This window comes from Schistocerca cancellata, chromosome 5 (genome assembly GCF_023864275.1).
Source record: "Schistocerca cancellata isolate TAMUIC-IGC-003103 chromosome 5, iqSchCanc2.1, whole genome shotgun sequence".
Taxonomy (NCBI): domain Eukaryota; kingdom Metazoa; phylum Arthropoda; class Insecta; order Orthoptera; family Acrididae; genus Schistocerca; species Schistocerca cancellata.
Genome location: NC_064630.1, coordinates 456612193 through 456684281, shown reverse-complemented (window position 1 = coordinate 456684281; position 72089 = coordinate 456612193).

Here is a 72089-nt window from a genome sequence, read left to right as displayed (position 1 = left end):
CAGCGGGGGGTATCGCTCGAAATAGAGCGCGCTGCATTTTACTGTATCAAATGTAAGAAATGGGAAAAGCCAGTAAAAACAACGGAGATCTAAGATGGTGAACTACAAACAATCGATTTGTATCTTCAGGGAGTTGTTTATAAAGCGACAATAATATCAGAATGGGAATGAAGGTCAAATATTAACGTTTAGCTGTACCAACCACACTGCACGGGGTGAAGGTAAGAATTATTGAATGAAACTAAAGGTAAACATGAGTCTGAATACGGGTAATGAAATACAGTCGTAACGTTTCTACTGAATTTTGTCTTCCCTTTACACAAATGCTACAAGATTGAGGTGCTCGAAATATAACTGCTGAAATCTATTTTTCTTTCCTTCTCCCGTTCGACTCGTCTACGTAGATGTTTCATTTGATATCTTCAAGGATTTGGAATACTCCTGGTGATCTGTGGTTTATTTGCCAGAATGTTAACAATATATTCCCCTTATGGGAGCAGTCGTCAATATACACCGTGACTACGGTATGATGTTGGGAAGTTTCAGGGTTGCTGAAGGGTAAATGTATGGTTCAAATGGCTCTAAGCACTATGGGTAACATCTGAGGTCATCAGTCCCCTAGACTTAGGAACTACTTAAACCTAACTAACCTAAGGACATCACTGTGACCGTAGCAGGCGCGCGGTTCCCGACTGAAGCGCTTGGAACCGCTCAGCCACAGGTAAATGTATTAATTTGAGGGCAGGGATCCTTGTCCGGAAAAAGGCAGAGTCGAAATTTATAAGCGAAAATTATTCTGACACCTCATACGGTGGAATACATGTACCGGTTCGTTATTGCTAAGACAAGGGTGGGCAATTTTCAAAGATAGTAGTGTAGACAAAAACCAAGAAAAGAAATCAAGCAGCTATCTCTTCTGCAATACGTACATTAAGAGCTAAGAACAGTTATTCAATGGAAGAGATGTATTTTACAGTAGCGAAGGTCAAGTAATCATAGCTCTTGAGGCACGTATTTCAAAGCCCATGTGTACTTCAGACTTTTTTCTTCTTTTGGTCCATATTATCACCTTTGTAAGCTGCTTACCATAGAATATTAGCAACAATTGTGCTGGTACATGTATTCCACTGTCAGAGATATAAGAGCGATTTTCGTTTATAACTTGGCGTTTTTCGGACCAGGCTCCCTTAGCTCAAGTTTATATTTTTATCCTTCTCCATCATTCATGAAAGTTATTACATCATCATGGAATCAACCTGCATGGTAGGGATGTACTGTCTTACTGACCTGCTCATACACTGTAACACACAGCGCGCTTCAATGCAAGACTAGCAAATTGGCCAGTCCCAAACAGGATCCTCACAGCGAATTAACGACCGGTGGCTGATACACATGTCCACTGAAATGTGGTTTTTAGGCAGCTTGCCCCTAACTTTTAAGCAAATACTGGACTGGTGCCGAAATTCCGCCTTGGATATCACACAGATCAAAGCTTACATGATGCATAGACAACCGGCTCACAGAACTTTATAAAATTTTCCAAGTCTTGACAAAGTGAACTTGAAACGTCCCCTTAGAAAAATTGTACACGACTGTGCTTAAATTGACACACAATATTTTTTTTAGCGCAACGCAATCTGACTTTCAAAAATCCCTACAAAAGAATGGCCCTGACTAACATTAATCTATACCTTTCACAAATCACTTACCTCACCAAAAATCTCCGTTACTCGAACTACTGCAATACAGCGAGCGCGCTACTGCCAGCTAAATAACAGATTCAAACTACGAAAGGCACTAACTACTAGTAGGCATAGTTAGCAAATGAAAGATTTTAATAGAGAACAAACATTGTATTTACCTTAATAGTCATAATATATATAGCAGTTCATAACATCCATTCTTACAAATATCAAAACTCCGCCATTTCTCTCCCCACATCCACCACTGCTGGCGGCTCACCTCCAACTGCGCAACGCTACGCGCTGTTAACATCCAGCTGCCGCTGCCCAACACTACAATGGCAGACAACAATGCAAACTAGCCACAGACTGCACACAGCACAGCCAGTGATTTTCATACAGAGCGCTACGTAACGTTGCGAATAAGAAAACATAAACAGCCTACTTACAAACTTAGTACTCGTTGGGATCCGATTACCACCATCTCTCTGATTTCTATACTGTACTGCCTTTACTATCCCAAACTACGACGCATTGTTCCTTCGGACATGAAATTAATTCGCAGTTGCGAATATGGACAACCATCAGCTGTATGATGGAAGGACGACAATGAAAATTTGTAGATACATGGTTGTCTGGCCGTGGGTCGTGATCAGGTAGCCCAATGGCAAGGCGATCGCTCGCGATAAGCGGGATATCTGGGTTCGAGTCCCGCTTCGGCTCAAGTTTTCACTGCCGTAATTCCAATATACAACTGATGGTTGTCCATGCATACATGTCGGAAGGAACATTGCGTCGTAATTTGGAACAACACAGGCACTGCAACAATATCGTATTTATCCCCCGACACGGACAAGCGACTCCCAAGTAAAACCGTGTCTCCTGTGTGGGAATATAGTGGATGCACGAGTTCAGATCATAGATACACGGTTGACGACATTTGGAAGTTTGGGTCTAACCGCGCGTCGTGATCGGATAGTCTAATGAAAAGGCGACTGCTCGCGATAAGCGGGATGTGTGAGTTCGAGTCTCGGTCCGGTACAAATTTTCACTGTCGTCGTTCCATTATACAGCTGATGGTTGACTATGAATTTAAATTTCGGTTTAAAGTAACTGTAAAATAGTCATTTATTTGAAGCGACTAACCTGATAAAATCGTATAGTCTTGAACATGAGAACATGGAAACGCAGAATGTAAGCTTCAATTTTGCAGCAGAGCTTCTCTGTATTCCAGTGTAAGATGTAACAGCAGAGGCATTTCCGAGGTGTGCTGCACGAGAAACAAGACGCGTCCTCCGTTAACGCTTGCGGCTCGAGGAAGAAATTCCCGCGCTATCTGCTTCAAGAAGCAGGTGCATTACGGCCGCAATAGATACGCCCAAGGATTCGTTGTCGACAGTGACAAGAAGCGGTAAGAGGAAGGCGAGGAGGATGAGAAGAAGGACGAGGAAGGGCACGAGGGGTGAAGAGGGGCGGACCCATCCGGAGCGCGCGATGGAATCTGGTGCCCTTTCTGCCATCGAATGGCTGGCAGCTGTGGGGGGAAACTTCTCACTGCGGATCTCATTCTAGTTTCCACTCCTGCCTAACCTTCTACCCCTTCTCCCTCCCGCCCCTGCCCTCGCCCTCTACCGCAACTCTTCCACCACACCTTCCACCTCCGCCATAGCTCCACTTCCTGGCGCGCTGAGCTCGGCGGCGGGAAATCACTTAACTCTGCTTCCGAACCAGGAGCGGGCCCCCGTACTTTTAATGCCATATAGTTAGAAATCCATTGATTTTATCGCCGCTCGATTAAAATTCATGAGGACAGGCGTTGTCGTACTAGAGCCTATGGGCGCCCAAGTGCCTCGCACCTGCTGCAAGCCAGCGCCGGCTATCTGACCTGCCGAACGCCACTCACGCTGCCGTTAGCTTCGGCCACCTCATTTTCCTCAAATGTGGACAACGAGCCGACAAAATATAAGCTGACGCCTTAATGGACCGAGCGTACGTGAGCTAAATACCTGATAACATTTCCAGTAACCGAATACCTTACGCTAAACTGGCAAAGACGGGTGTGGCTCCACAACATGAGACAGTATCTACCATGTCGTTTAGTTGCCGTAAAATAACGAACGCAGTATAGATTAAAATCATCGAATGAAGTACTAATTTATACGGAGCTACGTAATATTCGGTCACAGGTTCATGACAGAGTAGTTACACGAGTCACAGAACGATTGTGTATCGTTTTAGTGACTGCATACTTACAAAAATTTGCAGGGTAGTAAAACCACTGCGCTTTCTTAACCTATAAAGTGGGAATCTTAGGACTGTTACACTTTACTTTATCTGAGAATGCCTCGGTACCGAGGCAATCTATTGGTGCTTCATAAACTGACACATATGAAAAATCGAAAGCGTAACTCGAGTCAGGAACATCAGTCTCTGCTCATCTGCTTCTGTCACCCGCCATTACTTCCAAACAGATCATTGTGGCCATTTTACCATAAAACTGAGGTAAGGTCTGTAATTTGTTCTCATCATAGAGCAACTAACGTGTATTCTATCTCACTTGACTGCCAGTGATGGGTTCTCGTACAATGTTGTATTTACATCAACCAGGAAACAAGCAGGAACATTTCCTCTATCGTACGGAAACGAGGGCTTAGGGAGGATAACCAGTATCAACATACCGAGGGCCTTTCTACCTCTTGCGACAGAGGAACTCCTACTTCGGACTGAGTAGCCAACATTCATAATGACTTAAGCGAGAGATCTGAAACACAAATTAACAATGTGCTGAATCACAAATTGACAGTGTGTTAGGACATACTTCTTCCGTTTCAATTATGGCAGTGAGAACATTGTCTCAACTGAGATGTAACTAAAATATGATAAAAGACTTTTGAAGTATGTTACTTCCGCTGAGAAACGGATTACATTTGCCAGAGCAACAATCGTCAGGTCATGCTACTGCCATGGCAGTACAGTGACAAAAATCATTGCATATTACAATCAATACCCTGACAAAAAAAGCTGAAGCACCCAGAAGACATGATCGGACGTATCCTCATACACATACGCACCATCGGCGGATATGTAAATGAGTAGTGTTTCAATTCTCTGCGTCAGGCAGACGGACCACCCGAGTGTGTTAATGTTGTTCGTGTTTAGTGTTGTCGGTGGTGCTGGTGGGGTACATAAGGGAACAGCGTCAGATGTACAGTGGTTACTGTGAAGAATACGGAGAAGCCGAATGCTCATCTGAACAGCGTTATGAGCACGTGGCAGAGGTTGAAAGGAGCCTCCATTTCATCAGCTGGTGGACTCGCCCAGTATCCAGATACTTACGGCGTTCGGACGAGAAAGTGGCTCAGTGTTGGACTCCTTGGAAACTTGACTACAGGCGGACTCGTTGTCAGGGCTCCACCCGACCGTCTTGCCACCACAAGGAGGGATCGCCGTACTGTGCACCGAATCCCCGTGCATCGTAACTCCTTCGTACCTACACGTGTCTGCATTGATCGGAGACTATAAACAGCCGGACTATGGAATTGCGCAAGATGCCGTTAACGCCACAGTACAAACGGCAGCGTTTTGGGTGGTGCAGAGAAGCATGAACTGCTGATGAACTCTGATGAATGGCACCGCATTGTGTTTAGCGATGAATCGTGGTTCGACACTACCCTGGATGGCCGTGGTCGGAGAGTATGGCGGTGACCTGGGGAGAGGTCCCATTCTTCTAAGGTTACGTTTTCTAGTGATTCAGGGAACTCGGACGGCAGTACAGTACGTCACGGATATCCTGAGCCTTCATGAGATGCCTCTGAGTGCGATGGTACCTAGGTGCCACTTTCTTACAGGACATACGTGGTACGTATCTCAGTGAACTGTCTGTGTGAACATTAGATGCTGCCATGGCCACAAAAACCCCAGATCTGTCCCCAGTAGAATTTAAGTAGGGTCAGTTCAAATGTCAACTCAGAACCAGGATCTCATGTTCCAGTTACAACAGTTTTGGTCGAGCTTCATCGAGTTTGTGGCCCTTGCACTGAGTGACACTTGCACAGAGAGGGAGTTTGTTGACATTTGTACGGAGTCCCAGGCTCCGTACGTAGTGGGCAGAGTGTTCCAGAAGTAGGATACACCAGCCTGTCCGCCGCTTTCTGCGACGTGTCCTTGAGAAGGATGAAACTCATTTCCTGTCCACGTATCAATTCGTAGTGTGCGTGACTTTCTTCTACAGTTAAGTACTGCAATTGATCTCTGACTGGTAAGTAGTATACCGTGTTTTAGTGCTGAGATAATGAAGTTTACTGATTTACAACGGGCATCAGTATATAGTGGACGATACAAACAAAAACAAGAAGTTAGTCACTGGCGTTGTGTAAATTTCAAAAAGAATAAACATAAAGGAACACTATTCGCAAAAAATGACATAGTTTAAGGGGAAGGTGCCCATGTTTGTATTCCAGATGAAGCAGCAAATGAAGTGCGAAAACATTTTGTCAGCGCAAAAGAAGCGGGCAAAAGAAACAGACGCTACAGTTTCAGCAGTTTACACTGAAGAAGTGGGCTACCTCTTCAGTCGAGGTTACTACTTGGTAACATTGTTACAATCACACAGAAGTGTGAACTAATAGTTACATCGCATTAGGCGAAAATCTATGGGAGCTACGTAAGATCTCACCGATTCAGGAGGAATATTCTTCCAAGAAAATAATTTACTGATGAATGACGATAGCTATTATTTACTTGCAGATTATAACAGAGGACCGAATGAGAAAATAATGGTGTTTGCCAGCGGAAAAGGAAAAGCGTGTTTATCAAACTGCGAGCCATTCTTTGTGGACAGTACGTTCAAGAGTTAGTTCAAAATGGTCCAAATGGCTCTGAGCACTGTGGGACTTAACTGCAGAGGTCATCAGTTCCCTAGAACTTAGAACTACCTAAACCTAACTAACCGAAGGACATCACACACATCCATGCCCGAGGAAAGATTCGAACCTTCGACCGTAGCAGTCGTGCGGTTCCAGACTGTGGCGCCTAGAACCGCTCGGCCCTCCAGCCAGCACAAGAATTCGGGCAAGCATTTTGGATAGTTGTGTCAGGAAGAGACCCGCGACAGTGGACTGTGCTGTATGTTAGCGTATGTGTTAAACGTGGATTACGAGTGACGGTAGCGGTCGTTATCCGAAACCATAACATCAAATTTCTCAAACACTCATGAAGTTTATGCACAATTGCAGTCAGGAGAAAGCAATGTAACACCGACAGTAATAACATCTTATCTTCAGAACAAAGTGGCGTCAGGTTAAACCCCAGAAAATTTATAATTTCTTTTTATAAATGTGATCTATTTTGCGGCTACCTGTCTAGAATCGAAGTTTTTCCTAATATTCATCATACACTAAATAACTTTTCCTCTTTACGATAACTGTAGCCAACCGTTGTGCATTTGTTGGATTTCGTCTCTAGTATCTTTTGGTTTCTACTAAATTTCTATTTCTCTATTACGGAATTTTATTTAAAATATATTTCTCTAAAAAAAAAAACATACGATACTCGTACCCAGCTTCCATGAGGTTTTATTTTAAATGTAATGAATATTAAGATTAACTGAAATGAAGTTTTAGGTTTTAGGGATTTGTGTAAAGTAATCATTTACAGTTAATAACTGATGCCTTATAAAGAGGGCAGTACTGATAGAGATCCCGGAAGTAATCAAAGTAAGTCCCCGAGCATTACATCCACTTATAATCTGCTTACTCATGTTCTGTGCTGCAATCTCCTTGTACATGTAGAAAATGTGTTCAGCATATTCCAATGTATTCCGTAGCAACGGTCTCAACGAACAAACAGAAAGAACAATTAAAGTGTTAGACAGTGTGAGGAATTAAACTTCATACCGTCTGCTTTGCACTGAAAACAGTGCCCTTTAAGAAGACTGATGGGAAAAGTTATGAAAAAAAAATTTGAAACAAAATACTGATTTTTCCAAGAAAATACTGGTGAATGACGGTTGCCATATTTTTTACTTGCAGATTATAACAGAGGACAGAATGAGAAAATACTGGTGTTTGCCAGCGAAAAGGGAAAAGCGTGTTTATCAAACTGCGAAACATTCTTTGTGGATGGAACGTTTAACAGTTCGAGCGAGCAACCTTAATAGTTCTTCGGAAGAAAAAAAAGTTCCAGTTCTTTACACTTTGCTGTCAAATAAAAAGCGAGTAACATATGAACATCTTTTTATAGGTATTAAAACTAACGCTCGTCGATGGAACGCTGCACCTCTGATGATTAACTTCGAAATTGCCATCACACAAGGAGTTACCAATTTGTTTCCTGGAACACAGATAAGTCGTTGCAGAAATCATTTTAATTAATGTTTGAGGAAGCAAACTCAGTGTTGCGGTCTCGGTCAATCCTTTAATGAAAACGAGGAAATTCGCTGTCAGGTCAGAACGTGTTCTCCTCTAGCACATCTTCCCCTGAAACTGTTGGATTACGGTTGGCTGTGTATTCAGGAGAGTACACCTGAATACCAAAAGCTTTAGGACTTTTATGGTTATTTTGTGGACCATTGACTCGATAACGAACATTTGCCAAAAGAGATGTGGAACTGCAGTGGAAAGCGCCATCCACTAATAACAATTCAAAAGCATGGTACCGAAGAATGAATACATTAATATCAAAAGTTCATACGACTGTTGACTCATTAGTCAAAAATTTTCGAGAGGACGCAAAGTACCGCGGCCACCAGTTTGACGGACTAATTTTAAACTTTGATGGGAAGAGAAGAAAAGAGCCAGCAATGAAGACTGATGAAACGATTGCAAAGGCTTTGAAGACACTTCAGATTGATGGGAATTTAAAATAATTGTTGACCTGTGTGGCCTACCCACAGAAGTTACATTGACGAAGGGAACGTCTGAATCACTGAACAATTTGTAAACACTGAAAAGTAGTTCAATGTGTTCATTGACAATCTTGTAAATAAATTTAGTGGGGGGTGAAAAGAGACTCCCTCCTCGTGGTGTTCACTAGAAACGATTCAAAGACGGCTAAATGCCTCTTGAAATTTGTAATATTCCCTAAATAAGACTGACAAGACTGTCTCAAGCCTTAACAGAGGAATAATCTTGAAAGGTCCTCAGAATCAAAATCTGTGTGGGCTGACGGATTAGTGACAAAGGAGAAGTGCAAACAATGTGCTGTCTTGAGAGGAATGACCATTATTATTTTCGGTGTAGCCTGAGAAACGAACATCCAATATGTACAGCGCAGTGACTAAGGGGAGCCTTCACCCAAAAAATTCTACTTAGATGATTGTTGTTGTTGTGGTCTTCAGTCCTGAGACTGGTTTGATGCAGCTCTCCATGCTACTCTATCCTGTGCAAGCTTCTTCATCTCCCAGTACCTACTGCAACCTACATCCTTCTGACTCTGCTTAGTGTACTCATCTCTTGGTCTCCCTCTACGATTTTTACCCTCCACGCTGCCCTCCAGTACTAAATTGGTGATCCCTTGATGCCTCAGAACACGTCCTACCAACCGATCCCTTCTTCTAGTCAAGTTGTGCCACAAACTCCTCTTCTCCCCAATTCTATTCAATACCTCCTCATTAGTTATGTGATCTACCCATCTAATCTTCAGCATTCTTCTGTAGCACCACATTTCGAAAGCTTCTAGTCTCTTCTTGTCCAAACTATTTATCGTCCATTTTTCAATAAATGGCTACACTCCATACAAATACTGTCAGAAACGACTTCCTGACACTTAAATCTATGCTCGATGTTAACAAATTTCTCTTCTTCAGATACGCTTTCCTTGCCATTGCCAGTCTACATTTTCTATCCTCTCTACCTCGACCATCATAAGTTATTTTGCTCCCCAAATAGCAAAACTCCTTTGCTACTGTAAGTGTCTCATTTCCTACTCTAATTGCCTCAGCATCACCCGACTTAATTCGACTACATTCCATTATCCTCGTTTTGCTTTTGTTGATGTTCATCTTATACCCTCCTTTCAAGACACTGTCCATTCCCTTCAACTGCTCTTCCAAGTCCATTGTTGTCTCCAACAGAATTACAATGTCATCGGCGATTCTCAAAGTTTTTATTTCTTCTCCATGGATTTTAATACCTACTCCGAACTTTTCTTGTGTTTCCTTTACTGCTTGCTCAATATACAGATTGAATAACAGAGGGGAGAGGCTACAACCCTGTCTCACTCCCTTCCCAACCACTGCTTCTCTTTCATGTCCCTCGTCTCTTATAACTGCCATCTGCTTTCTGTACAAACCGTAAATAGCCTTTCGCTCCCTGTATTTTACCCCTGCCACCTTTAGAATTTGAAAGAGAGTATTCCAGTCAACATTGTCAAAAGCTCTCTCTAAGTCTACAAATGCTAGAAACGTAGGTTTGCCTTTCCTTAATCTTACTTCTAAGATAAGTCGTAATGTCAGTATTGCCTCACGTGTTCGAATATTTCTACGGAATCCAAACTGATCTTCCCCGAAGTCGGCTTCTACCAGTTTCGCGTTAGTATTTTGCAGCTGTGACTTATTAAACTGATAGTTCGGTAATTTTCATATCTGTCAACACCTGTGGATTGGAATTATAATATTCTTCTTGAAGTCTGAGGGAGTTTCGCCTGTCTCATACATCTTGCTCATCAGATGGTAGAGTTTTGTCAGGACTGGCTCAGGAACCAAATTTTAAAATCGTATCTATTATGTAATGATGTAGCAATACGGAAGTTTTAAAGTACAGAATTTTATTGACTTTCTTGTTTCCACGTTTTAATATGATTTTACTGGAATTCCTGTAAACCAACTATTAATACTCACATCACCTTTTTCACATGTCAGATTTTGTAGGTACATTAATAAAATATTGTAAATCGGTTCTGTGCATTCTTTTTGTGAGAAATAATAATTTGTGTTCAGTGTTTATTTCAAATTTCAGTCTCAAATTTTCTTTAATTATCGGTACACAATATTTACGATAAAAACAAACAAAAAATACATTTTCGATTATATTGATGCAGATACATCATGACTACTTCCTGTAAAAATTTCGTTCAGATTTATGACAAAAAAAGGTAGTATTGAGCTTAGAGAAACAAATTTCTGGGAGCAGAGAAATAAACATATATATAATTTTCGCAACTTTTTCCCACACACACAAAATTTTTATTTTCTGGAGGACAACTCAACGAATGAATCTGCAGTTAGTTCAAGTCACCATACTGCTTTTCAGCTTGCAAAGTGTTGGCAATTGTACTGATTTTCGGTAATGTCAACAGTGTAGAAACTTAGCTGCATAGAATTTATACACCTAAAATGTGAACTTTGCGTGATTGGTTTCATAGCAAAATTAGTTTCGTAACCTTCTGTTTCCTCGATGTCTTCAGCTATTATTATGTCGATGTGTACGCTTACATGAATAGCCAGCATTTTTATACAATGAAGGGAACAAAATCCACCCACCGAAGCTCACTGGCAGACTTCAACTTGACAGATTGTCTTCGAATTAGCATTACTCCAAAAGGGATACCAGCTATTGATCATCTGGCGAAAAGCAAAATGAGTAATGTTCATTGACATTCTGTATTTTTATGTTCAACACTGAAATGAAATGGAAACGAAATATAAATTTGACAATTTAAATTTCGTCCCTAAAACGGCAGCCATCATAGGCTGCAACAGCCGTAAGAAATACCATTTTCCTTACTTGTGTGGTCACGATTATTTGGATCACCAAAGTATTAAAAAGAGATGTTGAATTTCTTTGTGAGTTCTCATTGTGTTGAATTTCATTCTCAGTTCTCGTTAATACAACAGTCTGAAAAATAAATTTGCCGCGAAACGCGTCGATGAGGCAACCTGAAGCGACACATGGTTGCTCACTGCTGTGTTGAACTGCTACACCTCTTAGCGTGTCTGACACTTGTGGAAAGGCGGTTAGCCCACCAAGAGCCCCAGGATCTGTGCCAGTGTCGCTCCATGCAAATGTCGCTCCATGCAAGTGTTCCAATCCCGCTTGACCACAGCATTCGAGCATCTTGTATCGGTAGGATTTAGTTTCTGCAGGTACTTTTTTGTCAAACCAAGGATCTCGTCTTACATCAATACCAGATTCAGCTTCAGTGCAACGAGCATTGCACTCGCTCGTCCTGCATCACTACGAATTGCACACAGCTCGACTTGCGCCACACACATACACACACACACACACACACACACACACACACACACACACACACACACGCCCGCGCGCGCACACACCCACACACACACACACAAGAGACCTACAGCGGTTCAATGTATATTGCGCGACTCGTGATGAAGTATGTTGCATACTTTTTATAGTATCACATTCTAAGATCATCGGAAATTTGCAGAAGATTAATCTGGAAAGCATTTGAAATGTGATGCTATCGAAAGCAATTAAGAATTATTTGAGAAGATCTAAGAGTGAATTCCAGTGACAGCACTGAGGGTTTGTGGTGAAAGGGGAATTGGTTTTAGTGGTCCACATGAAAATGGGTGGTTCGAATCCTGCCTCGGGCATGGATGTGTGTGATGGCATTAGGTTAGCTAGGTTTAAGTAGTTCTAAGTTCTAGGGCACAGATGACCACAGATGTTAAGTCCCATAGTGCTCAGAGCCATTTGAACCATTTTTATTTTTTTTAAATGGGTGGGAAAATGTGTACAGTGGGATAAATCAGAAGAGCCAGGAAGAGTTCCGCGATTGCGGAGAGATAAAGGTGGCTTTCGAGTGACGGTAGTGGTCGTTAGCCCAATTTAATATCTATAATAAAACAAATATGCCGCAACATCAAAACTCTGAAGTACCCATGAAGATTACGCACCGTTACAGTCATCAGAGAGCAATGTAACACTAACAGTAATAACATTTTCTCTTCATAACAATGTCGTATCAGGTCAGCGTACAAAATTCTTAGTTTGTTTTTATAAATGTGATCTATTTTGTGGCCATCCATCTGGAATCACATTATTCTCCTAATATTCATCATACACTGAATAACTTTTCGTCTTTATGATAACTGTAGCCGGCCGTTGTGCATTTGATGGGTTTCATCTCTAGGAACTTTTGGTTTCCACTAAATCAGTATTTCTCTGTTAAGGAATTTTATATAAAATTCAGTTATCTACAAAAAACATACTATGCTCGTCTTCTACGAAGGGGCTTTATTTTTGAATCTAATAAATATCAAGATTAACTAGAATGAAGTTTTAGTATTTAGGTATTTGTGTAAAGTAATCATTTACAGTTAATAGCTAATGCCATATAAAGAGGACAGTACTGACAAAGATCTCGCAAGTAATCAACGCTGAGGCGTCTTGTCACGGCCCTTGTGTCTCCCCCGTCGGAGGGTCGAGTCCTCCCTCGGGCATGGGTGTGTGTCGTCCTTATGCATAAGTCAGTTTGAGTTACATTAAGTAGTGTGTAAGCTTAGGGACCGATGACCTCAGCAGTTTGGTCCCACAAGACCTTACCACAAATTTCAAGAAAAAAAATTAAGTTATCAGTTTAAGTCCCCGAGCACGACATCCACTTCTAAACTGCCATTTCATGTTCTACATCTACATCCATACTCCGCAAGCCACCTGACGGTGTGTGGCGGAGGGTACCTTGAGTACCTCTATCGGTTCTCCCTTCTATTCCAGTCTCGTATTGTTCGTGGAAAGAAGGATTGTCGGTATGCCTCTGTGTGGGCTCTAATCTCTCTGATTTTATCCTCATGGTCTCTTCGCGAGATATACGTAGGAGGGAGCAATATACTGCTTGACTCTTCGGTGAAGGTACGTTCTCGAAACTTTGACAAAAGCCCGTACCGAGCTACTGAGTGTCTCTCCTGCAGAGTCTTCCACTGGAGTTTATCTATCATCTCCGTAACGCTTTCGCGATTACTAAATGATCCTGTAACGAAGCGCGCTGCTCTCCGTTGGATCTTCTCTATATCTTCTATCAACCCTATCTGGTACGGATCCCACACTGCTGAGCAGTTTTCAAGCAGTGGGCGAACAAGCGTACTGTAACCTACTTCCTTTGTTTTCGGGTTGCATTTCCTTAGGATTCTTCCAATGAATCTCAATCTGGCATCTGATTTACCGACGTTCAACAATATATGATCATTCCATTTTAAATCACTCCTATTGCGTACTCCCAGATAATTTATGGTATTAACTGCTTCCAGTTGCTGACCTGCTATTTTGTAGCTAAATGATAAAGGATCTATCTTTCTGTGTATTCGCAGCACATTGCACTTGTCTACATTGAGATTCAATTGCCATTCCCTGCACCATGCGTCAATTCGCTGCAGATCCCCCTGCATTTCAGTACAATTTTAAATTGTTACAACCTCTCGATACACCACAGCATCATCTGCAAAAAGCCTCAGTGAACTTCCGATGTCATCCACCAGGTCATTTATGTATATTGTGAATAGCAACGGTCCTATGACACTCCCCTGCGGCACACCTGAAATCACTCTTACTTCGGAAGACTTCTCTCCATTGAGAATGACATGCTGCGTCCTGTTATCTAGGAACTCCTCAATCCAATCACACAATTGGTATGATAGTCCGTATGCTCTTACTTTGTTCATTAAACGACTGTGGGGAACTGTATCGAACGCCTTGCGGAAGTCAAGAAACACAGGCATGTACCTGTGAACCCGTGTCTATGGCCCTCTGAGTCTCGTGGACGAATAGCGCGAGCTGGGTTTCACATGACCGTCTTTTTCGAAACCCATGTTGATTCCTACAGAGTAGATTTCTGGTCTCCAGAAAAGTCATTATACTCGAACACAATACGTGTTCCAAATTTCTACAACTGATCGACGTTAGAGATATAGGTCTATAGTTCTGCACATCTGTTCGACGTCCCTTCTTGAAAACGGGGATGACCTGTGCCCTTTTCCAATCCTTTGGAACGCTACGCTCTTCTAGAGACCTACGGTACACCGCTGCAAGAAGGGGGGCAAGTTCCTTCGCGTACTCTGTGTAAAATTGAACTGGTATACCATCAGGTCCAGAGGCCTTTCCTCTTTTGAGCGATTTTAATTGTTTCTCTATCCCTCTGTCGTCTATTTCGATATCTACCATTTTGTCATCTGTGCGACAATCTAGAGAAGGAACCACAGTGCAATCTTCCTCTGTGAAACAACTTTGGAAAAAGACATTTAGTATTTCGGCCTTTAGTCTGTCATCCTCTGTTTCAGTACCATTTTGGTCACAGAGTGTCTGGACATTTTGTTTTGATCCACCTACCGCTTTGACATAAGACCAAAATTTCTTAGGATTTTCTGCCAAGTCAGTACATAGAACTTTACTTTCGAATTCATTGAACGCCTCTCGCATAGCCCTCCTCACACTACATTTCGCTTCGCGTAATTTTTGTTTGTCTGCAAGGCTTTGGCTATGTTTATGTTTGCTGTGAAGTTCCCTTTGCTTCCGCAGCAGTTTTCTAACTCGGTTGTTGTACCACGGTGGCTCTTTTCCATCTCTTACGATCTTGCTTGGCACATACTCATCTAACGCATTATGTACGACGGTTTTGAACTTTGTCCACTGATCCTCAACACTATCTGTACTTGAGACAAAACTTTTGTGTTGAGCCAACAGGTAATCTGAAATCTGCTTTTTGTCACTTTTTCTAAACAGAAAAATGTTCCTACCCTTTTTAATATTCCTATTTACGGCTGAAATCATCGATGCCGTAACCGCTTTATGATCGCTGATTCCCTGTTCTGCGTTAACTTTTTCAAATAGTTCGGGTCTGTTTGTCACCAGAAGGTCTAATATGTTATCGCCACGAGTCGGTTCTCTGTTTAACTGCTCAAGGTAGTTTTCAGATAAAGCACTTAAAAAAATTTCACTGGATTCTTTGTCCCTGCCACCCGTTATGAACGTCTGAGTCTCCCAGTCTATATCCGGCAAATTAAAATCTCCACCCAGAACTATAACATGGTGGGGAAATCTACTCGAAATATTTTCCAAATTATCCTTCAGGTGCTCAGCCACAACAGCTGCTGAGCCAGGGGGCCTATAGAGACATCCAATTACCATGTCTGAGCCTGCTTTAACCGTGACCTTCACGCAAATCATTTCACATTTCGGATCTCCGTCAATTTCCTTCGATACTATTGCTCTTCTTATCGCTATAAACACGCCTCCCCCTTCACTGTCCAGCCTGTTTCTGCGGTATACATTCCAATCTGAGTTTAGGATTTCATTACTGTTTACGTCTGGTTTCAGCCAACTTTCTGTCCCTAGTACTATATGGGCGTTGTGACCGTTTATTAATGAGAGCAGTTCTGGGACCTTTCTGTAGACGCTCCTGCAGTTTTCTATTAGCAAATTAATATTGTTATTCCCTGTTGCATTTTGCCTACTCCTACCTTGCCGCGTCTCAGGAGGCGTCTTGTCGGGCCTAGGGAGGGGATTCTCTAACATAAAAAACCCCCATGTGCACTCCACACGTACTCCGCTACCCTTGTAGCCGCTTCCGGCGTGTAGTGCACGCCTGACCTATTCAGGGGGACCCTACATTTCTCCACCCGATAGCGGAGGTCAAGAAATTTGCACCCCAGATCTCCGCAGAATCGTCTGAGCCTCTGGTTTAAGCCTTCCACTCGGCTCCAAACCAGAGGACCGCGATCGGTTCTGGGAACGATACTACAAATAGTTCTGTGCTGCAATCTTCTTGTACGTGTAGAAACTGTGTTCAGCAGATCTCAATGTATTCTGTAGCAATGGTTCCAACGAACAAACAGGAAGAACAATTAAACTGTGAGACAGTGTGAGGAAGTAAACTTCATACCGTCTGTTTTTCACTGACAACTGAGCCCTCAACGAACATTGATGGAAAAACTTATGAAAAGAAATAGAATTTTGCAACAAAATACTGATTACTTTCGTAGTTCTTTTTAACAACGACGAAATTTCCTGCTAAAACCATATATCATAATCGCCGTGTAATAAATATCCGAAACTGTCATAAGACGAAGCTTATATTTCAAACAGCGGTGCCCACAAACCCTACCGCCCTGTGTTTCTGACACTCTTGGCTGCGTTATTTGAGAATGACAGGAAACACACACGTTCCCTGTGGCCAGCACTCGCGCGGTTTGTGGAGCTTGTAAATTCTGATGACAATATTCCAGTGTTCCATTTCATCAGATGGCGCTGCAGCGCGCTCGCGTCCGGCTGCGATTTATTGGGTATTTGCTGTGGCGGCGACGCGGCTACACAGTAAATTCTCGCGCTCACTCGATGGTCGCTAACTCAACAACAGCTCGTGCTGTGCGGAAATATTACTCGACTGAGACCACACACGTCGTCAAAGCTCCACGCACTGTAACAGACAATTCATTGTGAGATCTCTTTAAACAGAACTTTCTTGCATGATTTCCTAGATTTTCACATATTAATTCCAATTTCAGGCAATACGAACACGATGTTAAGTTCGACCCTTGATTTTCTGACTTAGATACTTGTCTGAAGTTTACACTTGTTTGTCTGATATTCTCACTTCAAAAGCTTATGATAGGTCATCACTAATTTTCATATGCGGAATGAGATACTACATTTATTTCGTTAGTGAATTAAGTTATAAATGAAAATAAAAATCATGTGTTATTATGAGACGAGAGTGAAATGAAAATGACACATCACCGTTCCCTCCATGTAGGTTAATTTTAATTAACACCTTTCGGACTGTAATTATTAGTGGTCACCAACATGATGATGACCCTTAGAGGGGCTCCATGGTTTGAAAGAGGACAACCAGGAGAGCAGGGATACCTCCATGGAAGACAGTTGGTGGTTAGGACCAGACAGGTAATAACAGCCTAAAAGATAAGGATAGCTGTCTCAGAATTTGCTGGTAAGACGGACATGGATTTCTGCAGACAGTGCCGTTTAGGGCGGCATTAGAAAATAGCGCCTCCCCTAACTGCCTGCTGTTTTATTGCTGGCACTGTTTTCTTGCTGGCAACGAATTTTTAAACAGGACCCAGCACGATCATGCAACGTCTGTGTCCTATAGTAGTCAACAAGTAACGTCAGAATCGTCACTGATCATCCCGGATGACCTCTGGTGCGCACTATGTAGTGAAAGTCTAGCTCAAATCCCTCACGCATTTATCGTTGAGAACCTTTGAGAATTATATCAGAAGTTTACTGCTCGTGATACATAAACGATCTACGTGATTCACACGATCGGAAGATGACCACCAGACGCGATATGGCTAACACTGAGATATGCAGTACTCTACAGTCAAGCAAGCACTCTACGGTACTCCACTCTTGCTCCCCATTACTAACATTTCTCTCTCTCATCATCAACCGTATAGCGACTTCCTTGAAAACACTTTACAGCTTTTACTTTTAACTCATGCTTGACAGCATGAGAAACTTTACACCGAATAGTAGTGTACTCTTTACTCTCGATTTCTTTGTTTAATATTGGTTTTCCTGTTTATTTGTAAACATTAAATGCGGAATATAATCCAGTTAATGAGTAATATGTAAGGGCTTTGATTAACTGATATTCAAAATGGCTGCTTGTTTCATGAGTTGCATCTCTAAAAATGCCCTAAGATGCTTCGAATGCTGCATAGTCAGCATCACCTTTGGGTGTTAATTGTTGGTGGAGGGGAGGGGGAGGGAGGTGAGGGAGGGAAGGAGGCAAGGCGAGATGAACCACTAAAAGGGCGAACCCGAACTCCACTGACCAAATTTCGCATTTTATTAGGGAAATTTTCTGAGTATTTTAGTATTAGCGGCCAATTATCTCCAGTGCCTCTTTGCAGAATAATAACATTTTTATTGTTTAATCCGTTTGCTGCCCCAACTACCATTGCTTCTGTGAAAACACCCATACAGAAATTCACCATACAATCACCAGAAACATAGTAATGTAACGCGTACGCGCTGTGTAAACATGCAAAAATACTTTGATGTGGTCGGCATTGCTGCGGCAACAATTCAGCGTACTGCAGTGTCGCAAAGTTGCTCTTCCACTGTATTCAGAGAACCCACTTACCAGCGTCGGAAAGCCTGCTATGAATCGAAATTTGGACAGGTATTTTATTGACTGATATATGAAGTTTTTCAGTAAGTCGTCCTTTTCACGCAGTCGTATCCAGAAACCACGGAGGTATTCTCCAGTGGTTTGACAAGAGCTCTGTCCTGAGAGATCTGTACTGTTGGGAGAAAAGAATTTTTGGAATTTGAGGTGTGACATATAGTCACTTAAGACGCCCGTGACCATATTATGAAATTACAAATGTTAAACACAGCGATATGATCGCTGTATAAAATTAAAAATATTTTTTAGTCACACGGTGAAAACATCTAGTGACTAACAACCTTGTTTTCTCCAGCGACCATAACAGACTGTTCAAAATTTATAATTTTAGATTTTTAGAGCCACCGCATCTGATTGTCCCACACTGGTGAGATGATGCCATGACGTCTGTCTTTTGAAGTCGTGCAGAAAAGAAAGAATGTCACTCTGTTATTCTCTGGAGGACTGTAGGGTGGCCATGGCACACACTGCCCCTCCCCCAAGTAACAAGCTGTCTTCCAATAGTCACAAATCATGTCGTTACTGGTTTCTGCGAACTGCCTCTTCTCCCAAAAGCAAGCTCCGCTCCAGATAATGAGCTTAAGCGACGGTCTATCTGCCGACAATACAGGCTACAGGGATGCTTCTGACTTCTCAGACAGCCGCAAAAATGAAATAATGTCGCACTGAGACGTGTGGCAGTAATGACACAACATATATAGATTCAACCATTATATTTGCCATTCTGCCAATTTGTACCTATACGAGCGTGGTTTGATAAGGCTTTTTTCTTTCAAGCATATACACTTGGCCCATTGATCCATCAACCTTTTCATCCCATCGGAAATAGGTTCTGTTAAACTCTGCTAAATACTCGTTGACTACGACTATCTCTTGCTCATTTGATGAAAACTTCTTCCCAGCAAGCCAAAGTTTCAAATTAGGGAACTGGAATATGTCACATGGGGACAAGTCTGATGAATAAACCAATTCAAATTCCAGTTTATGCTCTTTCGCTGTTTTTATCAATGACGTTTGGAACGGTGCATTATCCAGGTGAAACAGGCCCTTTTTTGCCTGACAACCTTGGTCTTTTTCAGCCAATGCAAGTTTCAAACGATACAACAATGAAGCGCAATAGGGTCCAGTTGTGGTTTTGCCATTTTTCAACTAATCTATGAGGGTTTTCCCCCTGGAATCCCAAAAAGCAGTCACCATTACCAGCTCATAAAATGGTTCAAATGGTTCAAATGGCCCTGAGCACTATGGGACTTAACTGCTAAGGTCATCAGTCCCCTAGAACTTAGAACTACTTAAACCTAACTAACCTAAGGACATCACACACATCCATGCCCGAGGAAGGATTGGAACCTGCGACCGTAGCGGTCGCGCGGTTCCAGACTGTAGCGCCTGGAACCGCTAGATCACTTCGGCCGGCAATGGTCTTTGCATTATTCGACCTCCTTTCACCAACCCTTGTCCATTGCCTTCAGTGGACGTTTTGACTCTGTTGTTTAATGATGGATCTACGTTTCATCACTTCACAAATTGGCTCCACACGTCTCGCGAATTCCGATTAAACGTCGCCGAACTATGCATTGGAATGTTGTGCTGCATGCAGTTTTGGCCGACAATGAACAATCGTCTTCTTGATGGACTATTCTCCGTGCAAGATATTATGCAATCGTTTAGTTGAGATGCCTACTGCCTCAACAGCCTCATGAATTTTATTCGGCGTTCTTGATTTACCGTATCATGGTTTTTTTCAATGGTTCCCTTTGTGGTGATCCAAACTGAATCCCCGGAGAGCTCTTCTACTTCGGTGCTTGTCCGACCACGTTAAGATTCTTTAATCCAGAAATAAGTGGTCTTCAATGATTGTTAAGAGACCGAGTGAACTTCATCGAATTATGTTTTAATTCGTACGGCAGTCCAATCATTCAAATGGCGGCTCGGAACTGGATTTCCTTTTTCAATCGCCGTCGACACACTGAACAATTCAAACGGCTGCAACACTGAACGGCACGCTGCAGGTTGTTGAAATTCTTTACACGATCCTTGAAATAGTCCAGGTACAGGACCTACCTTGAAGGTGCAATAAAGTTTTTCCATTATTCCTTCATGGAAATTTACCAGATTTGTCATAATATTCTTGTCACAATACGATGTTTTCTGAAATTTAATACGTAGTCATATGTCAGTGACAGCAATAAGTTGCTTCCACTAAGCACTTTGCTCCATCAGCTCTCGCGCTATTAGCAGCATAATATAACTATCGCTACGACTACGACACAGTTTAGCGACGATATACCGCAGCATGCCGTTGCTTGTATCTCTTTGTCAGTGATATCAAAATATTCTGCCCGAATGACAGGCGCAGTGCTCCTGAACTCCATCCCACTCGCGCCCCCCACTCTACCCACACGTATCTTACACAACTGGTCATTAAAATTGCTACACCAAGAAGAAATGCAGATGATAAACGGGTATTCATTGGACAAATATATTATATTAGAACTGACATGTGATTACATTTTCACGCAATTTGGGTGCAGAGATCCTGAGAAATCAGTACCCAGAACAACCACCTCTGGCCGTAATAACGGCCTTGATACACCTGGGCATTGAGTCAAACAGAGCTTGGATGGCGTGTAGAGGTACAGCTGCTCATGCAGCTTCAGCGCGATACTACAGTTCATCAAGAGTAGTGACCGGCGTATTGTGACGAGCCAGTTGCTCGGCCACCATTGACCAGACGTTTTCAGTTGGTGAGAGATCTGGAAAATGTGCTGGCCAGGGCAGCAGTCGAACATTTTCTGTATCCAGAAAGGCCCGTACAGGACCTGCAACATGCGGTCGTGAATTATCCTGCTCAAATGTAGGGTTTCGCAGGGATCGAATGAAAGATAGAGCCACGAGTCGTAACACATCTGAAATGTAACGTCCACTGTTCAAAGTTCTGTCAGTGCGACCGAGACGTGTAACCAATGGCACCCCATACCATCACGCCGGGTGATACGCCAGTATGGCGATGACGAATACACGCTTCCAATGTTCGTTCACCGCGATGTCGCCAGACATGGATGCGACCATCATGATGCTGTAAATAGAACCTCGATTCATCCGAAAAAATGACGTTTTACCATTCGTGCACACAAGTTCGTCGTTGAGTACATCATCGCAGGCGCTCCTCTCTGTGATGGAGCGTCAAGGGTAACCGCAGCCATGGTCTCCGAGCTGATAGTCCATGCTGCTGCAAACGTCGTCGAACTGTTCGTGCAGATGGTTGTTGTTTTGCAAACGTCCCCATCTATTGACTCATGGATCGAGACGTGCCTGCACGATCCGTTATAGCCATGCGGATAAGATGCCTGTCATCTCGACTGCTACTGTTACGAGGCCATTGGGATCCAGCACTTCGTTCCGTATTACCCTCCTGACCCCACCGATTCCATATTCTGCTAACAGTCATTGGATCTCGACCAACGCGAGCAGCAATGTCGCGATACGATAAACCGCAATCGTGATAGGCTACAATCCGACTTTTATCAAAGTCGGAAACGTGATGGTACGCATTTCTCCTCCTTACACGAGGCATCACAACAATGTTTCACCAGGCAACGCTGGTTAACTGCTGTTTGTGTATGAGAAATCGATTGGAAACTTTCCTCATGTCAGCACGCTGTAAGTGTCGCCACCGGCGCCAACCTTGTGTGAAAGCTCTGAAAAGATAATCATTTACATATCACAGCATCTTCTTCCTGTCGGTTAAATTTAGCGTCTGTAGCACGTCATCTTCGTGGTGTAGCAATTTTAATGGTCATTAGTGTATATTATCATAATGAAATTCTGCAAAAAATTTCCGGTCTGTTCTTCTGCCAAGCCTGTATAGCCGTTCCTTCGAACGATCTCTTGAACGCCAGATTCTCGTCCAGAGCATTTCACTCTAGGGTAAGAAACCTACCCTGACGCAAAAAGCGCAGGTCAGCGTCGGCGGATAAGCCGATACAGGACACTGACGCACGCGAGGCAGAGTTTCCCGTTTGTTTCCTTACGCCCCATGGGACGCGAACAGCGGGCGCAGCTAAAGAGGTCGGTCAGTCGGACACGGCACCCGCGTCTCACGCCGGCGTCGCCGAGCAGTTGCACAGGTACAGCGGCGCTATTGACTTCCCGGACTGTTCCTCCCTGGGGCGGCGCAAGGGCGCAGCGGGCCCGCCCACCGTGTAATAGGATCAGCGCCCAACAACAAGTAGTTTCGCCGGCAAAGCTTCTTTTAAGAGAGCGGCTCCCGCGGGCAAGCAGGTTCGCCCCGGGCTGGTGGACACGCGAATAACGACCGAAAAGGCGCAACCGCGGCGGTCGATCGCCCGCCCAGTGCGTGCGCGGCCGTGCGTTAACGCTTTGCGCCCGGCGCGCCGCCGCTCTGCGTTTTAACCCGTGCCTTCGAGCGCGCTCCCCGCTGCTCGCCCGTACGGTCCTGGAGAACAAAGACCCTACAAGCGCGGGGCCAACTGTGTAATTCGCCAGAGGGAGCTAGTGGCGCATCCTTTAAGGCAACCGTCTTCCAACACGACAACGATATTACTTAGAAGTAAAGAACTACTACAGCAATTTTTCCTCAGATATTTTCTCTTAGAAATAAAGTTCTTAAAACTATCCAACATTTTCACAATCCCGGTATATAAAACCATTGTGCAGAAAATTGCATACTTCTCTGACGGACCATACAACCAGAATCCAGAAATTATTATTTTTCCATGTTATTCGCTGCATGCAAGTTTCGTGACATCGCCTCCAACAAGCAAAGATGTGACAGCCAATGTGAAATATGAAAATTTTTGAGGGGCCCAGACTCGATGCCAGATTTCCAACTTACCGGGAGATGTCGCCTTAACAACTTCGGCTATCTGTGGATGCTTTCCAGCCCTATCCAAGCCTCCATATGTCACAGTCTATTTCCTTACATCACACATTGAGCTGACAAAAGTCATGGCGGCCTCCTTTCCCCCGGCATAGTGCAGAAACTAGACGTGACGTAGACTCAACATGTCGGTAAAATTCCCCTGCAGAAATAATGAGCCATGTTGTCTTACAGCCTTCCATAATTCTGCGTACGAACTGGCCTCTCAGCTGTGACCCACAAATATCCGATGGGATCCATGTCGGCCGACGTGGGTGACCAAATCATTCGCTAGAATTGTCCAGAAAGTTCATGAAACCAAAAGCGAACAGTTGTGGCCAGGTGACGTGGTGAATTGTCATCTACGAAAATTCCATCGCTTTCTGGGTACATACAGTGCATGAATGGCTGCAAATGCTGTACAGGTAGCCGAAAATGGCCATTTTCAGTCAGAGGATCCAGTCCATTCGATGTAAACACAACCTACACCATCACGGAGCTACCACGAGCTTTGTCGGCAACTTGGCTCCATGGCTGCGTGGGGGTCTGCGCCACACTCCAACCCTGCCATCAGCACTTACCAACTGAAATCGGGACTCATCTGACCAGGCCTCGGTTTTCCATTCGTCTAGGGTCCTACCGATACTGTCACAAGCCTAGGAGAGACGCCTGATATCTGGTATTCTCGACACACTCTTGACACTGTGTATCTCGAAATATTGAATTCGCCAACGATTTCCGAAATGTAATGTCCCATGCATCTAGCTCCAGCTACCACTCCGCATTCAAGGTCTATTAATTCTGCCGGCAGAAGTGGCCGCGCGGTTCTAGGCGCTACAGTCTTGAACCGAGCGACCTCTACAGTCGCAGGTTCGAATCCTGCCTCGGGCATGGATGTGTGTGACGTCCTTAGGTTAGTTAGGTTTAATTAGTTCTAAGTTCTAGGTTACTGATGACCTTAGAAGTTAAGTCGCATAGTGCTCAGAGCCATTTTGAACCTATTAATTCCCATCGTGCGGCCATAATCACGTCGGAAACCTTTTCACATGAACCACCAGAATACACATTACAGCCCTATTATACCTTGTCTATGCGACACTACCACCATCTGTATATGAGCGTATCATCATCCCACGACTTTTTTCACCTCACTGTAGTCTTATGTACGCCTCCCTTCAAGTTCGTAGCGTTACTTGATCTCCGCTCAGTGAGAATGACACCACCACAAGAAATGGAGAACATTTTTATCGTTGTATGGCCTGTCTCGACTTATGAAACGTACTTACGATTTGATGATCAGCAGCTGTATTTTATGATATGAGCTGCAATTGATTTACGACTATAAAAATATTCTCGATTTCTTTTGGTAGTGTTATTCTCCCTCAGTGGGAATCAAGTAATTTTTCGAACTTAAAGTGAGACGTACGTAAGGCTATGATATATACACGTAGTTGACGTAGACTGTGAGGTATGGAGTTATGGGTCAGGCAGAGGATCAGGCACGGATAACCAAAGTGGTTACGCCAACAATCGCCATAAGCGGTAAATCCTAGTTCGAGTACACATATTTCGGAAGAAAAGATAAAATTAGAGATATTCGAGTCCACCCTAAGGCTTACCAACACTCTTTTCTCCAGTGAACCAGACACTGATACGCCCTGTGCCCTTCGCCAAGCAACTTAAGGTGGCTTGAGGAGTTCACATATAAACTTACTTGTAGTAGAGAAATGAGTCCCAGTCCGTACCACATTTTCACCATGGGTAATACACGCATACCCACTGCACCCAATGTAATGAAAAACTCATTCAGCGAATATTTTTGAATAATATTTCATACTGCTGCTGATGGCTAAACCTCATGTAAGAAATTATTGCATCTTAGATTGTTGTTCCTTTTCTACTGATGACGAATCTTTTTATGTTGAGAAATTTGTCCCATTTTTTTCGGAAAGTTAGAACCGATCAGGCGCGAAATGAAAACTACCGTGAAAATTTGATGAAGCTTTGCACAGGTGCTTTCGGCAGTGTCTCTAGTATGTCCGTCAATCGCGCCACATCACTCTTTTCTGTTCTGAGCGCACGGTGAGTACTGAAAGATGCCTAGAAAATAGTGTCTCCTGCGAAGTATGAGGGCCAGATGGCTTGCATCCCAAGTAACATAACTGCTATGAGTCTCTTTCTTTTTGACAGTTCTCGGCCGCACTTTCCAGGGGCAACGAAGATACTCCTGCAGTGTTTTCTATGGGAACTGTTTAATCACTTGCAATACAGACCGTAATTGTCTCCTCCTGTTTCGTCTCTGCTCACATGAACAGCTGGCTATGGATACAGAATTTTGGAACAGACAACGACCCGTAGACCAGTGTAGAGAGTCATGTGGCAGTCTTTTCTGACGAGGGTATTGGAAAGTTGGTACAACCTACGACAAAAGTCAAATTCTGAGCGGCGCCAATGTAGAGAAGTAGCTGGAAGTTGTAGATAACTGTTGCAAATAAAACATTTTTTATTTTCACAGTGGTTTCCATTTCGCGATCGATCGCACCTTATTTTCCGATTAGCCCTTGTAGTTGCGACGGGGACCACAGCTCAAATTCAGTCTGTCTCATCGAAAGGATTCGGGCACCACTACGTAATGTAGAATGACCATAAAATTTCACTTGTAAGTATTCCTTAAATACAAAACTGTTCGTGCTTACTCGTGCACTTGTCGACGTATTCCTTGTTGACCTTGGTCTCGGGCCTTGGGCGGTCGTTTGTTCAACGATTTTTTGTAACGTTTTGCCAGCACGAGTGGGTGGCATCGTCAAAGGTTCTGCTACCAGCAGTGGAGGATGAACCCTTAACAATGCCAGGCATTTGTACTGGCAAAACATCTGACAAATCGTTAACCGAATGTCAGTCGAATACCCCGAGACAAAGGCCAGAATTTTCTTGAATAGATGTGACGTGACATACCATTAGTTTATATTATAGACGGAGAAGTGTTACGCTGTACGGTTGCAAATGGCTACCCAGCTGAAACCGTGGAACAGTTAAAGGGACTATATAAAAGGATGTTTCACTAAAAGTTGCAACAGCCAGTATTACCATCTTATTGACAGAAAATCAGTCGTAAAACTGACGTAAAAGCTGCTCTTAAGAATAAGGACGGTATCCTGTCCTAGTTCGTTAATGGAGATGAATGTTTCAAAATTAATTACGTCCGAAATGTACGTGAAATTAGATGCTTTTTGTAGGACTATGATCAATATCTCATTGAAAATACACTCCTGGAAATGGAAAAAAGAACACATTGACACCGGTGTGTCAGACCCACCATACTTGCTCCGGACACTGCGAGAGGGCTGTACAAGCAATGATCACACGCACGGCACAGCGGACACACCAGGAACCGCGGTGTTGGCCGTCGAATGGCGCTAGCTGCGCAGCAATTGTGCACCGCCGCCGTCAGTGTCAGCCAGTTTGCCGTGGCATACGGAGCTCCATCGCAGTCTTTAACACTGGTAGCATGCCGCGACAGCGTCGACGTGAACCGTATGTGCAGTTGACGGACTTTGAGCGAGGGCGTATAGTGGGCATGCGGGAGGCCGGGTGGACGTACCGCCGAATTGCTCAACACGTGGGGCGTGAGGTCTCCACAGTACATCGATGTTGTCGCCAGTGGTCGGCGGAAGGTGCACGTGCCCGTCGACCTGGGACCGGACCGCAGCGACGCACGGATGCACGCCAAGACCGTAGGATCCTACGCAGTGCCGTAGGGGACCGCACCGCCACTTCCCAGCAAATTAGGGACACTGTTGCTCCTGGGGTATCGGCGAGGACCATTCGCAACCGTCTCCATGAAGCTGGGCTACGGTCCCGCACACCATTAGGCCGTCTTCCGCTCACGCCCCAATATCGTGCAGCCCGCCTCTAGTGGTGTCGCGACAGGCGTGAATAGAGGGACGAATGGAGACGTGTCGTCTTCAGCGATGAGAGTCGCTTCTGCCTTGGTGCCAATGATGGTCGTATGCGTGTTTGGCGCCGTGCAGATGAGCGCCACAATCAGGACTGCATACGACCGAGGCACACAGGGCCAACACCCGGCATCATGGTGTGGGGAGCGATCTCCTACACTGGCCGTACACCACTGGTGATCGTCGAGGGGACACTGAATAGTGCACGGTACATCCAAACCGTCATCGAATCCATCGTTCTACCATTCCTAGACCGGCAAGGGAACTTGCTGTTCCAACAGGACAGTGCACGTCCGCATGTATCCCGTGCCACCCAACGTGCTCTAGAAGGTGTAAGTCAACTACCCTGGCCAGCAAGATCTCCGGATCTGTCCCCCATTGAGCATGTTTGGGACTGGATGAAGCGTCGTCTCACGCGGTCTGCACGTCCAGCACGAACGCTGGTCCAACTGAGGCGCCAGGTGGAAATGACATGGCAAGCCGTTCCACAGGACTACATCCAGCATCTCTACGATCGTCTCCATGGGAGAATAGCAGCCTGCATTGCTGCGAAAGGTGGATATACACTGTACTACTGCCGACATTGTGCATGCTCTGTTGCCTGTGTCTATGTGCCTGTGGTTCTGTCAGTGTGATCATGTGATGTATCTGACCCCAGGAATGTGTCAATAAAGTTTCCCCTTCCTGGGACAATGAATTCACGGTGTTCTTATTTCAATTTCCAGGAGTGTATATTGTTTTGTTTTTAATATTTCAGCTGCTACCATCACATTCTGAATTATTACTACTTTCTTTGATACAATCGCGCATACCGATCTTTATCATGGTATGCCTGGCGCGAAGGTTCTAACAACGTAACGAGCACAGGAACGCAATGATTAAAATTCAATACTCACATTCAGAAGGAGCGAGGTGTAAACATCAGACGGGCATTCTCGACCTAGGTTTCTTGTGAAACTCTGACCGAAACCTCCACACTTACTTTGAAACCAAACGTGCTCAGTCTAGTCCATCTCAGAACCGGGGTTCGTTTCTAGTGAAATTGTCGTCGACATCTCTTCATTCTTGATCTCGTAGAGCACCAAAACCGATCTAATTTTGATTACTTTAGAACAAATCTACAACCTGAAGATTTTCTACGAACGAAACTGCTCGTAACACTACGTGTAATTACACAGCTGGGGCAGTTTTCATTGATCATTAAAATTTCTCCTTCCGTTCCGCGTAACTACTTAATGTAGGTTCTGTCTCACCTGGTTATGTACTGTACCGTTTTACGTTGATGGGCTAAAAATCATGGAATAGCCTCAATATCCTGTCGGACATCAATTTTCCCGGCGCAGTGCAGAAACTCAACTCGTGGTTGAAAATTCCCAGTAGGAATATCGAGCTGTGTTTCCAGATGATGATGATGATGATGTTTGGTTTGTGGGGCGCTCAACTGCGTGGTTATCAGCGCGCGTACAATTACCCAATCTTTGCTCAGTCCAATTTCGCCACTTTCCTGGATGATGATGAAGTGATCAGGACAACACAAACACCCAGTCATCTCGAGGCAGGTGAAAATCCCTGACCCCGCCGGGAATCGAACCCGGGACCCCGTGCTCGGGAAGCGAGAACGCTACCGCGAGACCACGAGCGGCGGACGTGTTTCCAGAAAGAGATTTTCACTCTGAACGGGAGTGTGCGCTGATATGAAACTTCCAGGCAGATTAAATCTGTGTGCTGGGCTGAGACACGAACTCGAGACCTTTGCGTTTCGCGGGCAAGTGCTCTACCAACTGAGCTACCCAAGCTTGGTAGCACACGATTTTAATCTACCAGGAAGTTTCATTGAGCTATGTTGGTTCTATAGCCGTCAATCATTGCGAAACGGTTTCTTTTCATGGTTTATGCGCGAATTAACCTCTCGATTACGTTCCATAAAAGTTCGAGGGGATTCGCGTCCGGCTATCTGGCAGGCCCAGTCATTCACTCGACCTGTCCAGAATGTTCTTCAAACCAGTCGCCAACATACAATGTAGGCTTTTACGGCCGGCGTTGTCTTCAGTTAAAACTTCCGGGCTGAGAGGCCGTGGTCGATGTATAAAATTTCCACCAGACGTTTCGTCTCCATCTGCGGGAGATGCTACGGGAACGAATTCACCATACGCGGCGAGAACTAGAGGAAACTAGCAGTCAGCTGTTCCATCTCCATTTATATATCAGTAACATAATGCAGTGTTATGACTGGAATAACTGTCTAACGTTCAGGACCATGGGGCTCAGTGCAGAAATGGCAGCTAACAGGCAAAAGAGGAAATTCGATGGCCTACAGAAAGGCAGAGGTGAAACATCAGTCGCTGGCAACTCTCGAACTGTGATTAACATGTCTGGGAGAGAATTAACAAAAGAGGAACATTCAGTTCTGTCGAAAGGAGGCAACTTTGCAGTCCTGCCACTAAAGGTTCCTACGGAGGACATTATAGCGAATGTGGAGGCAGGAATCCGTTTGTTATCATCGCATTCCGCGGATGAAATCAGGACTGAAACAGCCAGAATATTACGCCAAGCGAAACCACCAACCAGCAATTTGTCTCAATCGGAAAGGAGGGCACTGAGGGAGATCAATGCGGATAAGAGCATTATTATACTTGCAGCTGATAAAGGAAATGCTACGGTTTTGCTGAACAAAGAAGATTATCACAAGAAGATTAGTGACCTTTTGGATCCCACTACGTACAAAAAGCTTCAGAAGGATCCTACAACCAAAATTTTGAGAAATACCAATCAACTGGTGAAACAATCTTCTCTTTCTTCGGATGATAAAAAACAACTCTGCAAAACGGAAGCTTATCCACCCAGACTTTATGGACTCCCAAAGGTGCATAAACCACAGGTCCCGTTCAGACCTATTGTGCCACAGGATCTCTAACACAAGAGGTGGCCAGATATTTCGCCTGCTTGCTGCAACCACACATCGGCAGAACGGACAGTTGCATTAAAAACTCGGCGCATTTTATTGAAAAACTGAGGGAGATTAACGTCAGCCCAAGTGATATTCTTGTGAGCTTTATGTAGTGTCATTGTTTACCATGGTGCCTGTAAACGAAGCTATTTCGTATACAGCAGATATATTTACGACTGACATAGTGGCTTTATTTAAACACTGCCTGACGACAGCTTATTTCCAGTACAACAACGAGTTTTACGAACAGATCGACGGGGTGGCGATGGGAAGCCCTCTCAGCCCAGCTGTTGCCAATTTATTTATGGAGATCTTTGAACAGCGAGCGCTGCAGACTGCCAGTAGAAAGCCTGCTAAATGGTACCGCTACGTTGATGACACATTTGTAGTGTGGACGCATGGTGAAGAAGAGTTGGATGTCTTCTTGGTGCACCTGAACAGCATTAACCCGAAGATACAGTTTACGATGCAGAAAGAGAGCAACGGTCAACTCAATTTCCTGGATGTGTCGGTAATTAAACGGGTGGATGGGACGCTTGGACACAAGGTATATAGAAAGAACACTCACACGGATCGATACCTCCACAAGGAAACTAACCCTCATCCTAGGCAAAAAAGAGGTGTCATTAAAACCTTGGTGGACAGAGCCAACAAACTCTGCTTACTTACAAGATGAACTGAATCACCTACGGTCAGCCTTCATCAAAAACGGATATACCAGCAAGCAAATTGATCGAGCCCTCCATCAAAGAAGAAAAGAAGCCCGACGCCCAGAGCAACAACCGTCACCTACTGGAAAAGTTTTCCTACCGTTTATTAATAAGGTTACGGACCGTGTCGGGAAAGTTCTGGCCAAGTATGGGATCGAAACAATCTTCAGACCCACCAAGAAGATTAAGGAATATTTAAGAACTGCAAAAGACACCCGACATCCCCTAGCAACACCTGAGGTATACAAAATTCCATGCAGTTGTGGACAAGTATTATTGGCACAACGAAAAGAAGTGTAAACACCCGCTTAGCCGAACATAAAAGAAACTGTCGCTTAGGGCACATCGAAAAAACGGCCGTAGCTGAGCATGTTTTTCGAGATGGGAATCATGAAATTAAATTTAATGAGACAAGCGTTCTAGCACGAACATCCGATTATCATGGGCGCATGTATAGAGAAACAATAGAAATTCACAAACACCATAACAATTTTAATAGAAAAGAGGAAGTTTTCAAGTTGGACAAAATATGGGTGTCGACGTTGCGTCAGCAGAATGACAATCAATTACTCTTAATCGAGAATGATGACGCCTTCCAAAGATAGGCATACCGTCAGCATCACTTGACGAATGGTGGTGCCCTCTATGCGCTCTGTAAATGCGAGAGTACCTGGAGCCTTAGTGGCAGTAGCCGGACGACCTCAGAAGATGTCTCCCGCAGATGGAGACGAAACGTCAGGTGGAAATTTTATACATCGACCACGGCCTCTCAGCCCGGAAGTTTTAACTGAAGAGTCACCAACAGTTATGGCCCAGTGACATGATACACTGTCATCCGTTAAAATTCCATCATTGTTCGGGATCATGATGTCCGTGAGTGGGTGAAAATGGTCCCAAAGTAGCTGAACATTACCACTTCCACCAGAGGACCGAATCCATTCCCTGTAAACACAACCCACATCATTATGTGGCCACCACCAGCCTGCACAGTGTCTTGTTGACAACCTTGGCACATGGCTTCGTGGGGTCAGATCCACACTAGAACTTTACCATCAGCTCTTGCCAACTGAAATCGGGGCTAATCTGACCAGGCCACGGTTTCCCAGCCGTCTTGAGTCCAAACGATATTGTCACGAACCCAGGAGAGGCAGTGCAGGCGGCGTCGTGGTGTTAGCAAAGGTACACACGTCGGTCGTCTGCTGGCGAAGTCTATTAACACCAAATTCCGCCACACTGTCCTAACCGATAGGTTAGGCAAACGTCCCACATTGATTTATGCCGTTAGTTCACGTATTGTTGCTTGTCTGTTAGCACTGACAACTCTATGCGTATGCCGCTGCTCTAGGTCGTTAAGTGTATGCCGTCGGCCACTATGTTGTCTAGAGTGAGAGATAATCCCTGAAAATTGATATTGTCAGCACACTCTTAACATCGTTCCCTAACGATTTCCGAAGCGAAATGTCCCGCACGTCTAGCTCCACCTACCAGCCCGTGTTCAGAGTCATTCAGTTGCCATCCTGAGGCCATAATTACATCGGAAACCCTCTATAATGAATCACCTGAGTACAATTAACAGCTCCGCCAGTGCTCTGCCCAGTTATGCCTCATGTATACGACACTTCAGCTGATTGTATGTGTGCATTTTGCTATCCCATAACATTTGTCACCTTAGAACAATGTCGTTAACAAAACAACCGACGATGGCCGAAGTAAACAGGATACGAAATGCAGCTTCGCAATAATGAGAGAAGCGTTTCCTAAAAGAGAAATTTGCTGAAATATTAAAAGTATAAGATACTTTCTGAAGGTATTTGCTTGAAGAAAAACCACACATGGAAGTGAAACTTGCATGAAAAACGATGCAGGCACGAAGAGGATAGACGCTTCGGAAATGTAGTTTGGGGAATGTGTTTCATTTGAAATACGCATTACAAGTACATACTTCAAGCCTGTTCCGCAAGGTAAGATTAAAATATACACGGTCCAGTGATATTAAAATGTCCACCGTATGGCGAAACAAGGGCTGTATCATAGGAGAAACACAGAGGGCCGGCGGCTGTGACCGAGCGGTTGTATGCGCTTCAGTCCGGAACCGCGCTGCTGCTACGGTCACAGGTTCGAATCCTGCGTCGGGCATGGATGTGTGTGAGGTCCTTAGGTTGGTTAGGTTTAAGTAGTTCTAAGTTCTAGGGGACTGATGACCTCAGATGTTAAGTCCCATAGTGCTCAGAGCCATTTGATTTTGATTAATAATACAGTTATTACGGACCCGCCGCCACACAACCGCCTATTTTCGAAGTCAAAGATCAATAACCAATCGCAGAAGGCAGGCCACAGCCTGCAGCTCGATTCCTCACTTACTGGCAATACAAACATGTCTCGCACAAAATTTCACCTACGCACCTTTATCATAAACTGGCCCTGGGCTGCTACTAGGACTGACCAATCTACAAATTTTTGTAGTGACAAAGCTATGTGTGTTCATACGAGACCTATGTTTAAGTTGTCAAAAGATGAATCTGTATCAATATTTTTACGTGACAGGTGTATTGAAATTAAACTTAAATTATTGGTGACTGTACTGTATATAATAGTATACAGTTCGCGTACATCGAGATCCAGACGTTCAAGGATGCCACAGTTTTGTCAGTAAATTACATTGATCTGTGAGCGAAGTGTTTTTAATTTATAGTCTTATCATAACCCAATAACCCACTCCGTGACCTCTCTGTGTGTAAACATATGTAATCAATGGCAATGCGCTGTGCGGCCGACGACCTAACCCGCTGACGCCGTCATCTCCGCGCCGGCTCTGCTGCTTCGCGTGCTGCTGGAAAGAGTACAGCACCCGTACGGGACAAAGCCTCGCTTCTGCTGCGAGATAACACCGTAATCACGTATACGGTAACTGTCTCTATCAGGAGGAAGCAACAGTGCTGTGCAGTTGGTGCAGTGGATTGTGTTTTGGGTTAGCGTGCAGAGGGTGAGTTTCTGGCTAGGGACTTATTTGTTTTTATTTGCTAAAAGTAGTCCGCGTGGTACTATATCTGGAGTCTTAATCGTCATACAGGGATTACAGTGGATTTTCTAAAAAGAGCACTTGCAGTTACGTACTACGAACATAGAAATGGAAATACAGTCGTTTCCATAGGTCAGTTTTAAAGAAACCTTCTGCATATCGTGGACGCGAATTGTTTCACACCATTGCATCTACCAGATCGCAAACTTATTTTTTGTGTACGCTCCCACAATGGCAGTATCGATTAATACTAGCTATTATTCTTACCAAGTTCACGTCCACAACATTTTTAAGGCCTTTTTTCACCAGGAAGGCTATCAACGTGCTTTGCAAATAATTTCGATGGGTCCACTGAGGCACGGTACAAAGAAAACAGGTTTGGAATCTAGTAGATGCAGTGGTGCGAAACAATTTGGGTCCACGACGTGCCAAAGGCTTTGTTAAAAGCTAACCAAAGAAAACGATTGTAATTCCATTTCAGTGTTCATAATATGTAATTGGAAATATTTTGTAGAAGATCAAGTGTCATATGACAAATAAGACGTCAGATACCGTTCCACGCAGACCACTTTTAGCAAATAAAAACAAATAAGCCTCAATCCAGAATCGAAGCCTCGACCTCCTGCATCCCAACCCAGAGCGCTATCCAATGCACCAACAGAACAGTACTCCTGTGATTACTGACAGAGGCAGTTACCGTACAGGTGATTACAGTATTGCTAGACTGCCAATATTTAAAGTTCACTTACAGCCCGATATATGCGAAATTTTGCGCCAGTCATTTTTGTATTGTCATTAAGTGAGGAATCTCGCTAAAAAATCCTGGAAATGGAAAAAAGAACACATTGACACCGGTGTGTCAAACCCACCATACTTGCTCCGGACACTGCGAGAGGGCTGTACAAGCAATGATCACACGCAAGTCGGATTTTTCTTCACCCTGCATAATGCGCGTCGTTAGTACGTGAGATCGTTGTCGTAATGCGATTTATGTGATGTCCGAAAGAGCAGCGTCATTGGCTTATCGGCTAAGGGTGGAAGCATTTCCGAACGGCTAAGTTTTTAAATTGTTGTGTGTCGTGGTAAAAGTAAACTGCTCATAGCTCAAAGCTCCCTGAGCTTCAAGCGCTAATAGAAAGCACAGAAGCTGAAATCGTTATAGGTACAGAAAGCTGGCTAAAGCCTGAAATAAGTTTTGCAGAAATTTTTACGATGTCTCAGACGGTGTCCAGGAAAGACAGATTAGGCATAATTGGTGGTGGAGTGTTTGTGTCTGTCAGTAGTGGTTTATCTTGTGGTGAAGTCGAAGTAGATACCCGTGCGAATTGGTATGGGTGGAGGCTATACTTAACAGCCGAACTAAGTTAATAATTGGCTCCTTCTACCGACCCCCAGACTCGGATGATATAGTTGCTGAATAGTTCAGAGAAAATTTGAGTCTCGTAACAAATAAATACCCCACTCATACGGTTATAGTTGGTGGGGACTTCAACCTTCCCTCGATATGTTGGCAAAAATACTTGTACAAAACCGGTGGTAAGCAGAAAACATCTTCCGAGCAGTTAGTCCACGAACCCACGCGAATTGTAAATGGTTGCGAAAACGCACTTGACCTCTTAGCCACAAACAATCCAGAGCTAATAGAGAGCATCATGACTGATACAGGGATTAGTGATCACAAGGCCGTTGTAGCTAGGCTCAATACCGTTTCTTCCAAATCCACCAGAAACAAACGCAAAATAATTTTAATTAAAAAAGCGGATAAAGTGTCACTAGAAGCCTTCGTAAGAGACAGCCTGCATTCCTTCCGAACTGACTATGTAAATGTAGACGAGATGTGGCTCAAATTCAAAGATATAGTAGCAACAGCAATTGAGAGAGTCATACCTCATAAATTGGTAAGAGATGGAACTGATCCCCCATGGTACATAAAACAGGTCCGAAAGCTGTTGCAGAGGCAACGGAAAAAGCATGCGAAGTTCAGAAGAACGCGAAGAATGCGAGATGCCTTTAATAGATTCCACAACGAAACATTGTCTCGAAATTTGGTAGAAAATCCGAAGAAATTCTGGTCGTATGTAAAGTACACAAACGACAAGACGCAGTCAATACCATCGCTGCGCAGTGCCGATGGTACTGTTACCGACGACTGTGCCGCTAAAGCGGAGTTAATGAACGCAGGTTTCCGAAATTCCTTCACCAGGGAAGACGAATGGAATATTCCAGAATTTGAAACACGAACAGCTGGTAGCATGAGTTTCTTAGAAGTAAATACCTTAGGGGTTGCGAAGCAACTCAAATCGCTTGATATGGGCAAGTCTTCAGGTCCAGATTGTATACCGATTAGGTTCCTTTCAGATTACGCTGATACGATAGCTCCCTACTTAGCAATCATACACAACTGCTCGCTCACCGATAGATCTGTATCTAGAGATTGGAAAATTGCGCAGGTCGCACCAGCGTTTAAGAAGGGTAGTAGGAGTAATCCATCGAACTACAGACCTATATAATTGACGTCGGTTTGCAGTAGGGTTTTGGAGCATATATTGTATTCAAACATTATGAATCACCTCGAAGGGAACGATCTATTGATACGTAATCAGCATGGTTTCAGAAAACACTGTTCTTGTGCAACGCAGCTAGCTGTTTATTCGCACGAAGTAATGGCCGCTATCGACAGGGGATCTCAAGTGATTCCGTATTTCTAGATTTCCGGAAAGCCTTTGACACCGTTCCTCACAATCGACTTCTAATCAAGCTGCGGGCCTATGGGGTATCGTCTCAGTTGTGCGACTGGATTCGTGATTTCCTGTCAGGAAGGTCGCAGTTCGTAGTAATAGACGGCAAATCATCGAGTAAAACTGAAGTGATATCAGGTGTTCCCCAGGGAAGCGTCCTGGGACCTCTGCTGTTCCTGATCTATATAAATGACCTGAGTGACAATCTGAGCAGTTCTCTTAGGTTGTTCGCAGATGATGCTGTAATTTACCGTCTAGTAAGGTCATCCGAAGACCAGTATCAGTTGCAAAGCGATTTAGAAAAGATTGCTGTATGGTGTGGCAGGTGGCAGTTGACGCTAGATAACGAAAAGTGTGAGGTGATCCACATGAGTTCCAAAAGAAATCCGTTGGAATTCGATTACTCGATAAATAGTACAATTCTCAAGGCTGTCAATTCAACTAAGTACCTGGGTGTTAAAATTACGAACAACTTCAGTTGGAAAGACCACATAGATAATATTGTGGGGAAGGCGAGCCAAAGGTTTCGTTTCATTGGTAGGACACTTAGAAGATGCAAAATAAGAGAAATCAGAGCTCGAACAGAAAGGCTTAGGTGTTCGTTATCCCCCCGCGCTGTTCGGGAGTGGAATGGTAGAGAGATAGTATGATTGTGGTTCGATGAACCCTCTACCAAGCACTTAAATGTGAATTGCAGAGTAATCATGTAGATGTAGATGTAGATGTAGAAAAATGGCATCATCAAATACCGGCGCCGAGGCACCACGGGCCATAGATTACAGGGATGAGCGACGACTGCGGGGATGTGTACGGGATATTAGACGTCAAAATGTTGAGCAACTGACCACCCAGATGAACCAAGCGGCTACCAAAAGCGTCTCCTCAACGACCGTTCAGCGAATGTTGCTGCTTAATGGGCCTCCGCTGTAGACGTCTTATTCATGCACCTTTGCTAACTGCTGTTCATTGGCGACGAAAGCTGGACTTTACAACTGGACGTACACTGACTGATGACAGCTTGCCTTTTCAGATGAGTCACCTACATGCTCCAACGGCAGGTGGACCTTGGCGTGAAACATCTGAAGGCAAACAGCTTGGAACAATCTTCGGAAGGTTCCAGGCAGTAAGAGGTAGCGTTATGGTCCGGGGAACATTTTATTGGAATTTCCTGGGTGATCACGTCATTCTGAAAGGTGCAGTAAATCAATAAAAGTATGCTCTTATCGATCTGGACCAAGTCCTCCCCTACATAAAGTTTGTTTTCCTCGACACGATGGCATCTACCAGCTGCACAATGCAACCTATCACACAGCTCGCAGTGTACATGAGCTGTACGGAGAGCACCAGAGTGTGTTTACCGTACTCGCCCGGCCACTAAACTCCTCGGATACAAAACCAATCGAGAATCTATGTACCATGTCGATCGGGCTGTTCACGCCGTGGCTCCCCAACCGAGAAACCTAGCGCAGCTGGCCAAGCGCCTGGAGTCGACGTGGATCCACATCCCAGTCAGTACCCTCCGGATCTTTATTGACTTCCTCCTACACTTCTTGCAGCTGTCCGCGCTACAAAAGTTGGTTATTCAGGCTTTCGACAGGTGGGAACATTAATGTTACTGGATAGAGTTGAGTTGTGTGGTTTGAGGGAAGAGACCAAATAGCGAGGTCATCAGTATCATCTGATTAGGGAAGGATGTGGAAGGAAGTCGGCCGTGCCCTTTCAAAGGAACCAATCCGGCATTTGCCTGGAGTGATTTACGGAAATCACGGAAAACCTAAATCAGAATAGCTGGACGCGGGATGGTTCAAATGGCTCTGAGCACTATGGGACTTAACATCTGAGGTCATCAGTCCCCTTGAACTTAGAACTACTTAAAACTAAATAACCTAAGGACATCACACACATCCATGTCCGAGGCAGGATTCGAACCTGCGACCGTAGCGGTCGCACGGTTCCAGACTGAAGCGCCTAGAACCGCTCGGTCACAGCGGCCGTCGGACGTGGGATACTGGACAGTGCATTTGATATCATTTATCTACATCTACATCTACATTTATACTCCGCAAGCCACCCAACGGTGTGTGGCGGAGGGCACTTTACGTGCCACTGTCATTATCTCCCTTTCCTGTTCCAGTCGCGTATGGTTCGCGGGAAGAACGACTGTCTGAAAGCCTCTGTGCGCGCTCTAATCTCTCTAATTTTACATTCGTGATCTCCTCGGGAGGTATAAGTAGGGGGAAGCAATATATTCGATACCTCATCCAGAAACGCACCCTCTCGAAACCTGGCGAGCAAGCTACACCGCGATGCAGAGCGCCTCTCTTGCAGAGTCTGCCACTTGAGTTTGTTAAACATCTCCGTAACGCTATCACGGTTACCAAATAACCCTGTGACGAAACGCGCCGCTCTTCTTTGGATCTTCTCTATCTCCTCCGTCAACCCGATCTGGTACGGATCCCACACTGATGAGCAATACTCAAGTATAGGTCGAACGAGTGTTTTGTAAGCCACCTCCTTTGTTGATGGACTACATTTTCTAAGGACTCTCCCAATGAATCTCAACCTGGTACCCGCCTTACCAACAATTAATTTTATATGATCATTCCACTTCAGATCGTTCCGCACGCATACTCCCAGATATTTTACAGAAGTAACTGCTACCAGTGTTTGTTCCGCTATCATATAATCATACAATAAAGGATCCTTCTTTCTATGTATTCGCAATACATTACATTTGTCTATGTTAAGGGTCAGTTGCCACTCCCTGCACCAAGTGCCTATCCGCTGCAGATCTTCCTGCATTTCGCTACAATTTTCTAATGCTGCAACTTCTCTGTATACTACAGCATCATCCGCGAAAAGCCGCATGGAACTTCCGACACTATCTACTAGGTCATTTATATACACTCCTGGAAATGGAAAAAAGAACACATTGACACCGGTGTGTCAGACCCACCATACTTGCTCCGGACACTGCGAGAGGGCTGTACAAGCAATGATCACACGCACGGCACAGCGGACACACCAGGAACCGCGGTGTTGGCCGTCGAATGGCGCTAGCTGCGCAGCATTTGTGCACCGCCGCCGTCAGTGTCAGCCTGTTTGCCGTGGCATACGGAGCTCCATCGCAGTCTTTAACACTGGTAGCATGCCGCGACAGCGTGGACGTGAACCGTATGTGCAGTTGACGGACTTTGAGCGAGGGCGTATAGTGAGCATGCGGGAGGCCGGGTGGACGTACCGCCGAATTGCTCAACACGTGGGGCGTGAGGTCTCTACAGTACATCGATGTTGTCGCCAGTGGTCGGCGGAAGGTGCACGTGCCCGTCGACCTGGGACCGGACCGCAGCGACGCACGGATGCACGCCAAGACCGTAGGATCCTACGCAGTGCCGTAGGGGACCGCACCGCCACTTCCCAGCAAATTAGGGACACTGTTGCTCCTGGGGTATCGGCGAGGACCATTCGCAACCGTCTCCATGAAGCTGGGCTACGGTCCCGCACACCGTTAGGCCGTCTTCCGCTCACGCCCCAACATCGTGCAGCCCGCCTCCAGTGGTGTCGCGACAGGCGTGAATGGAGGGACGAATGGAGACGTGTCGTCTTCAGCGATGAGAGTCGCTTCTGCCTTGGTGCCAATGATGGTCGTATGCGTGTTTGGCGCCGTGCAGGTGAGCGCCACAATCAGGACTGCATACGACCGAGGCACACAGGGCCAACACCCGGCATCATGGTGTGGGGAGCGATCTCCTACACTGGCCGTACACCACTGGTGATCGTCGAGGGGACACTGAATAGTGCACGGTACATCCAAACCGTCATCGAACCCATCGTTCTACCATTCCTAGACCGGCAAGGGAACTTGCTGTTCCAACAGGACAATGCACGTCCGCATGTATCCCGTGCCACCCAATGTGCTCTAGAAGGTGTAAGTCAACTACCCTGGCCAGCAAGATCTCCGGATCTGTCCCCCATTGAGCATGTTTGGGACTGGATGAAGCGTCGTCTCACGCGGTCTGCACGTCCAGCAAGAACGCTGGTCCAACTGAGGCGCCAGGTGGAAATGGCATGGCAAGCCGTTCCACAGGACTACATCCAGCATCTCTACGATCGTCTCCATGGGAGAATAGCAGCCTGCATTGCTGCGAAAGGTGGATATACACTGTACTAGTGCCGACATTGTGCATGCTCTGTTGCCTGTGTCTATGTGCCTGTGGTTCTGTCAGTGTGATCATGTGATGTATCTGACCCCAGGAATGTGTCAATAAAGTTTCCCCTTCCTGGGACAATGAATTCACGGTGTTCTTATTTCAATTTCCAGGAGTGTATATTGTGAAAAGCAATGGTCCCATAACACTCCCCTGTGGCACGCCAGAGGTTACTTTAACGTCTGTAGATGTCTCTCCATTGAGAACAACATGCTGTGTTCTGTTTGCTAAAAACTCTTCAATCCAGCCACACAGCTGGTCTGATATTCCGTAGGCTCTTACTTTGTTTATCAGGCGACAGTGCGGAACTGTATCGAACGCCTTCCGGAAGTCAAGGAAAATGGCATCTACCTGGGAGCCTGTATCTAATATTTTCTGGGTCTCATGAACAAATAAAGCGAGTTGGGTTTCACACGATCGCTGTTTCCGGAATCCATGTTGATTCCTACATAGTAGATTCTGAGTTTCCAAAAACGACATGATACTCGAGCAAAAGACATGTTCTAAAATTCTACAACAGATCGACGTCAGAGAGATAGGTCTATAGTTTTGCGCATCTGCTCGACGACCCTTCTTGAAGACTGGGACTACCTGTGCTCTTTTCCAATCATTTGGAACCTTCTGTTCCTCTAGAGACTTGCGGTACACGGCTGTTAGAAGGGGGGCAAGTTCTTTCGCGTACTCTGTGTAGAATCGAATTGGTATCCCGTCAGGTCCAGTGGACTTTCCTCTGTTGAGTTAGTAGTTATTCTACATTCTTTCTCTTTTCGTTACTATTTAATAATTAGAAAGGTGTTTCGAAGCTGTAGTTATGTTATCAATATCTGTCATTCCAAACTGCCACAACAACGTTACACACATCCAGCAGGTACCTGACCGCACAGTTCAAAATGCTTTTCACGCACGTAAATCCTACGTTTAAGATTTACACTTCCATTTTACCAAACAAACTTTTGGTTTTCTTCTTCAGCTGCTCATTTATACTTCAACACCGTACTCGTCTGTTGTATCTGAACAACTTATATGTTTTTAATGTCCTTATATTCTCATGTTTGTCCTTTTTGTAAAACGTATTATTGAGAAAGATTTTCCTGCAAAGGAACCAATGTATAATATTAAGCTTTCTGTATCATTGGAATATTTAAGAAACTCTCCTGAAAATCAAATCTGTGTTTGTCAAGTTGTGACTTCAAATTTTCGTCCATCCATTCTCATTTAGGTTTTCCACAGTTTCCAAAAATCAAATAATTTATCTTAGTGGTTTCCTATACAAACCCAGTGATGACTATCTTTCCACACTCCTTTGCGTTCAATCTCTAATAACCTCGATTTCTAACCTCATTGTTAAATTAGATTATTTACAGAGAGTTCCTGTAAAAAGCATTATCTCGGAAGAGGTTCATTTTAAGGTGAGTACAGTGGTCAACAAGGCCACTAGACTTTTTTCTCCTTATATCTCATACTTAAACTGTTGGTAGCTTTCATTTCTTTTGGTATCTGGAGAGCCACGGACAAGCTATAACAGCCTCGGAAAATCTCCTCTTTTGCAGACTCTATAAGCCTTCTGGACTTTGTGGTTCCTTTTCCCCTCAATAAATTGAAAGATACGGATTAAATGATTCTTTATCCAAACATAATATTTTGCAAAACTGCTGAGAGAATTATATCCTTACAAAAAACTAAATATTACTCGTACTAGAAAACTATTCGGTGTAGGAACATACGTATTCATTCGTCGTTATGCGATTGAACAAGATCGTGCATTCTGTCCCAGAACATATTTGCGTCATTGTCCCTTCCTGAACCCCATCTGCTATATGAGTAAAATTTCGTAGGACATGATGACAAAGGGAACGAGTTTGCTTGCACGAGCTTGTGGTAGAAATGACGGACAGGCGTTTCATTGGTGGTAAAGTTGTTTTTCAATTTTCGCGCACGTTTCTCTTCCCCTGACCCTTTATAGGGAAGAAAGGCACTTGTTAGAGACCATTACGTGGTCCTATCCTTTTCAATGAAACAATCCCGGCCTTCGTCCTAACTGCTTTAGAGAAAACATGGTAAACCTTATTTAAATAGCTCTGAGCACTATGGGACTTAACATCTGAGGTCATCAGTCCCCTAGAACTTAGAACTACTTAAACCTAACTAAGATCATCACACACATCCATGCCCGAGGCAGGATTCGAACCTGCGACAGTAGCGGTCGCGCGGTTCCAGACTGACGCGCCTAGAACCGTTCGGCTACACCGACCGCCACGGAAAATCTGTCTGGATGGTGGACCCAGATATCAGTCCAGCTCCATCATAATCTGAATCCAATGCCCACGTTTTCCGGCACTTACTGAAGAAATGACGATGATGATGATGATAAGGTCCCATATTCCGAGGAGCTTAGGGAACAATGCGGGAAACCCGCACCGCCGACTAGGCAAGGTCGTAGCGGAGGTGGTTTGCCATTACCTTCCCCCGACCATAATGGGGATGAATGATGATGAAGAAGACCACACAACAACACCCAGTCATCTCGAGGCAGGGAAAATCCCTGACCCCACCGAGAATCGAACCCGGGGCCCTGTGCGCGTGAAGCGAGAACGCTGCCGCAAGACCACGAGCTGCGCACGTTGTACTACAATACTCGTACATGGCACTTTATGTGCTGTACGTGCTGTCGAATTTCAGAATCAGTACCAGTGAATCATAATGAGCTTGTCTGGTTGATAGTTCTGCAGTACACCTCGAATTGACGTATGATACAACAAGAGACGATATCCACTCCAATTTAATGTAATTTCTCCATGCGCCTACTTTGTAACGGAGTTACGTCTCCTAAAATACATTCTACGTCGTGTCACATTCCACCACACATACCACATAGAGCACCCTCTGTCACAGTTCAGCGCAGTTCAACGCAGACTAAATTTAGGTGAGACCAAGAGTGGCGAACACTACCGCGTTTCTCCAGAGGGATCGGCAACGTGGTGCGCGCTGTTTCGCCACACCTCGTCCGACGAACCAATCACGAAAGACAATGACATCAACCCCGTGGCTAGTCGACGAGCAGGCCGCGGATTATAGCCCGCAGCCTCAGCCTAACAGGCGGATTTGGCTCTTACAAGTGGCCCAGAGAGTTACTGGCTGTTGTTCGCCGACCGCTATGCGGGCCGTGTTCCTCGACTAGTAGCGGTCTGAAGAGAGAAGCCACCAGCTAGGAACCAGCAAACTATAGTAAACTTCCCAAGAGGACAGGAACCACCTTGGTTGTTAGTGCAGCAATGTGGACGAAGAACTTAATCTCTAGAAGGGTGCTACATCTGAATGTGACTATTTTCTTATGAGACATAGTTCTCAACCTGGACAGAGTCATACTGAGAGGGAACTTTGTTCCACCTCATTACAATTAGTCTTTTGTTGCATTATACGTGCAACATTTTTTTTTTGTTTAAATAGTGTGATTTCTCGAGTGAAGAAGTGGATTACCTGTTTATTTAATTCAATTCATAAATCCATAAAAGCACTTCCTTTACCTAATCCCACTACGTTGCCTTGGGTTGATTAAGTTTGGGGTTTGTATTAAGAGTTCGTCTGCTAGTAGTGCCAAGGCAGAGATGTGGTCACCCTGTAGTTGGTTTAGTCCCAACCTAAGCCTGGAGTAAAGACAGAGATGATGCACCTGTTTGCCAGGGTGTAGTCCGGGGTTGGTAACAGGTCCCCCTCCCCCCCCCCCCCCCATGTAAGGGAACGGCCGTTGAGAGCCGCCATGATATAGTCACTCTTGGGGTAGCGGCTGAACTGAGCGGACGGAATCGAGGGCAATCTCCGTCTTTGCCGCTAATTTCATCGTGGGATGAGGTATTATGTTTTACACTGTTACTAATCCGCTCTTTTTCAGGACTGAAATAATTAGCGTGTCGTTACGGCCATTCATTCATTGCTTTAGAAATTTTGCCTTTGCAATTAAAGTTTTCAGTTAGGGTTTCTTTTTCAGAGGCGAGCATGGGGGCTCGCGTTATCCCTTTATAGTGCTGCAATCACTTGGTGCCTTGGTGCCTTCAGCACACGAGAGCAGCAATAGCTCTAAAAATCGTATATCACTTTTAGAAGCAGCGTTTTTTTTGTTTTTTTTTTGTTATTTTTTTGCAATGTTAAAGTCACCCCGCCTAGTTAACACGTGGTCGTAACGGCTGATGAGTAATTTGGATGACGATTCCGTGTGAAACCTGGTAGGAGATGCGTGTGTGACATACTTAAGGTTCTAAGCGTGTGACGTAAAATTTTTCTAGGCCATCTCATAAATTTTGTTCACAGTTCCTTTTTAACTTCCATTTGCAAGCAGCACGTCCTAACTACTTTATAAAGAATAGGTTGAGCGTGTGAATGATTGTATAGTATGGAAAGTAAGAACGAACAGAGGGGTGAGTACAAAGAAATTAGCTGTTGGTATTGGTCACCCACGTGGTGCCGAATTGCACTACCGGCGAGCTACCAGTTCGTTCTTGGAAATTAGTTAAGGTGAGGATGCTTACGTGTGTTAATTGATTATTTGTATGTGCCGCATTTCACAGGATGTTTTATTTTTTAAGAATTTGCTTTCTTTTCTGAATATAGGAGATGTTTGTGTCTGCTTTGTTCCCCCGATTTTTCCTCCAAAGAGAATTTTTGTTATTCGGTCCTAGAAGTAATCTTGGGTGCGGATTTCGATCACTGTCCCAGCAGACGGACCACAAGGGCAGCAACGTAGTCCCATCCTCTTTCCCAGTGCTTAAGTTGAAACGAGATGCCTGATAGTTTAATCACCTTCAGTGCGAGACAAAACTAGAAGATATTTGACTTTACTTTGTTTGCTGCAATTATTAAATTTGTAAAGTTTTGGGGAATATAGATAATAAAAGTCATATTAAGTTTGTAAAATTTCTGGGATCTAGACAATAAATGACCTGAATAAGATTTTCACTCTGCAGCGGAGTGTGCACTGATATGAAACTCCCTGGCAGATTAGAACTGTGTGCCCGACCGAGACTCGAACTCGGGGCCTTTGCCTTTCGCGGGCAAGTGCTCTACCAAGGTAGAGCACTTGCCCGCGAAAGGCAAAGGTCCCGAGTTCGAGTCTCGGTCGGGCACACAGTTTTAATCTGCCAGGAAGTTTCAATAAATGACCTATAAACTGGATGTCATGGATTTAGTGGTCATTACAAACCCAGTCCAGTGTCGAGAGCAATGTCATGAATGTAATGGTCATCACAAACCCCAGTCCCGTGTAGAGAGCAATGTTACCAACATTGGTGGTGCATTTGTTGCAGTGCACCGTAACCCGTTCACGGAAGAGGTGTCCATCGACAGTGGCTCTATACCGATACATATCGTACTACATTTGTTTTCAATTGTTGAACAACGCATGACAGATGTTAGTTAGCGATAAGGCACATAAAACAAATGCCAGTTTCAAAAACATCTTTTTTACACACTAGACCACATCGTTCTACAAAGCTGGATACGATCTGTTAAACAAAAAGTGGTTTTGTGTCAGATTAGCAGTGCTCCTGCGCACGGTGGCGAAACAAGAAGAAAAGGGTTCCAGAAGTGTTAGAAAACTAATTTATAAACCAAACTAACATCTGCACACTACTAATAATTTATAAGTTCGTTAAATAATTTTTACTGTTCTCTTTTCATTCTTTTCCGAGCAGTCCGCCCCCGCTAGCTGAGTGGTCAGCGCTGCGGAGTGCCACGCCAAGGAGCCCGGGTTCGATTCCCGGCTGGGGCAGGACATTATCTCCGCTCAGGGAGTGTGTGTGTTGTGTTGTTCTCATCATCATTTCATCCCCATCTCCGACGCGAAAGTCGCCCAATGTGGCGTCGAATGCAATAGTTACTTGCCCTCGGCGTCGAATTTCCCAGAATGGGGGGGGGGGGGGGGGGGGGGGCTCCTGGCCCACAATGCCGTACGCTCACTTTTTCCTGGCAGATCATTTGATGATGAATTGGTAGTACGTCCAAAATGTAAATGAGACCGAAACACATGATGAAAAAAATTAGAAGGTCACTTTGTTTCCCTAAGACAGTATGCCTAGTCTGTGTTAATGGATTTGTTGAAAACTGTCAGCGTTAAAAAGCAACTCAAAGATGTGTGTTATCCCAACTTAACGGAAATACGAAAATAACAAGAATTTTTTCTCAACATTACTGCTATCTTAATCACACTCTAATAGGATATGTAGAGTTTACGGGACGATTCGACGAATCTTTATGCCATTACATGTAAAATTTCTTAATTAATTCATTCTCTGCCGCCCTCACGCACTGTCACCTCTATACAACAGTGCAAAAATAATAAAGCATAGATTAATGAACTTCTCAAATGGAGAAGAGCTAATGACCGTTGACAAAACATCACTGAGAATTCGCACAGAACATGTAGACCATTTATTATCAAGTTTTCGGCTGTGACGTCGAATCTGAGACCTTCACACGTTCTGTTGTACTAACTTCGTAACAACTACCAGCCAGTAACAACACTAAATTTTTCTCTACCTAAATTATAAAATATCTACTGCTTTGGGTAACTTCCGAGAAAAACCCTCTATATGGTTTTCTTGAGTGTTCCAATAATACCAAATGCCACTCACAATTTCGCTGTACTTCTTTCGTTCATTTACCGATTCTGCTACCTAAAAAATGTGTTAATATTTCTACAGAACCTGTTTTCTAGAGATTCACTCACAACTGAGTTGGTAATATCCGGATCACTTAGAAACGGCAAGAAAGTAAGATTTTGTAAAGCTGTGAGTGCCTGTACCAGATTAGACATTAGGAAATTGTGAAGACGACAGAAGAAAATGGTCTGACCATCTCGCCAGAATGAATGGTAGTAGACTAAGACCAAAATGGCTGGAGCTCTAAGTCCGAAGGGCTTAACATTTTGGCGAGCGATCCTGTTACCATCAACAGTTGCATTTTCTCCGTTAGCGCAGCTTACGTAATACAACTTCTCCATGTAAAGATACATGATGAATCACTGTGGAAGTCTACCTCACAAAGCCAGAAATTATAATTCGGTAGGACGAATATGTCTGTGAAGACTAAGAAAAAGATAGTCGCCGTAACAGGCGAACACCTAATACTTGATGAAGAACACCTGGAGAGCATCAGGCCAGTCTTTGGACTGAAGACTACCAATGTAAAAATAGCGTTTATATGGCTGTTAATGTTGCAAGAGGAATTTTCATGAGCCCATGAGTCGTAATTGCCATTTACAAATTTGTCTTGCCGGCTGAAAATGTGTTACTTTATCGATGCGTCCAAATTCGCCTGCTAGTCTTTAACCGAGAAATATCATGTTGAAATACGTTGCAAACAAAGGGATGCACTGTGACCATAAAGTCCTAGTTGCCTTCTTCAACGGAACATATCTTAAATCCTACCTGAATTTGGAATTTTACCATTGTTCAGGTTTGATCCTGGAGACAGTTGCAGAATTTTTAGGCGTCACTTATGACCTCTTTTAGCTCCAGTAGTGTTTACTAATGTGAAAAATGACAAACTGCAATGCTATTCGATGTCCACCTTTAACTGTCGCTTCCTTATAACTGGCTCGGTAATCCAGTTCAAAGGTTGCAAGAGGCCAATGGCAGACCACCTACTTGAGGTGGTCAAGCGCTGCGGTGTATAAGCCAATCCTGAGGTCGTATTATGAACGGCAGCAATTCTTACGCAATAACCAAAGATGTTCATGACGTTGAGAAGCCAGTTGTTGTTCGCCATATAATGCTATCGAAAGATTACGATAAATCATTTCTAGAGCAGTGTAGCCGAAAGCATAAAGGGCGTAAGTAAGGCTTTCAGACGGACGTATCGCGCTGTATTTGTGTGTGTGTGTGTGTGTGTGAGAGAGAGAGAGAGAGAGAGAGGGAGGGCTGGGCGTGGGGGACAAGGAGTAGCGGCGGAAGCTCTGGGTGGGAAAAAAATCTTAATTACCTCATATTAATTGCCATTAGTGCCCATTAACGGCGCTGCGCAGATTTACGTCCATCCCGGGAGTCCCCGAGGCGAGCCGGAAGCTACTAGGGCGTCCCCCCACCACTCACGCCGGACGCTGCGCATGCGCAATAAAACGCTCTGCCCGCCGGCCATTCGTTTGCGGTCAAGTCCAGCGTTTTAACAGATATTCGCCAAATAAATCGTGCGCGCTACTAGCCGACTGCCGGCCGACCTGCGCGTAATTTATTGCCGCCGATATACCGGTACGGAAACGCCTCTCTTCTCTCCCACTCCCACCCTCTCGTCTCTTTTTTTTTGTTGCGATGGAAAGCGGGGTGTGGGGGCGGGTTAGGTTGCTAATAACGTCGAACGCTTGTTTCCTTTTTAGGAAATTATTGCCGTTACATGTGATTAAATTCGGTGTTTTTTTCGATCTGGTAGTTTTTTTAACTCCTCTTTTATGTTTCGTGACTTTTTGGTTATTTGATTGACCAGTCAGACGACGGATAATGCACGGATCCAGTCAAGTACGATGTTTCACAGTAAACTATTCTCGGAAGTTTTCTGGTTCTCAAAATGGGAAAATTTAAAGTGAATGCATGTTAATGGTACATATCTGAATTTAGTCTGCTGATGACGTTACATTATTTGCCTCTAGTACAAATTAAATAAACGAAAGATAGAAATTAATCGAGAAAATGAAATATTTTGGAGCTTCCTGTTGCATCAAGTGGTTAAATACCCACGAGCTTTTGGATGACTGCCTCTCGGTTTCTGTCTATCAGCGGCTGTTTTGCGGTTGTTTACATCCACGTGTGAGCCTGCATCTGTACACTGAGTACCTCTTCGAGCGGTAAAGGAGTGCAGCAATAAACGCTTATCGAAATCAGAGTAGTAAAAATTAGCGATGATGTCGTAGTACCTATGTACGAGATCTTGTATTAATGACTGTGAAGGACCATTATTAGACGGACAGCGGAAGACATAATGGTGGATGGTCTAAGACATTTCCTTCCTGGGATAAAACAGATAACAATAGACGTAATGTCCTAATGGACAGCAAGCAAATGACACTAGAAAGCATGCACATTGTATAGCTGAAAACAATAATGGGCAGAAAATTCTGGAAGTGGTCTTTATCCAGCAGGCAAATGGCAGATGATGTTGCTTCTGTTGTTGCTGCAGCAGATGCTGCTGCTGATTATGAGGATGCTGAATATTATTTCTTCAGCTGTAGGGGACGACAGTAGTCGCCATAAGTGTTAATACTTTTACCCCACTGTGAGACAAGAAATCAATGCCGTTTCGGAAAAATATTTGGGGTTGCCTACGGGATCATGCTTTCGCCCTGCCATTCACCTCTTCGTCCGAAGCAAATCGACGACCACGAAGTCCTTCTCCTGTGCCCCAGAAATGTGTAAATCTTACGGGTAGGAATCGGAACTGTATTTAGGATGTGTAAGGTTTCCCAGAGAAACTTCTGGAACATGGTCGAAACAACCATAGCAGCATGTGAGCGGGCATTTTGTTGGAATATTACTTAAAGAAACTTTGCATTTAGTAAAGCGAATAATGATGATTTCCTTAGGTCACGACCATAATCACTGAAGAGTCCTATCATGTTACGAGTGTCTAATACACTATAAGAAAAGTACTGCATCAACTGAAGTTGAAAGTTACTGAAGTCTTCATCATTAAACAAGTAATTACTACCCACATACAGTGAAGCAGAAGAGGTTACGTTTGCAGGTATGCTACGTTAACTTTATACAAAAATCTTTTTTGAAGACTCCAAAGTCACCAGAAGAAACACTCGTGCATACCAAAATTTAATTAGTGTATTTACTTTGGACATCTCTTAGACACAAATTACATCTATGTAGCTGACATTTTTCGCACTGGTCGTCCTTTTCAAGGGAGTAAATTCGCCAGTGCATAATTCGACTGCAATGTATGTGCTCGTTTAATAATACAAATCGTACTGTTACGTCCGACTGGCTCTCTTTGGGTCATCATTCATAGTCAAGCAATATGAGTGGTATTACACCACAAACTACGTTTCATCGGTTAATTTTACTGTTTGTAAATAGTTTATGGCAGGGACGGCCAAGATTTCTGCTTGCGGGCCGTGCCTGGACATGAGTGCCAAAGCGCTCAGCCTCGCTTCGTATTTGCCCCACTGCCACTCCATGCTAGGAGCGAGGAGAGGAAAACTGCAAACGTGCAGCATCTAAACGGCAGTGCAGTCGCACTGCATAAGACTTGGTTCTATATAGCATATTTCTCAACAACACAGATCACAAACAAACAAAAATTTTCAATATTATTTAATTACTTTTGGCGCGCTGAAGACATAACATAATTTTTATCTGGTACAGACTGTCGGCACACGGACAGACGCAGAGAATTTCAAAGAGCTTCGTACTTCATATGGCACTTAATCGTGACTTATTTACTTTCATAATCAGATAAAGGTTATTCACACAAATATGTCGATCGAAATATTCTAGCACTTTTGCAATCTCATTATGCAGACTTTGAAATTCTACCTGGAGAAAGCAATGTAGACACTGAAACGTCCCCTTTGAATAATTTATACATGACTGTGCTTAAACTGACACACAATATTTTTTTAGCGCAACGCAATCTGACTTTCCGAAATCCCTACAAAGGAATGGCCCTAACTAACACTAACCTGTACCTTTCACAAATCACTTACCATACCAAAATCTTCATTACTCGAACTACTGCAATACAGCGAGCGCCACTACTGCCAGCTAAATAAAAGATTCAAACTACGGAAGTCACTAACTACTGATGGGGATAGTTAGCAAATGAAAGATTTTAATAGAGAACAAACACTGTATTTACCTTAATAGTCATAATATATATAGTAGTTCATAATATCCAGTATTACAAATTATCAAAACTCCGCCCTCTCTCCCCCCACATCCACCACTGCTGGCGGCTCACCTCCAACTGCTCAATGCTACGCGCTGTTCACATCCAGCTGCCGCTGCCCAACACTACAATGGCAGACAACAATGCAAACTAGCCACAGACTGCACAACACCATGGAAACTTTTAAAGTAAAAATATTTGTCATTGAAACTTGAATTACCTTGTGGTCAATCAGTTACATCTGCACAAGCATTGGGGTGTTTTCAACTGAAACGGCAAACGGTCTCGAAAACAGCTGGGAAACAGGTGTAAGCCTGACAGTGCCCTCAAAATCTCTACAAAACTACCCTTTTAATTTTTTCAAAGACACAATGAATTCTTCAAACCACATGTTTTCTTTAACGCCCGTGAGCTTAGGGAACAGAACGAAGGCGAGTTTTTTAAAAATGAACCCCCATCAATTCAGAAATAAGTTACCTTGCTTTGCCTTACTGTGGGCAGTGTGTAGCAAATTTCACTTAAAACACGAAGTCTCCATTCCGGATTTTCTAATTTTCGTTCTTGCACTCCTTTTTCCTTTATAAATTCAACAATAGTCAGTTTTAAATTGAAAGATCTGTCCAGGCGTGTTCCTCGAGTTAGCAAACGCACTTCGCAGTAAGGTACGAAGGTCCAAAAAATGGTTCAAATGGCTCTGAGCACTATGGGACTCAACAGCTGTGGTCATAAGTCCCCTAGAACTTAGAACTACTTAAACCTAACTAACCTAAGGACAGCACATAACACCCAGCCATCACGAGGCAGAGAAAATCCCTGACCCCGCCGGGAATCGAACCCGGGAACCCGGGCGTGGGAAGCGAGAACACTACCGCACGACCACGAGATGCGGGCACGAAGGTCCATACTCGTCGTTCAGTTCCATTGAAAAATAATGCAGCTGACCATGGAATAATGCATGCGACTTCAGAAGTTAGCTGTTAGCATGAGTGACATAAAAGTATACATCTCAGGTGTTGCGAAACAACTCAAATCACTTAAGAAAGGCAAGTCTTCCGGTCCAGATGGTATACCAATCAGGTTCCTTTCAGAGTATGCACACACACTAGCGCCTTTCTTAGCAATCATATACAGGGTGTCCCAGCTATCTTGTCCACCCAAAATATCTCTGGAACAATAACAGCTATTGGAAAACGACTTTCACCGGTTTGTAGGCTGGGGCCCATGAATGTACATATTTGGAACATTCTAAAACACAAACTTATGTTTCTTTTAAATGGACCTCCTATATTTTTTCTTCAGCAATCCATAGCATGACAAAGCACATACACAATGGCGTTGATTGCATCGCAATATTCCCATTACATCCAGAAATATTGAGACGCGAAGTTGACGCTTGAAACACCCGACATGCGCTGCTAGCGCACGTCCTGAGGTTCAGGCGTGAACTCCATGCTGCCCATAATCACGATGTGATTGACATGTGTAATCACACCTCCATACTTATCAAGAGGTCCGAAACGAATAACACGGTCTGCTGCCATCCTGCATTAACGTCGTACATTCCAGCAGGTATTTATCCCATAGGCTAGGGGTGATGCGGTTCTGTAACATATCTGTGTACCGCAACGTTAGTCACAAAGTTAACTTCCCTTATCGTTAATCCGTTACTAAAAAGGTAATGCCGTTGAACGTTAAAACTTTACTTTTCTGTAGATCTAGCGCAAGTGACAGTTAACCATTCACTCGTAATAGTAAAATTAATGTTGATGGTTTTTGTGAAACGAGCAAGTGGACTAAAAGTTTTACCGTTGTTTAGGTAAAAATGTTTTGATTTGGGAAGTTCTGGTAGGACATAGAAGATGAATGTAAACATGTTTAACCAATTAGTTTTATTATCACACAATTATCAATGTTATGATTATCTAATGCGTTAAATGACAAATTGTTGCAGACAAATGTTTCTTAACATCAATGGGTAAAATGGCCCTTTGTAGAAACTTCCACTGTGATACCAGCACTACATACCAAACATAGCGTTCACATCTCATGCTCAAAGTGATGCCCATTGGCTTCCATACATAGGGTCACTCTGCGGATGAAGGATGCCCTACTTCGTGCTACTGTTTCCGCTTTGATGGCTGTACAAGCATCAATAATGCGTTGCTTCATGTCCTCTGGTGTTGTTGGTTCATGTTGGTAAACAGCATCCTTCACTGCTCCCCAAAGAAAATAATCCAGCGGTGTAAGGTCCGGAGATCGGGCAGGCCACCTAACTGGGCCACCTCGTCCAATCCACCTACCAGGGAACTTACGGTTCAGAAGTCGTCGTGCTCGTAAGGCGTTATGTGCAGGGCATCCGTCATGCTGATACCACATGACCATTCTCCGGTTCAGAGGTACGGTGTCCAAATGAACGGGAAGATTGTATCGTATAAATCTGGAGTATTGTCTGCCATTTTGGATGCCATTTATAAAGAAAGGTCCGATAATGGTATCTCCAATAATCCCGCACCAAACATTAACTTTCCACGGACGTTGATGCTCTTCCTGACAGAGCCATTTTGGAATGTCTGCGGACCAATAATGCATATTCCTCATATTGAAAATTCCTTTGTTGGAGAATGATGCCTCGTCGGTAAAGGAACATCTGCAAAAAAATTTGGATTAGTCAGAAGTTTCTGCTGAGCCCACCGACAAAATGTTACCCTATTGCGGAAGTCATTTCCATGAAGATCCTGGTGTAAATGAACATGGTAAGGATGAAATTTATGACGTTTAAGAATACGCTGTGCACTTGATTTCGACACACCAACTTCACGTTCAATTTGACGTGTGCTGATTTGAGGATTCACAGCTATGGTAGCGAGCACAGCAACTTCTGCACGTTCATCTGTGCGTGTTCTAGGACGATGTCGAGGTCTTGGATTTAAGCTTCCCGTTTTACGTAGACGAGATGTGAGACGACGAAACATCCGGCGCGAAGGCGATGGCTTGTCAGGGAATCGTCTTCAGTACAGTCGTTCTGCCTGAACATCATTTCGTCCACCTACAACAGGGTACAGTACAGGTATGTAGAGTAGGGTAGAAAACAGACATATTAACTTAATAATCATAATGTTCGCTAACAGTACTATCAACAAACAAGCAATCTCATAACGTATTTCCCGTCAACGTACATTCTCCATAGATCAGCAGCATTTCTACCATATCTTCATGTGTGTACATTATACTGTACAGTATAAGTTCCACAACACAACGTTTATTCACAATGTGTACTACCTCCGTGCCGTCACTAGATTACTCTGATGCACGACTACACTGGCAAGCGGTGTACTGCACGCCAAAGCAACAACAAATGGGATGCTCGGACGGTGGTGGAGTACAGGAGTTTGCATGGGTCGCAAATCATAAACAAGGCGGGTGGTAACTGTGGCAGTAGTGGGAACTACGGCCCGCATCTCGTGGTCGTGCGGTAGCGTTCTCGCTTCCCACGCCCGGGTTCCCGGGTTCGATTCCCGGCGGGGTCAGGGATTTTCTCTGCCTCGTGATGGCTGGGTGTTGTGTGCTGTCCTTAGGTTAGTTAGGTTTAAGTAGTTCTAAGTTCTAGGGGACTTATGACCACAGCAGTTGAGTCCCATAGTGCTCAGAGCCATTTGAGCCATTTTTGGGAACTACGTTGGACACTTGACTAGGTAGAGCCAGGCCCTGCGCGATAGGCACAATGGGTCATATAACGCATTAGATAAACCTTATTTTGGGTGTGCAGGATAAATAAGACAACCTGACGGGTGTACACCGATCGGTACTGGTTCATATTGTGTACGTAGATACGTAAAACGTGCAAGAGGGAAACCATTATGTGCTTATGAGAGTTGATGGTAGCAGACCGTATTATTCGTTTCGGACCTCTTGATAAGTATGGAGGTGTGATTACACATGTCAATCACATCGCGATTACGGGCAGCATTAGGTACACGCCTGAGCCTCAGGACGTGCGCTAGCAGCGCATGTCGGGTGTTTCAAGCGTCAACTTCACGTCTCAATATCTCGGGATGTAATGGGAATATTGCGATGCAATCGACGCCATTGTGTATGTGCTTTGTCATGCTATGGATTGCTGACGAAAAAATATAGGAGGTCCATTTAAAAAAACATAAGTTTGTGTTAAAAAACACATATGCTTTCGTTTTAGAATGTTTCCAAATATGTACATTCACGGGCCCCAGCCCTACATTGATACCGGTGAAAGTCGTTTTCCAATAGCTGTTATTGTTCCAGAGATATTTTGGGTGGACAAGGTAGCTGGGACACCCTGTACAACTGCTCACTTGACGAAAGGTCTGTTCCTAAAGACTGGAAAGTAGCAGAGGTCACACGAATATTCAAGAAACGAAATATGAGTAATCCATTGAATTACAGACCCATATCACTGACCTCAATTTGCAGTGGGATTTTGGAGCATATACTGTACTCGAACTTTATGAATCACCATGAAGAAAATGACTTATTGATACATAACCAACACGGTTTCAGACAATATTGTTCTTGTGCAACACATCTAGCTCTTTATTCCCTTGAAGTAATGAGTGCTGTCGACAAGGAATCTCAGATCGATTCCATATTCCTAGATTTCCAGAAGGCATTTGATGCCGTTCCTCCAAAGCGACTGTTCATCAAATTGCGTGCAATGGAGTATCGTCTCAGTTGTGTGACTGGATTCATGATTTCCTCTCAGAAAGGTCACAATTAGTAGTGATAGATGGTAAATCGTCGAGTATAACAGAAGTGATATCTGTCGTTCCGCAAGGCCCTCTGCTGTTCCTGATTTACATAAATGATCTAGGTGATAATCTGAGCAGCCCCCTTAGATTGTTTGCAGATGACGCTGTAGTTTACCGTCTAGTAAAATCATCAGACGATCAATTCCAGTTACAAAATGATCTAGAGAGAATTTCTGTATGGTGCGAAAAGTGGCAATCAGCACTAAATAAAGAAAAGTGCGAGGTCATCCACATGGGTACTAAAAGAAATCCGATAACTTTTGGGTATACGATAAATCGCACAAACCTAAGGGCTGTCAATTCGACTAAATACCTAGGAAGTATAATTATGAGCAACTTAAATTGGAAAGACCACATAGATAATATTGTGGGGAAGGCGAAACAAAGACTGCGCTTTGTTGGCAGAACACTTAGAAGATGCGACAAACCCACTAAAGAGACAGCCTACATTACACTTGTCCGTCCTCTGCTGGAATATTGCTGCGCGGTATGGAATCCTTACCAGGTGGTGAGTGGTCCTTTACTGATCTGATGCGATCTGCCACGAATTCCTCTCTTGGGCCAGCCGCTTAATCCCAGAGCGTCATTTGGATTCTCATTGTTTCCTTTCTTCTTGCCAGCGTTTTCCATACGTTACTTTCCGCGTCTAATATACGGAGAGCTTTCTCATTCCTCATGAGTCATCTAGTTTTCAACATCTTTTTGTAGCACCAGATTTCAAATGCTACGATCCTCCTATTTCTTGGTTTTCCCATAATGCATGTTTTTATGCCCCACACGTACGTATTATTTTGCCCTCAAAGCAGCGCAATTCCCTAGCTTCATCTGCTTCTTGGTATCCAATTTTTATGTTATATTTATCCGTATTTTCATTTCTACATCTCCCAATGACTTTCTTCTTTATTAATTCTACTCCCGATCCATATTTTATACTCAAAAGACAGTTCTTTATATTCATCATTGCCTGTAATTCTTTTCGCTTTCACTGCGGATAACAACGGCACGGCGAACCCTCTCACTGATATTCTTTCAGCCTGAATTGTAACTACTCTCTTGAACCTCACTTTTAGTTACGTCATTGCTTTTGCACTATATTACTGCACAACAGGGGCGAAAGACAACATCCCTTTCTTACACCCTTTTCAATCACTGCACTTCCTTCTTGGTTTTCCAGTCTTGTGTTACTTCTTGGCTCTTACGCTCATTGTACATTACTCGCCTTTCCCTGTAGCTTACACATATTTTTGCGAGAATTTCGAACCTCTTGCACCACTTTCCAGTGTCGAACGCCGACAAATCCTATCACACAGGTGACCGTATATAAAGCTGAACCGACCATCATCTAACAATTCCTTAGCTTTATTTTCCATTCTTCTGCAGAATATTCTTGTTAGCAACTCACATGCATGAGTCGTTACGCTCGGATTTATCTGCCTTTTCTATCTTCGGTATTGCATGTATAATATATTTCCGAAAGTCTGATGTTATGTCTCCAGACTCGTAGATTCTATACGACAACTTGAATAGTCACTTGGCTGCTACTTCGCCAAATTATTAAATAAATTCCGAAGGAAAGTTATTCCTTAAATCTTTTCGGAGGAGTACCAACGGCAAGTCAGCTGGAAACACCATACATTGTTCACGAGGCAAGTGATGACGAACAAGAAGAGACGCACATATGGTTATCCACTGAATTCTATGATTTTGGCTTAGAGGATCTGGTACCCATACCTCCGATTTTTTAATCTTCCCCATTGCACGCAAATTTCGCACTATAGTGGAAGGATCACAGATCTTTGCCAGGTCTCGGGTGCACTGGTGTCAATCATTGTGGATTAATGAGTTTAAACGATCTTCTGCAAAGATCTCCCTGAACGTGGAGAGGCACTAGCGTTAAAATGATCCTCCTGAAAAAAAAATTCTTGCCGTGCTGTCTCCATTGGCATTATCCCCGTACACGGCACAAATCTTTCTGGCTACCTCCGCTGCTGTCACCCGTCTACTGAAGACAGACAGAAAAGAATGTCGGATAAATTCCGCTTTCTCCACTTGGCACTCGAATTTCTAGCGTCCTCAGATCCGCTCGCTGTCTCCAAATGACAAAGTAACAATATCTAAACTCGAACCGCAAAAGTGAGCTACAAATAAAACATGACTATCGATAAATAAACTCATAGCAACAGGAATACCAACATGCAAAACAAGAACGCCACGAACTTATCACCAACCTAGTACTTCATACTCGATAATCGCCGGGCAATTTGTTGAACGTGATAGCAAAATATTTTGTCACAGCACATATTAAAATTCATTGTTGCGTAAATATGTGGTAATTGGCTTGCAACTACACAGCGCCTTAAGTGCTGTGTCGGTCCTGAAAACCCATTTGTACACTGGAATATCAAAGTATTCGAATCGATGCGTGAAGAGGTCCTTACTGTTAACTTCGCTTGAGTGAAGTCACACTGCACAATCACTGGCAGTGTAGCTGTCGGGCCCTTAGACGAAGAAGGGCGCAGTTTCTGAAGTCCCAAGTACGTCTTACTGATATGTACTACATAGAGGTACGATAGAAGACCGGCAGCGAGAAAGAGACGAAAAAGGCTTGAAGTCGCAATAATTCACTTTTCGTACTCCACGAAATCCCATGTGTATTCATTATTTGGGTATCTCACTTCTCTAATTGCAAAATTCACGTTGATATTTCAGCAAACAGCTTCACAAGCTTGACATTGTAGACACACCTTTCTGCTCCTGTGGTGAAAAAACGCAAACCACCTTTCTTTTGGGTGGCCCAGACTACAACAGAGTATTATAATCCCGTCACGAGACCTTTTGAAATTTGGTCATCCGTTGCCAGTCTGCTTTATGGCTTTGTTAGCAATGCATGACACGGACTCTCAACATGTACAGATTTTTTTGTTGCTGGACTTGCCGCAACAAACGCAAACGTATCGCAGACAATGAACTATACGAAAATGTTCTATAACGCATTGATACAAATGGTTTACTGTATCTGTAACAAGGTGCAATGTGTTCGTGTGTGTGTGTGTGTGTGTGTGTGTGTGTACATGTTGCGCGATTGTTCGTATGTCGGTACAAACATTCTAACAGTAATGGCCTATCAATATCTGTACATTTTAATAATCTAGCTGCATGGAGTAAGCAAAAGACCAATATAAAAATCGAGTGTCTAGCGTAGAGATTTGTTTGGAAACTTGTGCGCGAGTTTGTGTTCGTTCGCGAGTTCCTATGCGTGCGCAAACAAATAAACAGTCTAACAGTAATGGCCTATTAATTTCCATATATTAAGTAAAAAAAATTTAAGTAAAAAAACTTTAATGTCTAGACCGCAAGTTTCCTATTGCAATTAACGTGCGACTAACTACTTTCGATTGCTGTCTGCATCCATCGTCGACAGCCGGAGTGGCCGTGCGGTTCTAGGCGCTTCAGTTTGGCACCGCGTGACCGCCACGGTCGCAGGTTCGAATCCTGCCTCGGGCATGGATGTGTGTGATGTCCTTAGGTTAGTTAGGTTTAAGTAGTTCTAAGTTCTAGGGGACTGATGACTTCCGATGTTAAGTCCCATAGTGCTCAGAGCCATTTGAACCATTTTTGCGACCATCGTCAGGTCGTTCAAAGGGTAAAGAAAGGTTGAATATGAATTGAAAAGCATCATTAGCTGTAGTCATGCAATAATATCCATTCGTATATACCAAAACAGTAACAGTACGTGGTTTAAAAACATCACCATGAGCAAGCCACCTTGTAGATCGTAATCTCCATTATGGCAGTAATAAAGTAATATGACCATTTACACGAGTAAAAGTTGCATTGAAAGCTCTTTCTTTGCAACAGTACAGCGGGAATGGCAATGAGGACAGCGGTTCCAAAAACTGCCAGCTGATCCGTATCCCGGTCTACAAAGGAATGATCTTGCTTGGCGTATGAAATAGTCATTTTTATAAAATGTGCAGAGCTTTAAGGATAAACGGAAAATGCAGTAAGCCCACCCAGGCTGACAAACTGACTGTTTAGTTACCACGTGCTTTGCAGATACACTATGCGATCAAAAGTATCCGGACTCCTGGCAGAAAATGACTTACAAATTCGTGGCGCTCTCCATCGGTAATGCTGGAATTCAGTATGGTGCTGGTCCACCATTACCCTTGATGACAGCTTCCACTCTCGAAGGCATGCGTTCAATCAGGTGCTGGAAGTTCCACAAAATTTCGGGCGAACTGCCGGATGTTTGCAACTTCATGCCACAACATTTCGGCGCAGAGTCTTCTGGCGATCTGCAGGTGATACTGGCGAAAACTCCCTGAGCTCAGGTATTTACGGCCCCTCCGGCACGTGCGTGGTGGATTCACTTTAAATTTCACAGGTGCTGGTAGTTTTCTTCGGGAATTGCAGCCCATTATTCACGGAGTGCTGCACTGAGGAACGGTATCGATGTCGGTCGGTGAGGCCTGGCACGAAGTCGACGTTCCAAATCATCCCATAGGTGTTCTGTAGGATTTACGACAGATCTCTGTGCAGACCAGTCTATTACAGAGATGTTATTGTCGTGTAACCACTCCGCCACAGGCCGTGCATTATGCGCATGTGCTCGATCGTGTTGAAAGATTAAATCGCCATCCCCGAATTGCTCTTCAACAGTGGGAAGCAAGAAGGTACTTCAAACATCAATGTAGGTCTGTGCTGTGATAGTGCCAAGGAAAACAACAAGGGTGCAAGCCCCCTTTCATGAAAAACACGACAATACCATAACACCACCGCCTCCGAATTTTACTGTTCGCACTATACATGCTGGTAGATGGCGTTCATCAGGCATTCGCCATACCCACACCGTGCCATCGGATCGCCACATTGTGTACCGTGATTCGTCGCTCCACATAGCGTTTTTCCACTGTTAATTCGTTCAATTTTTACACTCCTTACACCAAGCGAGGCGTCGTTTGGCATTTACCTGCGTGATGTATGGCTTATAAGCAGCCGCTCGACCATGAAATCCATGTTTTCTCACCCCGCCTAACTGTCACAGTACTTGCAGCGGACCTGATGCATTTTGGAATTCCTGTGTGATGGTGTGGATAGATGTCTGCCTATTACACATTACGAACCTCTTCATCTGTCGGCGGTCTCCGTCAATCAACATACGAGGTCGGCCTGTACGCTTTTGTTCTGTACGTGTCCCTTCACGTTTCTACTTCCGCATCACATCAGAAACAGTTGTGCTAGAGATGTTTAGGAGTGTGTAAATGTCGCGCACAGACGTATGATACAAATGACACCCAGTTACCTCACCCGTTCGAAGTCTGTGAGTTCCGCGGAACGCTCCATTCTGCTCTCTCACGATGTCTAATGACTACTGAAGTCGCTGATATGGAGTACGTGGTAGCAGGTGGCAGCACAATGCACCTAATATGAAAAACATATGTTTTGGGGGGTGTCCGGATACTTATGATTACTTAGTGTAGCTACCGAAACTAGGTATCCTACTTTAATTTAAATAAGAATGTTGCGGTATAGACATTAAAAGTTTTTTACTTGAAAAAATTTTATTTGATACTCCACATTCTGACAATGTTAAGCTTCATTACGCATACGTAGTTGCCTCAACATCTTGGTAGGGAGGAAACTGATGAATGTTGAAAGTATTGCATGATATCACCCCTTTGTGTGCTGCAATAACTGAAAATGAATCTTTCGATGTATTGTATGGGACTTCCCACGTATGCTAAGTTAAAGTTAGCTCGTCATGGTCGGGGTTCGCAGTAATGTAGAACGTTTTTAAAGCGTTATATTCGCGGCTAACTACAGAAATTATTTACTTCACAATTGCAGTTTCGGATTTGGGCCAGTTTCAAGTAATACTGCAAAAGATTTTGCTTCCGCACGTGTCATATCACAAGTCGGAGAATTTAAAGTATGACATGTGCTGAAGCAAAATTTTATGCAGTACCACTTAAAACTCGACCAAAGGCCGAAATTTCATTTTTGAAGCAAATAACGTCTACAGTCAACGCCGTAAATGATATCCTTTAAAAAAAATTTAATTTAGGATCTTGCGGACATGTCAGTCCCTTATACAGCACAGGTAGCTCATTAAGTACGTGATTCCAGCAACACATGCCATAAAGTTCCTAAGGAGTGGATGTAGCTCTTTAGGCTGCAGCACGTGCAGCGGTCGATGTGAAACCTTACAGCCTCTTGACTCGTGGAGAAGTGATGCGTCATTAAACGAGTAACAACAGCAAGCGCGAGCCAAAGAGGCATCAGTAAACGAAACACCGGATGACTCGCAAATGGACGTATTACCTCGTTAAAGGACATAAAAACCGCTTTAAACAAATCACTGCTGGTCTTTAGAGCGTTCCCAGAACGGAATGGCGCGGCGGCCCGTTGGAAACGGATAGGGAGGGTGAGCGAGCGGCTAATAAGCCAATTTGTATGGCGTCCTGCGCGGCTGGCTACGTGAAGAACCCTTCAGGGGCGGCAAGGCGGCGGCGCCAGCCATTCCGACTTTGAGCGGAGGAATGTGCGTGCTGCGTGCGCCTTCCCTTTCTCTAGCGTTCAGCGACAAATTGGGGCGGTAGTAGAGTTCCAACTGATCGTGCACCAATTTAGCCTCTGCTGCGTCTCAGTTTCTTAACTGGATAGTTTGCCGCTACTTTACGGATCTGATCAGATATAAAGCACAGGTCTAACTTCGTAAAGCTTGTTACAGTTTCCGCAATTTCGTCGAAATAGCTTTTTCAGATTTCTCTGAAGAAATTACGTTTGTTCAGCGTGTTACGAATGAGGCATATTTATTTGCTCTATATGAAAAGACGCTTATTGTAAATCACACAGCTTAGGAGGCATTATTAATCAGATAATTAACAACTACACAAGCTGCTGTGGTGCAGTGAACTCTTCATAAACATAGGCTCCTCTGAAGCGACGTATAAGGCTCCTCAACTAACAAAAACTGTAAAAAAAATTAGTTTCACTACACATGTCAACAGGAAGTGTAATTTTTTTGAACTGTTGTATATTTTAAAGATAATTCTGGTCTGGTTTTAAATAACAAATGATGAAAAGGCCTTTCGTTGAAACTTTTGTGCTGTATTCTCTCTTTGGTTATACACATTTGCTACCAAGTCCTTCCTAGCAAACATTTTCGGAAATCAGTCAGCGAAAATAAATTCTTTGCGGATAGAAGCTGAACTACTGAGTTAAAATTCGAAGTAAAACCAAAATTTAAACCCAGGTCTGCTGCTTACTAAGCTGATATGCTATCCGATACACCACCTTGGCACTGCAACTGATAAACCTGCACGGACTACCCCCTCCCTAAGAAAAACTTCAATTCACACCTTAGCTCTTTTTCCGTTTCTTATAGCGTCAGTTCTGCCGAGGGTCTCCGATTTTGGAACAGCACCTCATCTTACGTTGTCTATCCTTATGGAAGATAAAGCTGAGACTCAGTACGATTCCAGGAAAATGTAATTACATCAGAAAATGAATTCGGTTTGTACTAATCCTTTCAGGCATATAAACGTTCTCTCTCTCTGTGGTTGAAGTTTTCACTTGGATCTAGTACTCAAAGAATCGTACTTTTCGTTACTTAAGAAAATAAAAGTTTGTAAAGAAACACAGTGTTCAACAGTTGTGAATGTTCGCTCCAATGCTATACAGATAATCACTTTTGGACATATAGAGATGGCGTTCATGAGTGCTCGAAACGTCACGTTGAACTTTCTCCCATGCAGAAAAAATTCAAGGGAAGTGTGGAGGTCAAAAATTGCAGAGGGAGATCGACAGATGAATACAATAATCAAATTCTGAAAGATGTAGTTGCAAAATTTATGCGGAGATGAAGAGGCTCACTTAGCATAGACCTGCAACAAACCGATCTTCGGACTGAGGACCACAACAACAATAGTTAAGTTTGGGTTGTTTGGGGGAGGAGACCAGACAGCGAGGTCATGGTTCCCATCGAATTAGAGAAGGACGGGGAAGGAACTCGGCCGTACCCTTTCAAAGGAACCATCCCGGCATTTGCCTGGAGCGATTTTGGGAAATCACAGAAAACCTAAATCAGAATGGCCGGACGTGGGATTGAACCGTCGTCCTCCCGAATGCGAGTCCAGTAATAGTTAAGTACTTTATATTTTAATATTTTGAAAAATGATTTCTTGTTTTTAATATTTTGTTAAGCCAGACCCCGTAATTGTTTTTGATTTAAACGTAACCCAAAAATTTAAGTTTATCAGTAAATGTGAGTTATTGCAGCAAATGTCATAACATATCTCCAAGTTCAGTAACCCTCTTATACATCTATATACGAGGGCAGTTCAATAAGTAATGCAACACATTTTTTTCTGAAACAGGGGTTGTTTTATTCAGCATTGAAATACACCAGGTTATTCCCCAATCTTTTAGCTACACAACACTATTTTTCAACGTAATCTCCATTCAATGCTACGGCCTTACACCACCTTGAAACGAGGGCCTGTATGCCTGCACGGTACCATTCCACCGGTCGATGTCGGAGCCAACGTCGTACTGCATCAATAACTTCTTCATCATCCGCGTAGTGCCTCCCACGGATTGCGTCCTTCATTGGGCCAAACATATGGAAATCCGACGGTGCGAGATCGGGGCTGTAGGGTGCATGAGGAAGAACAGTCCACTGAAGTTTTGTGAGCTCCTCTCGGATGCGAAGACTTGTGTGAGGTCTTGCGTTGTCATGAAGAAGGAGAAGTTCGTTGAGATTTTTGTGCCTACACTTCAGAGTTGATCGTTTGACCATGGGGAAGGACATCGAACAGAATAACCCCTTCAGCGTCCCAGAAGACTGTAACCATGACTTTACCGGCTGAGGGTATGGCTTTAAACTTTTTCTTGGTAGGGAAGTGGGTGTGGCGCTACTCCATTGATTGCCGTTTTGTTTCAGGTTCGAAGTGATGAACCCATGTTTCATCGCCTGTAACAATCTTTGACAAGAAATTGTCACCCTCAGCCACATGACAAGCAAGCAATTCCGCACAGATGGTTCTCCTTTGCTCTTTATGGTGTTCGGTTAGACAACGAGGGACCCAGCGGGAACAAACCTTTGAATATCTCAACTGGTGAACAATTGTGACAGCACTACCAACAGAGATGTCAAGTTGAGCACTGACTTGTTTGATGGTGATCCGTCGATCATCTCGAACGAGTGTGTTTGCACGCTCCGCCATTGCAGGAGTCACAGCTGTGCACGGCCGGCCCGCACGCGGGAGATCAGACAGTCTTGCTTGACCTTGCGGCGATGATGACACACGCTTTGCCCAACGACTCACCGTGCTTTTGTCCACTGCCAGATCACCGTAGACATTCTGCAAGCACCTATGAATATCTGAGATGCCCTGGTTTTCCGCCAAAAGAAACTCGATCACTGCCCGTTGTTTGCAACGCACATCCGTTACAGACTCCATTTTAACAGCTCCGTACAGCGCTGCCACCTGTCGGAAGTCAATGAAACTATACGAGACGAAGCGAGAATGTTGAAAATATTCCACAAGAAATTTCCGGTTTTTTCAACCAAAATTGGCCGAGAAAAAAAATGTGTTGCATTACTTATTGAACTGCCCTCGTATCTTTAAGACTATGTGGTTGGTAAAACTTAACTATAATTAACGAAATCTGTATTTTTAGAAATTTTTTGTTATGGTAATATAAACACGTCCTCTCACTGTAAAAATTACGGAAAATGGTTTGGTACTGCTAAGATTGTGTTAAAAGATGTTACCAGGATGAGCACCTTTCACATACATTAGTGGCTATTTAAAAAAGGATGCTGTTGGTGAAAGTTAACTAAAATCAATGAATTTTCTTTTGTGCCCGTAAAACACCCCCTTTCCCATGGCAGTATTATTTCTTTCTTTCTTTCATTTGCTACTGCCTTTATCCCGCATCGTGCGCAGAGTCGGCAGGGGTAAGTACGGATTTGGCATTGTTAATTTTAAGAGGTGGCCGGATGTCCTTCCTGCCGCCACCCCAAACTCCCTGGGACGGAATTAGTGTACCCCAGCTGTCAGCATCTAGTGTAAATCGTGAAAGAGTGTGAATGTGTTTCAAATGTCTGCGAGTCGTGTAACTGAGGCGGGACGTTCCCCCCATGGCAGCATGCATTACGGCAAATAAGCTGGTATTCCTGGGACTATTTACGGCGCGCCGGCTGACGCGTGTCCGCATCAGTTGGCGCCACGACCTCACGGCCACTGAATGCTCCGCCATTAGATAGCACGAGGATATTGTGCGGGCCGGTTCAGACCGTCTCGTGCTGGTCCACGCTATGCAAGTAACATGTCTCCTTGTGTACACACCGTAACTCTGGAAGTTAGAAAGCGTTGTGTGTGGTCATGTCTTACTGCGAGCGGCCAGAAAGCTCCTGTTAGTTTCCTTACGAGAAATGTACATCAAAGGGAGTTCTTCCTAAGCGCAGTGATCACCTACAATAATTATTTTATCAAAACCTAATGCAGATGTGGTGCATAAATCTTTTGCTCTGTGGTGTTTAGAAAATTATTCCTGTAGTAAAACTGCACGCTGGACCGAAATTAGACCCTGGAAACTTGCGGTCGTAGACAGTGCCCTTATCGGCTGAGCTGTCCAATCATGACCCACGACTGGCCTTAGACCACTTCCACCAGTACCTCTGTCTTATTTTTGAAACTGCACAGAAGTTTTGAAGAAATCTTTAACAGCCAGGATCAGATTCACTACTATCTATTCCTGATGACTGGTTTCAACAATGAACACTATCATTCTCTCTTCTTCAAAAAACTTGTGCAATTCTGATTGTATCATACATGCCATGTTCACATTAAAGTGGACATGTAGCATATCCCACACAAACTTGTTTAAAACAAAATCAGGTTCGTCGCATACAAAAACAATTAAGTTAAAAGGACCTTGTGTAACTACGGAGGTACACACGGATAACATTCCGCGGATGCTTGTTAGATGTTAAATTGCGTAACAGTGCACATTTATATACATGTTTACTTTTACATAACGAGTTAAATACATAGCACAGCCACATTCTTTGAAGTACCCATTTCAAGTGAAACTACAGAATGTCATCCACATATCTTCTGTAATAAACTATTTTATCAGCAAGGTTATTTTTCCCTTCAGCAACTTTGTTTTCTGTTTCTCATCTAATGACAAAATCAACAAATGGAAAGACAAAAAAAATGGCTCTGAGCACTATGGGACTTAACATCTATGGTCATCAGTCCCCTAGAACTTAGAACTACTTAAACCTAAATAACCTAAGGACATCACACAACACCCAGTCATCACGAGGCAGAGAAAATCCCCGACCCCGCCGGGAATCGAACCCGGGAACCCGGGCGTGGGAAGCGAGAACGCTACCACACGACCATGAGCTGCGGACAAATAGACAGACAGCTTAACTATGGGTAGCAATATGTCAATCTCCTGGCTGACATATTCGTCAACGATTTCGAAAATGGTATCTATCTATAATTAATAACATAACAGCTTTGTATCTTGTTTGAGATAATAACGCCTGTGGAATTCTGAAAATGTGACACGCTTACATTTCATACTACTTGACTTGTTTTGACTTGTGTTTACAAGTGTGCTGTAAAACGGAAAGTGTATATGTGCACATATACATATCTACTCATTCTGTACTTGAAACCCATGTGTCGACTACTGAAAACAGCAAGTTACTTTTGCATTTGTCTTACTTTTGTAAACTTGTATTCGTAATGTGCCACTTTGTAATACACCAGTGTACTCTTACCATGACCAGAATTAACTTAAATTTGGAAAAAAATTGAAGTAGGCTATCGAAGTACCGCTCATTGAAATAAAATCGCAATTTGTGAGTGGAGGTGGTTTCTGTTTATTTTACAAAAGTAATTCAGTCACAAAAAAATTGACAGCAGAGGACAAAGTTAAGTAAATATAAAAAACACGGTAAACTGATGCATTCATTATTTTTATTCGAGTTGCCAGTATTTCTCCTCTGTCAAAACATGTGATTTCAGTATACTGTGCTGGCCTAATTCCTTCTACAGCGTTGTACCACAGGATGCAGTGGAACGAGGTCTATACTGTGAAAGTGCAGAATGACATCTGAAACATTTACCGGTAGATCATATACCAATGACGATGACGGAGGAAGTCAGCGAAGCTTGAGACTGCATGTAGATCTGACGGAGCAAGAAATATGTGAAGCAATTACCTGAGTAAAATGTGAATTTTTTAAAAAAAAGTACCTTTCAATGCCAAGACAAAGACTTTTCACCGTACCCTCCGTAAGGTACGCGAGGGGGATCTAAAAGAAACCAAACATTTTTAAACTAATTTCTTCACATTTTAAGCACATACCATCAGCCCCCCTCAAAATACTCTCCACGTGCAATAATACACTCGTCTAATCTTTTAGCCCATATTTCAAAATTGTTTAAATTCATATTTTGTGATGATTCACAGTGCCTCCAATCTTTTTTTTTTTTCTTCGCCTCAGTAACATCAGTAAAACGCTTTCCTTTCATGTCTCTTTTCATTCTAGGGCACAAATAAACGTCGCCCAACCAGGTCAGATGAAAATGGGGAGGCGGTGGGTATCGAGGAGCATTGTTATACCATTTTTGGTTATGAACTGTCTTACAGACTGGGCTGTTTGGGCAGAAGTATTGTTATGATGGAAAAACCAGTCACCTGACTGCCACAAATCAGGCTGCTTTCGCTGCACACTGTTGGGGCTTTTCAGAAGTTCCAGTCAGAGAGTCTAGTTAACTGTCTGATTCTACAAAACAAATCCTAATGAACGACTAATCTCACATCTAAAAAACGAATCACCATTGTTTTAATATTTGATTTCACCTGACGAACTTTCTTGCGACTAGGCGGACTTGAAGTCTTCCTCTGGTTTGATTGTTGCCTTGGTTCAGGACTGTAAGCATATCACCAAGCTCCGTCACCTGTGATAATTTTTGAAATAAAGTTTGGTTCATTCCGGGATTTTTCCTGCGAAGCACGGCATGCTTCCACGTGACGTTGTTCAGCAATCAGCAGTCGTGGCCCTTTTCATTCCCAAATTTTCTGTCAAAATTCGCTGCCGTGAACTACAAGTCACTTCCAACAGCTCCACAATTTCTTCAATGGCCAGTCGTCAATCTTCGTTTACCGCTTTTTTATATGTTCGGGCCGTGGCAGGACGACCAGAACGAGATCTGTCTTCAAGTGACACTTTACAGTTCTTGAAGCGGGAAAACCACTCAAACACTTGAGTTTTACATATAGCATCGTCCTTGCACTCCATTTACAACATTTCCAGAGTTTCTGCTCCACTTTTTTCGAGAAAAAATCTGAATTTCACCACCACACACTGTTCGCGAAAATCAGCCACTGCAAAAACAACGATACAAAAGCAGTTGTCACCATAAACTGTGCCGCAACTAGTCCTGACCTCCTTCAGCGAGGGCACTCGGCTTGCTGACTCTGGAATGTTCGCTCTATGCCAGTGGTCGTCAAACTTTTTTGGTCAATAGCCAATACCGACGCCGCCGAGTGAAACCTGTTGTCACACACCAAATATTTTAAGTGAAAAAGGGCACAACAGATAGGACCTAAAAGCATTTTTCTTGAAGGCTTGCATAGTGACCAAGTTCCCGTACCTAAGCGGGTAATATGGCTAGTGCCATCGCAACAGGGTCCCCTGTTTGTTTTTGTGATGCCCGGGAACGATGTCTAGGAGTCTACACGCCCTGCTCTCTGAGAAAATATCAAGAGGCTGCAGCAGACCGTTTTTAATACGACTGTTATAGTTGGTCAAACGTAATACAAGAGAGACGGTTTTAAATAAGATAACTTTATTATTTCAAAATCGCGCACGGAGGGATAAAATGGTGAAGGAAACCTATACACATTAAAGGTTTTAGAAGTCTGGTTCATCTGTTTATATTATGCATCTTTTGGATTTACTGTGTTATCGGGGTAAATAACCTGGCCATTTTTCCCAGCGAGTTGTGTGGTCACTTTTCCCTATCGGACGCCATGTCAGCATTAGTGATCCAGAGAAGAAACTATCGAACAGAAACACGTAGCAAGAGGCTACATATTTTGCGAGCAAAAAGACGTTTTAACACTGATACTGTAAAAAAAAATATTACTTTCCATAGAAGTAACGTGACAATAATGACATAAATGATTTACCTTCCATCAGAGAACACAAAATCAAAAAAGTTTTTTTTTTCTAAAATTAGCGGAACGAACTTCCACTCTCAATCTCACTGACAACAGTGACGATATACAGTGTGGTCCTGACGATATACAGGGTGGTCCTGACGATATACAGGATGATCCTTTGATAGTGACCGAGCCAAAAATCTCACGAAATAAGTATTAAACGAAAAAACTACTTAAACGAAACTCGTCTAGCTTGAAGGGGGAAACCAGATGGCGCTATGGTTGGCCCGCTAGATGGCGCTGCCAAAGGTCAAACGGATATCAACTGCCTTTTTAAAAATAGCAACCCCCACTTTTTATTACATATTCGTGTAGTACGTAAATAAATATGAATGTTTTAGTTGGACCACTTGTTTCGCTTTGTGATTGATAGCGCTGTAATAATCACAAACTTATTAGTACGTGGTATCACGTAACATTCCGCCAGTTCGGACGGTATTTGCTTCGTGATACATTACCCGTGTTAAAATGGACCGTTTACCAATTGCGGGAAAGGATGATATCGTGTTGATGTATGGCTATTGTGATCAAAATGCCCAACGGGCGCGTGCTATACATGCTGCTCGGTATCCTGGACGACATAATCCAAGGGTCCGGACCGTTCGCCGGATAGTTACGTTATTTAAGGAAACAGAAAGTGTTCAGCCACATGTGAAACGTCAACCACAACCTGAAACAAATGATGATGCCCAAGTAGGTGTTTAATCCGTACATCAGTAGCAGACAAATTTTGCGAGAATCGGAAATCTCAAAAACGTCGGTGTTGAGAATGCTACTTCAACATCGATTGCACCGTTACCATATTTGTATGCACCAGGAATTGCATGACGACGACTTTGGACGTCGTGTACAGTTCTGCCACTGGACACAAGAGAAATTACGGGACGATGACAGATTTTTTCACGCGTTCTATTTAG